The sequence below is a fragment of the Sorex araneus genome, chromosome 11 (assembly GCF_027595985.1).
Source record: "Sorex araneus isolate mSorAra2 chromosome 11, mSorAra2.pri, whole genome shotgun sequence".
Classification (NCBI taxonomy): Eukaryota; Metazoa; Chordata; class Mammalia; order Eulipotyphla; family Soricidae; genus Sorex; species Sorex araneus.
This window is the reverse complement of record NC_073312.1, coordinates 14,727,516-14,799,604: the sequence shown is the minus strand read 5'-3', so window position 1 is coordinate 14,799,604 and position 72,089 is coordinate 14,727,516. Positions and strand designations below refer to the sequence as shown.

Below are 72,089 nucleotides of genomic sequence, written 5' to 3'. Positions count from 1 at the left end.
GGGTGTATGGGTCCAGCAGTGCTCAGGAGTCATCAGAGCCACAGTGGGAAGTGCTCTGGTATCAATGCAGTGCTAAAGATCAAACCCCGGGTCTCACACCTATTAGGCATGTGCTCTCCCTTTGAGCCACACCCCCATTTAGAGATGATTTTAAAGGGATCAAGCAGGGAAGTAGAGATGAGGTCATTTGTGGTTAAAATTCGTGTGTGTGTGTGTGTGTGTGTGTATGTGTGTGTGTGTTTCTGTTGCTAAGAACTATGAAACCAAAGACCTTACATCCCCAAGGTCTGTGCTCCATTGCTGAGCTACATCTCTTCTCCAGTTAAGTTCATTTATCTGTTTCTGGCTGGTGCGCAAATGTTTCCAGACAGAATCCACAGCGTGGGTTCCTCTGCCACCATCAGCAGACAACATTCCAGTTTAGTTCATAGTCACTGAAGGACTGCATCAGGCTGTTTAATCATCAGATAGACATGAGAAGCAAAAAAAAAAAGATGGAGTCCATTTGACTCAGGTCATATATAAGCCAGAGTATCACCACGTTTCAACCGAGTTTTGTTTAAATAAACTAGTGGCAAGCTTAGATGAGTCAAAGGCTCTAATTTGCTCACCCTTATCCTGGAGACACAGAATCCTATTGCTGGAAAAAGTAATAAGTGTAATGAGGTATCAAGATTGTCCCTCTTGCACCCTGGAAGACCTGACTAATGAATCAGGAAGCCCATTCCTGTACAGCTCAGATGATACCTCAGAGTCCTCAGCATGGAGCTGTGGATTTAGCAGAGTTGGTCAGAGTCATGATGCCTGTCAATTTCCCCTGATCTTGTTCAGTTCCCAAAAATCCCAAATGAGAAAACAGGAACCGCTGACTTCAATGGCACAATATGAAAGTGTTATTAAATGTACGAAGGGCATCCTTGATGCAAAATGCACAGACCCTAAGCCAAAAGGCAGCCGTTCCAGACAGTATCTAAATAGTATTAAATCATTGCAGACAAAATGAGTCTAACTCTTTTCTGAGGCAGGAAAAACCAAATTGGAATGTTCAATTGCCCTATTCCCACCTCTGAGACGGATTTATTTCTATACTAGATAAGAGATAAAATTCTGCTCCTTTTCTGCACTCCCAGAAGTGATGCCCCGGCACTGTGGGAACCCAGAAGACACAGTCTTCACTTCACCCTTCCCCTGGGTTGGTGATTTCTGGGAGGTGCCAGGACCAGGGTGCACATTGTCTTGGATTTCCTCCAACCAAGGGTTTATCCAAAGGGGTCTTCAACCTCACTTCTGGAAGCTTTGGTCACTGAGTCTGGGAAGGCAGCCTTGCGATTTCCTCTGCCCTTTCCACTTACTCATCAAAGACATCAGTCTCCCACAAAACATGCACATCCTGGGACTTGGAAAATTGTGAATGATAATAAGATCATTTTGGTTTCTGGCACAAGGTTCTAAAACCCTTGGAATGATCCAAGTGGAAAGAGTAATAAAGATATCTTTATACTCAGAATAAATCTCTTTCATCCACACCTGAGTTGGTGTAAGTGATATGAGTTTGGGAGGGCCCCTAAGATTGGGGTCTGGTTGCCTACGGAACTAACTAGGTGACTGAGACTTGGAACTCTCAGTCCCACCCCATCACCCTATCTTCTCAAAACTCCTTCCTTTCCTGATCTCTCGGGAGAACAAAGTGGCTGGAGACTTGAGTTCAATCACCAATCACTAGTTTTGCATATGGAATACAGCTTCCATTAGAAAACAAACAACAACAACAACAACAACAACAACAAACAGATTTAAAGGAGGTTGGGGTGTATGTCTTGCATGCAGGAGGTACCAAGTTTAACCCTGGACCCCCTGTTGGGCCCAAGCACTGAAATGTCAGTGGTGCACCACTGGACCAAGTATCATTGGGAATGACCCCAGGCCCCAAAGAACAAGGATAAGAGAGCTTCGGGGTTGGTGACTGTGAGGAGGAACACTAAGAGGGTGTGGAATCACCTTGGCCTTGCCCCTAGCTTGCGCCATGGGGTTCTTTCAATGGACTATTCCCAAGTTACCTTCTCTATGCCTTCCTCCATACTATAACAAGAAAACTGCTTTCCTGAGTTCTTTGAGTCATTCAAGCAAATTGATGAAACCCAAGGAGAAGGGCGTATCCCCTTCCAACTGAGAGAGTTGGTCGGGAGCACAGGTGACAAACTGGCATTGCAGCTGGAATCGCTTCCCCGGGGGAGCTGACTCCCCAGGTAGAGTGTTTGAATCACATTAAACTGCAGGTCTCCCAGCCACATGCACTGAATTGCCCCCTGGGTATGGCACCCCCTATCATAAGCAGGGTGGTAAGGGGCAAAGAAGTGAGCATAGAGACATTTCTTACTAAACTGCAGGACTGAAAGCTTTTGTCCTTAGAGCCACATTTCTCTTATAACTATGAAAGAGGGGGATTGACATCCTAAAAAACAAAAGTAACCAGTGTTGGCGTGGATGTGGGGAGAAAGGGACTCTCCTTCACTGCTGGTGGGAATGCCAACTGGTTCAGCCCTTTTGGAAAACAATATGGATGATTCTCAAAAAAATTAGAAATTGAGCTTCCATTTGACCCAGCAATACCACTCCTGGGAATATATCCCGGAGAGGCAAAAAGACATAGTAGAAATGACATTTGCATTTCTATGTTCATTGCAGCACTGTTTACAATAGCCACAATCTGGAAAAAAACCGGAGTGCCCAAAAACAGATGACTGGTTAAAGAAACTTTGGTACATCTACACAATGGAATACTATGCAGCTGTTAGAAAACATGAAGTCATGAAATTTGCATATAAGTGGATCAACATGGAAAGTATTATGTTGAGTGAAATGAGTCAGAAAGAAAGAGACAGATATAGAAAGATTGCACTCATATGTGGAATATAAAGTAGCAGAGAGGTACGAGCTTGCAATGATGCAATTTCTGTCAGAAATTTCTCTGGACTTAGTTATTAAAATAATAAAATATAGAAATACAAAACGGTGCAGCTGCTATTGTGGCCGCTTGACCTCATATCTCTTCATTTTCAGCAATGGAAAACAAATTATCAAATGCTCCGTTTTCAGCAGGTCCGACTTTGGGGGGAGAAACTTCAAACAATAATAGTGAGTTTTTAAAAAAAAATATTGAATGTAATCAAAGTAAAGTAAAAGTAAAGTGAAATTTATCAGTTACACAGGTAGAGTGGGAGGCTGGGGAGGTTGGGGGATGGGGGAGGTATACTGTAATTCTTGGTGGTGGAATAAGTGCACTGGTGAAGGGATGGGTGTTTGAGCATTGTATAACTGAGACTTAAACCTGAAAGCTTTGTAACTTTCCACATGGTGATTCAATATAAATAAATAAATAAATAAATAAACGTAATAAAATATTGTGAACTAACTTATAAAACAAAAAAAGTTTTTAAAAAAGAGGGGGATTGTTGCCATTTGAGATTGACTCCCATGTCTGGAACCAAGTGCAGTCGTGAGCCTTCTTCACAGGAAGGGCACATCTTGTGGTCGTCCCCAAGGTTTCAAACCTCCAGGATCACTTCTTGATGTGTAACAGAACCACAGTAATCCCAGATGAGTTGAGTGTAATCCCTCTGCAGCGTGCACATGGGCACTGAGCCCGAGTCATCAAATTGAACACACTCTTGGCTGGAAGATGCGCCTTAGGATAACTTTGCCTTTTGGGATCCTCTTGGATGATTCTGCATTGATGTTGATTTTACAGCAAGGGATTTCCCAGGGATCTCGCTCCAAACAGGCAGACGAACAGCCCTCAGCTTCCTGTCCTGTGTGAAGGCGTGTGTTGCCCCTTCTCAATAAGTGAGGTCCCCGTGCCATACACAAGGGTACAAACTCACCCAGAAGGATCCTTACAGCCATGGATCAATAGTACAGCCTTGGACAAGACCCCAGAGGTTTCTGGAAAGAAGATTCACTTGGGTGGGGACCGCATTATCAAATCCAAAGGCATGATGCTCACAGGTTCAGAACAACACGCCACCTGGCATAGGACACTGCCACACCTCTTCACCTTCCTGACTGTGCTAGACAAATAGCCTGATTGCAAGACCAAGATGCCTATGTGGGAAAAGAAGGAAAAGGAATGTTCTAGAAAGCAACGGGGTGAGGGATTCTGAGTGAAATCCCTGGAACTATGTCCTGATGTAGAACAAGATGTGATAGAGAAGAAAACAACAATTCCCTCCTTCTCCCTCCCACCATCCAGCCTCTCTTGGGTCCTTACCTAGCTCCTGTTCTCCCTTGCATGAGCCTCTGAAATCCTACGGGTTATAGTGGTTTTGACTTGGATGTCAGCTTCTTCACGATAAGGAGTTGGATTTGATTTGGTTTTCCTCACTGCAGTGCCTTTGCACCTAGAAACCTGTCTTTCCCAGTAAGTTTTGTTGAACAAGACAATGAATGAATAAAGAGGTGGCACATATCTGCATTTGCGAACTCCACCTCTATCTCTACCTTCTCTGGGCACCTTTCCAGATTGCTCTGAGGACCACACCACTTCCCTTGTAACATTCATTTATTCGTTACCAAGTTAGGCCCTGGGTATTTAAGAGAAACTAAGGAAAGCCCTTGTCTTCGAAAAGCTCACAGTGTGATTTAGTCCACAAAAGCATCAAATATGAGCTCCCAATTGCCTCCTGATGAGAGATTTTCATCTGTTTGTTGTGTGGAGGTCATGCATGGTTATGCTCAGGGATTACTCCTGGCTCTGCACTAAGGGATCACTTTTGACAGGTTCAAGGGACTATATGGATTGAACCCAGGTTGGTCTCATGCAAAGCAAGCATCCTACTCACTGTACTATCCCTCTGGCTTGAGATTTTTTTTTTTGCTTTTTGGGTCACACCCAGCGATGCTCAGGGGTTACTCCTGGCTCTGCACTCAGGAATTACTCTGGGTGGTGCTTGGGGGACTATATGGGATGCTGGGAATTGAACCCGGGTTGGTCACATGCAAGGCAAACGCTTTACCTGCTGTGCTATCGCTCCAGCCCCTTGAGATACTTTTTAACACACAGGCATATGTCATATTTTTGCCATGTTTTTCTCTTTATAAACCAATATTTTATTTATGTATTTTGAGGCCACACCTGGTGGTGCCGAGGGTTTACTCCTGCTCTATGCTCAGGAATCACTCCTGGAAGTGCTTTGGGACCATACACGGTGCTGGAGATCAAACTGGAGTCGGCTGTGTGCAAGGCAAGTACCTTAACTCCTGTATTATCTCCCTCACCCCTGATGAGAGTTTATTTTTTTCTTTCCCCCAAAACAAGTGGATGCTGAAGAAAAACAAAAGCTGGCATTGTGTGAACACCTAGAACACTCCATGTAGCATGAACTGTGCCCTTCTAATGACAAGTTTGGTCTCTCTACCGAAGTGTAGCTGATGGCTAGGGGAGGATAAGGCACAAGAAAACACAGGAAACCAGAATAAGGGGATGAAGGATCCTGGAGGCCATTTCTCACTGGAAATGTTAAAGGGAGAAATAGGAGAAATAGGAAGACTCCCAAGGCCAAGCTGTGTCAGAAGCTGGTGTGCCTGTGTCACATCACTCTCCCTATCTGGAATGTTTCTACATCGGCAAAGGCAATTCTCAGTCCAGATCTCTTTAAGCATAAACATATTAGATCAATTCTATTCAGCACAGTATCTCCTCCCTTTCTTCCCTGGGGACCCCTTTCTCACTGGTTCTACACAAAATATGACTTCCAGTTGTTTCTATGAATGCCGCCCTCCATAAGGAAGGCTCTATTATCCTGCATTTTTATTTCTTGGTCAAAGTAGTTTGGAAGAATAGAGGGATGAAAGAAAGCAGTGGGTTCTCTACTTTAGTCTTCCAAGTAACCTTAGAGTCCTCTTTCCTGCTGCCCCCACCCTTCAGGACCTCCCCATCCTGGGACCCAGCCATTAGCTGTCCTTTCTTCTCTCACTGAGTGGCTCACCTGATTGGTTGTGAAACCAAAGCCCTTTAGCCACCAAGAGATCTTGGCTTCTGGCCCTATGACCTCCCACCTAGCCAGCAAGTCTAAGTTCTTGATTGACCTCTTTGTCAATGCAGTAGTCACAGTAATAGAAGAAGGCAGACTAAGCCAGGCAAATGAAGCTTGAGCTGAAGACACATGTTTAACAATAAACTTTGAATCCCCCTGCTTCAAATGGGCAGGCAGAGGTCAAAGTTTCGAGCTCCCACCCCAATCGTTGTCTAATTGCACGCCAAGGAGAACCACGTGTCACATAATACAGCACAGTATTGGGAAGCATAAACAGACCGGATCAATTTGTTCCCTAGGCTCATTGAGAAACACTCCCTCTTCCCTCCTTGTTGACTGTCAGGCTCTCTCCTGACCCAACATCTGCTCAGACAGGAAGAATACTAATCCTTCAGTTACAAGGATCTGGAAAGCACCAAAGATATTCGGTGTGTCAACCACATTTCATTTACAATCATGCAGAGGCAACCTCCTTACTAATTATTTCCAAGTCCTTTCAAATATAACCTTTCTTTTAAAAGTCTAATCTTAGCCCTGAACTGAGACATGTTGCTAATAACAAGAGTGAAGTAATAAATGACCATAAGCTGAAAACTTCCTTGAACCAAATATTGTAACAGTTCCATAAAACATACTTATTTTAAGTGATCATCTTAGGGCCAGGGAAATAGCTCAGAGGGTTGAACTACATGTCTTGCATGAGAGAGTTTCCGAGTTTGATCCTTGGCACTGCAAGATCTCCCAAACACTGCTGGGTGTCGCCCTGGGTGATCTCCAGTGATCTCCGTGGCATCTCTGAGTCTAACGGTACCTTTCTTATAGATCTAAGTTTGGAACCGCCAAGCCCGGTTAGCAGAATATGGTTTGGAATGGCTCCAGAAAACCCTGAGCATTGGTTAGGAGACCCAAAGAATCAAAAAGTCAAAATAGGGGCTGGAGTGATAGCACAGCAGGTATGGCATTTGCCTTGCATGCGGCCGACCCGGGTTCAAATCCCAGCATCCCATATGGTCCCCTGAGCACCGCCAGGGGTGATTCCTGAGTGCATGAGCCAGGAGTGACCCCTGTGCATTGCTGGGTGTGACCCAAAAAGAAAAAAAAAATTAAAATCAAAAAGTCAAAATAAATAAATGACCATCTTATAAGGATTTCACTCACTAATTGTACAATATAACCCTATACATTTAATAATCTTTTTTAAAACTAGATTTTTAAATACATTATATTTATAAGAGGTATTTTAAAAAGATTTATATATATACTTTATATATCTAGCCTCCTTGAATACCATCTATTATATGGTACAGCTGAACACCCAAATTGCAGATACTTCTATGCAATTCTTTCCTGCACTCTTGTTTGGCTTGTTTCATTTTGACTTTAAGTATAACAAACATTATTTTGTAGTAATAAAGCATGAGTCCTTCTTAAATAAGAATGTCCGTGACTATGTATGAAATACTATCCAGTGAAAAAGCAATGGTTCCAAACTTTTATGAATATATGAAAAGGAGAAGCAAAGAGAGAGTGGGCACTGGGTTTTGGGTGTATAGATTGTTGCCATTTCTTCCTCTGCTCAGTATTTTCCATGTTGAACACATTAAAAAAGTGTTCAAAGCAAATAGGGATGACGGGGTAAGAGGTTCTCGGCCTGGACCTGGAGGAGAGGCAGCCTTTGAGCATAAACTGAAAAACAGGCTTTGGAATGAAAACTGCAGTGAAACAAAGCCCTTGACTGTGGAACAGACCTTGTTTGTTATAAGACCTAAAAGGAAACAGGGAAATGCTTCCCTCCTCCCTGTTTCTTTTCTCCAAAAGCACTTTCTGCTGAGAAACATTAAACCCCCTTAACATTCTTCAGGGGATTCTCAGGTCCGAGCTCAGAGCCCATAGAGCGATACTTGTTCTTTCTGGTGAGTCAGCTGTGAAACACGGAGCATTGTTTCCAGGCAAATATGGCCCCAGAAGGGGCCCTATCAGGCCTGCTTTCCTCCCTCAAGGCTGGAGAAGCTGGGTGTGGAGAGAAGGCAGATGGCTTCTCTGCCTTTTGGATGGTGTAGGCCATGTGAAAATTCAGCAGTCACTTCCTTTCTCTTGTCTTATGTCTCTTTCCCAGAAACGTTCAGCTTTCTCCCAAAAGCAGGAGGCCAGCTGTATTCCCTCTGTATTTACAAGCCGAAGATCACAATCCAAACAATCTGGAAAATGAACCCTCTGCTAGCCTTTCCTGTAAACATTAATTCATTCACTCATTCATTGACTCACCCACTCCATCATCCACCCATCCAGTCAGCAATAGCACCTGGACTAGGGACACAGTGAGGCGAAGAGACCAAGCATAGTTTCAGAGAGTTCATATTTGAGGGACTGAGAGTAGGAAAGACAGAAAGAAATATAATAACAATAATACTTTCAGGGCCTGGAAGTCAGCTCCAAGAGCAAGCACATGCTTTGCAAGCAACAGACTCTGTGTTTGAGCCCAGGCACTGTATGGCCCCAAGTGCCACCAGGTCAGGCCCTGCTGGACTGAGCACACCTCCCTGCTAGGCCCAAGCACTGAACTTTCCCATTCTGGGCTGATAATTCCAAGTGGCTCCAGAGCCCCCTAAGCATTGTTTGGGAGACCCAAAATAAATATTATAGAATAATGAGTACATGTCATGAATAACATAAAGTTGGAAAGGTTTTTTTTTAATTTTTATTTAATCACCATGTGGAAAGTTACAAAGTTTTCAGGTTTATGTCTCAGTTATACAAAATTCAAACACCATCCCTTCACCAGTGCCCATATTCCACCACCAAAATCCCCAGTATACCCACCGCCCCCGCCCCCCCACCCCAAACTGTATAATGAAGAATTTCACTTCATTTTCTCTTTACCTTGATTACGTTCCATATTGCAACACAAAACTCACTATTGTTGTTGGAGTTTCCCCCAAAGAAAGACAGCCCTACTAAGGAAGCATTTGATAACTGGTTTTCCATTAAAAGATTGCATGTTTTTAGTTTTTAGAAAAGGTTTCACGGCCACGTTAGCGGCCGCGCGGCTCGGATGTGTCCCAGTCCCGCAAGCCGGAGCCGTGTTAGTTGCTGCTCAGTGTCGCCAGAGCTCCATCTGGAGAAGGTGTTGTGGCTGCACCTCCTCCGTCCGGATCCCCGGTGTTGTTGGCCCGGTTTTGGGTCCGGAGCATTTCTCCAGCCACGTTGCTCACCAGAATGCCTGGCCTCTAAGTTGGAAAGGTTTCTTACTATATGTCACAAAGGAGTGGGTGGATAGCCAGGGTCTTTAAGGACGTGTCACTGGAATGGAGACTTAAATGATGGAAAGGAGGGGACCTCGAGAAGCCCAGGAACGGTGTAGGCAAGTAATAGCAGGAGAGGAATGAGAGTCTGGATTCAAGAGACTGGCAGAGGAGGACAAATGGTCATCAGTAGGGTCCTCAAAGTCAGAGCCAAGGGGGCAAGCAACCACCAGCCATTGGCCAGTATTTGCCAGGGCTCTGGGGTGGGACTGTGGAGGATTAGGTTAAATCTTCTTAAATACTTGGAGCATCTAATCTAGACCAGGAGATAAAACAATGCTCAATACAATTACAGGAGAAGTCAGAGAAAAATGGAGGCTGCTTCAGGAACCACAGGAGTGGCACTAGTTGTGGGTAGGATGTGGCTGTGTCTGGAAAAAATGAAGACAAGTAGGAATCTTGTAGGTAATTTAGGGCTCAAGATTGGGAATTAGATGTGGTACATGTGGATTAGGGAAGGGAGTGAGGGAATAAATCCAACTTCCTCCTTCAAGCCCCATATTGACAAAGGAGAAATAAAAAAAATGATAAGGGCTGCATGCTTTGGTTAAGATCTGAGACACACATAGAAAACACACATGCCTGGATCCATGAAGCAGACTCAAAGTTGTTTCTCACTTCTGCTTTCGACCACAGGAAAATTATATGCACAGGCCTTAGGGGCCACGTTTTTAATGGCACTGAATAGGACTTTGGAAACTCTTGGATAGTTAAATTGACCAGCATCTCATCAATAACCCGAAGGATCAGGGTTAGTACTCCCTGACACACAACAAGCTGGAGGTGGGAAGAGATTTAAATTAGACTTGTGCTTATGCCCGGAACAAATCCAGTATCTTTAGTCATACCCTGTCTTACCTTGCATGTTGGCACAGTCATGGTTATTGCTGTGGAACTCTCAACCTGGGGGAGTGGCAAGCCCCTCCAGGCAATGCCCTTCCATGTTCTAAATATGGCCCCAGGGTGGCCTGGAGCAAAAGATGCCTATGCAGTTTCCACATTTGCTTCAGGACTCTCTCCTTTCCTTGGTTAGCATGTAATAACTCCAAGCAGGTGGTGGAAGGGGCATTTAGCATCTGAGATGGGACTTTGGAAGAGCATCTCATTCCTGTGATCTGAGTCTTGAATTGCATAGTGGCTCCCCGAAGCAGCACCTGAACCCCTACTGTGTGCACAAGGCCCTACTCTTCAGCAACCACATGTGCTATATTTACAGGAGTTCTATCCAGGCCTTAGTAAGCACTTTATTAATGAAAAGAAATCAAAAATCAATTTGTTCAAGGGTTGCTTTCTCCTGAATTCTAGACCCTTTTGAACTACCCTCCTCTGATAGGGCATAGTTCAAGCAGTTGCACTGCTGAACAAAAGTAAGTGGTGAGATATCCAAGGATGGGGTGAGATGTGGGGGTGGGTAGAGAGAAATAGGAAAGGGGGAAGCAACAGGAATCTTAGGTGCTAGGAGAGGAATCCCCATTGGGATTGGCCTGGAGACAGATTAGAGTGTGATCAGGATAAACTGGTCAACATAGGCCTGCCCATTTCATTCATTCATTCATTCATTCATTCATTTTTCAACCAATACTTATTTAAAATGCTTTCTAAAGAACTTGAGGTGCTGAAGCTATAACAACATACACACTAGACAAAAATAAACCTGGCCTGAGAAGAGACATCAATAAGGTAGTGAAACTTAGTGAAACCTAAGTGAAACTTAGGTTAGGGAAGGATACGTGGAGTGGGTATTAAGAGAGTACAAGGGGGGCTGGAGAGATAGTACAGGAAGTAAGGCACTTGCCTTGCTTGCAGCAGACCCCAGTTTGATTCCCAGCACTACTTAGTCCCTCAAGCACCTTCACCAAGCACATAGCTGGGAGTAGCTCCTGAATGAAGCTGAGTGTGACCCAGTTATCCCGACACCAAGGAATGGCTCACCTTCCAGCTGCATCACAGGAGGAAAGTGACATTTATATGTCTTGCTTCAGAATGCGGACAAGCCCTTCTCGATCCTTTTTGTTGTTAAAAACTGGTTCAGAAATGGAGGAAGAACAGAGTCAGGAGGAGTCGGGGTACACAAAGATGTCTCCACACACCTCTCTAGGGCAAACCCCGGAGTGGGGAACAGCTGACCCTCACATAGCTGTGGGGTCTGTGAGTAGACAAGATGGTACTCTAAGGTGGCAGTGCCCAATATCCCTTCCATGGGACACTCTCAATCTGTTCCTCTTGTCATTCAGATCTGCTAAAAGTCTGGGGCTTCCCGCAGCCTGGTCTGGCAGCATGCCTTGTGTACTGCAGGGAAGTTTACAGAAATTCTATGGCAATGACTGGGAAGGAAGTGACCCCACTCCATCCTGCCCGATTCTGCACCCACAGCTGTGGGTGGTGGGGCTGGAGCGATAGCACAGGGGGTAGGGCATTTGCCTTGCATGTGGCTGACCCAGGTTCAATTCCCAGCATCCTCCAGGTATAATTCCTGAGAGCAAAGCCAGGAGTAATCCCTGTGCATCACTGGGTGTGACCCAAAAGGCAAAAAAAAAAAAAACAACCACCCACAGCTTTGGGTGGAATGCTGTCTCCTGGGACATCAGTGTGGGCACAAGATGACCATGAAAACATTAACTTCCCAGGAGAGTGGGAGACTGGGGAACTTACAGTCGGAAATTCTAAACAGAAATCTAATTGATTCCAGAATAATCATCAGTTTACCCCCCCTTTTTTTTTTTCAGTTTAGGTAGTGGACAAAAAAAATTCCCTGTTCACTTCTGAGTACATGTATCCAAATCAGATTTATTAATTGATAGTGAACAAAAGAGCAAACCATCAAAAGCAAACTTGGTATTGCCAAAGGAAAAGCATTTGACAATAAAACCAAAATAGACAACTCTTGAAGATATAGCAAAGAGTGAAAGAAAAAAATGACACATTTCTTTCATGTTGGTGTCTGATTTCATTTCTATGGGATTTTCTTATTTTCTTATGAGAATAAGCAAATCCAGGAAAACAAAAATAGATGAGAAGTTTCCCAAGCATGGAGAGTTGCTGGGATATGAGGAGTGACTACTCATGACAACATGATTTGTTTTTGTGCTGATTAAAATCTAAAATTGATTATGGTCCTAGTTACACAACTGTGCAAACTTACTAAACACCACGAGACTGCACACAGCTCTAAAGGGGTCAACTATCAGTGGGTGGACCATGTCTTAATAATAGTGTTACAAACAAAATGAAAATTCTAAACTCTTAGTTCAACAAACATTTACAGCAATTAATGGAAGTAGAAATAAGAATTTTAAAATGAATAGTTGAATGCAGATCACTGACAACTAGTCATTATCTCATATATTTGTAAAGATGCCATGAATACCTCTCTCCATGAATAATCCAGAATACAAAGAAGGAAAAACAGATCATGACTTTCTGAGGCTTTTGTAGTCCTGCCCCACACATATCCATACATAATTTTTCACTTTCCCTTAGTCCAGAGAAGTGAGTCAGCAGGTTGCAGGACATTTTCTTCATCTAAAACTGTTGAAAACTGTCCTTTTGCATCCTTTCGGGGTCTGCCCTGGCTTCATTTGATTGCCTAGAAACAGATGTTGAAATATATAGGTGGAAGCAGGTCATTCGTAGTAGGAGGAAATGACCCTGGAAGTAGCATGGAAAACCAAGAAAAGGAGAATGAGGCTAGCTATAGGGGAAATCAGCTGAGGAAAAGTTTACCCCAGAGTGAGGTGGACCCCAGTGTCCCCAGAACCATGGAGCCTTCTATTCTCCTAAGAATGAGTAACCTTCTGAAGACAGGAAAAAGGGATGTTAGTCCGTCTGCTCTGGACTGAGTGGTTTTCCCAAGGTCACTAGCTGCCCCAGGTCCAGATTAGCCAAGTCTTTCATTCACTGGGGTCTGGAGGGAGAACAATCCCTCTGATGTTCTCCTCTCTTGGGGGGTTTAGTAGACCTAGCCGTGTACTGTACTCATTGCACTGTCTTCACAGAACTGTGCCACATTTACTACACAGGTAGAAAGCACACACCATGCTTTTCTTCAGTGAAATTATAATGAGTCATGGGTCTCTTGCTTTGCTATAACTGTCAAAGAGCTCCAAGATTTTGGACCATGTCTGGCACCATTATTGGTGCTGCTGCTCTGACCCAGTGCAAAGCCATGAGAGTAAATCCCTGTGTACTGTTGGGTGTGGCCCCAAATAAACAAACAAATTTCCCATCACTCTGGCCTGTACTTCTTGTTTGTTTGACTAGTAGGTTGGGGTGAGGTGGGGAGAGTCCTTACTCCTTGCACTGCTTTGGCTCTTGATCCCACTCTGACTCCTTCACTTTCTCCCCAGCCTCCTTCTACTCTTCAACCTCCCCAGGCAAGTTCCTGCTTCTAGAACTTTGACCCTCCTGTTTCTTTTGCTGAAGCCAGTTTTCCCCTCCTACACTTCAGCATTGGTGGGGAGTCGCTCTCCACCCTCCTACAAAACCTTTGATCAAATGTCCCCTTCACTGGAACCATAGCACAGCAGGTAGGGCATTTGCCTTGCACACGGCCAACCCAGGTTCAATTCCCAGCATCGCATATGGTCCCCTGAGCACCGCCAGGAGTAATTCCTGAGTGCAGAGCCAGGAGTAACCCCTGTACATCGCCAGGTGTGATCCAAACAAAGCAAAAAAAAAATGTCCCCTTCACTGTGAGGTCCTGTGATATATCCCACTCCCCACCCCACTCTTGGCTCCATAAAGTCCCATTTCCTTCTGCTCTGTTTTGCTCATGATCCTTATCCCCACTATGTATTTTCCTGATTTGTTTATGCTCCTCTCACACTATAAGGCACTTGCTAAATGTGGAGATTGGGTAATCGGTCTCTCTCATCCCACAGCAGACTCTGTCCACACTGCACTTTACTCTGGTGACCTATTGAGACATCATTTCACTTCCCGCTTTAACCTGGACTCTGACATCAGGCCACATCTTTCAAAACGACTAATGTTTAAGCATTAAACATAAAGTTTCACTGCAGCAAACCATCCAAAACTTCCCTAAGTCTATCCAACCCTGCTTGTCCAAGATCCATACCGAACCCAAGTTCAGTTCTGGGCAGAAAGACAACCGATTAGCAATAACCATTTCCCCAGTGATGCTATAAAGTCTAATATGTTTTTGATGATCCCAGAATTTCTCACTAGGGCAACGAATTCAAAAGTAGTTTTTCTCTTTAAATGTCCTTTTCCCTAGGGAACCCAAAGGCATACAGAAATGTGGGGGAATGAGGTAGTGAAAATGGGCTGGTGTCACCAATACTAATCTTATTCTTTCCATTCCTTGGTCATGAGTTTTGGTTAGTCCTTTATAGTCTCTGAACCTCCATTTCCCAGAGAGCATTTTATCTAAACCAGTATTCCTCAACCTTTCTACATCTGGACCACTCCTGTTCTACATTCCAAATCACTGTTCATAGTTAGAACCAAAGCAGTAGACCAGTAGTTTTTTACCTTTCTAATCCCAGTCTGGTCTGTGGATAAGGATTGAAGACCTCTATACTAGATCATTCCTACAAGCTCCTTTCCAGCTCTGAAGTGCTAGTGACCTGCTAAATACTAAGTCTGTGGAGAGGATGTTGGTATGACCCCAGAGTATGTTTTCCCATCCCCTCTGACACACATATGTTCTGTCTTTTCTTTCCAACCATACCTCCAAAAGCATGTCTATCACACCTAGGACCAGACAGATGGTGATACTCCTGCACTTGAATCTTCTCAGCTCAAGATGGAATAAGGGTTGAAACTTCTTGGCACTTGTGAGTATGAAATGAGCTACAAACTTCCTGGCACAGAGTACACTCTTTTGTGGGGAAGGGGTTGGCCATACCTGGCAGTTACTCCTGGCGAACTTGGGGAATCATATGAGGTGCTGGGAGTCAAACCTGGGTCGGCCATATACAAGGCAAGCTCCCTGCGCACTATACCGTTTCTCCACCTCTACTGAGCATGTTCTTTACAAATAGACACCCCATTATTTCCTGTCCCATTCAGGGCTCTGTTTTGATGAGTCCAAGAGCATAAATGAAAGCCTTCATGCCAGCCACCTCCTGATCTCTCAATCAGCTCCTTCATCTGAAATGATAGCCTTGGTTGACATTTGCCCTGGGCTTGGTGGAATTTGCATGCTTCTTGAGAGTCATCCTCCAGGACTTTTTTCCTTAATACAAGTGTTCTTCACTTAGTCCTCACAGAAGCCCTGTGAGAGAGAGATCCTGTCCACAGGAGACAGGGTGAGAGCCAGCATTCATGGAGGAGAGAAGGGGCTAGATGTGGACTTGATTTTTCTGCCATTTTCCCCTTCTCACTGCTGTCCACTGAAATGGGTTTGAAGGAAGGAATTAGAGCACAAAGTACCAGGTGTACATGAGCCAAGTTCTTTGCTGTGTTCTCTTATTTCTAACTTTCCGACCACACACTGAGGAAAACTGAGTCTCAGGGAAATGAATGACCTGGTTTGAAGACACCTGAAAAGCAACTATGGATCTGGGGTTTCTACCCAGACTTCTCACTCCATGATCCCCCAAAACAAAGTGGTGTATGACAGTTGATTCTACCACAATCAAATAACAGATGACTTTCCCGTAGCGTGTAGTCAACTGTGCCTGCTCCTTTTTCATTCCCACCCAAGGAAGCATAAGAACAGGTGAGCAGTATGAAAGTCGGCTAACCTTAATGATTGGTCTGTTTATTTATTATTTTCATTGTGATTGTAGTTCAGGTAACAAGTTTGCAATGGTGTTAACATTTATTTCTTTGATGTACCAATAACACACCTCACTATAAACAAAGGGCTCAATACCTCCACCATCATTGCTTCTAGTCCACCTCTTCATCCCTATCCACCATCCCCTGGGTTAGTAATCTCAGTTTTATAATCTAAGACCAAGGGATTGTCGTTGTTCAGGACTGCCTGTTAATTTGTTTTGCATCTCTATAAACCACAGATGAGTTAGGTCATCCGGTATCTGTCCTTCTCTTTCTGACTTACTTCACTTAAAATGATACCCTCTGGTTCCATCCAAGAGGCAGTGAGCTGTAAGGTATCATAATTTAAAACTGTTTCTGAAATACACAAGCACTTTGATGAATCAGTGTTACAGACTCCTGTGACATAACTTCGGAACATCTTGAACTCAAGAACTATAAGGTAGGTGGGAAACTTCCTAGCTATACAGTCAGGTCATTTGGAGAGTGGTCCTGAGCTCTGCTTATGAACTCTATGGCTTTGAGAAGTTAAATTACTTCTCATAGAAGCTCATAGCTTCTATCTCTTCATCCAAACAACACTGACAATAGCCCTTGTTCACAATGCTGTGATGAACAAGGTAGAAAGGGCATATTATCAACCCACGGGACCGAGTTTGAAGGCCCATGTCCTCCTAATTCCATTCTTGCTCCCTTAGCTTTATCATACCTTGGATTTATCATAGTCAGCGTGAGTAGATCATATTGAATCTAAGATGACAGATCTTCTATTATCCCCTTGCCTGCTGCCTTCTGCAGACTCCCAGCTACCTTGGGTGGGAGCCTTTACTGAGATGGAAAGAGGAGCTAGAAGCCTTGTTAGCGCAGCAATGCTTTCATATCTTCTGTCTAAGAGTTGACCAAGATATTCATGTCAACTTCTTTGCAGAAGTTTTTCTTTGGGATCAAGAGAGATCTGCCCCACCCCTGAGCAATCACAAAGGGAAAACAGGAAGCGATGGCCCGCATGTGCCTTCCATACCCTAGAGATGGCAGGAAGGGTCACCTACCTGACTTCAAATGAGGGCTTAGCATCCTTGCACAAATGCAGCAGGATCTGGAAACACCCAAGAACACAGCACGCACCCTCATCTCTTCTTGAGCTGCCAGTTTTATTCTGGCATAATTTGCTTTCTAATCAATATTTGAATTTTTTCATACTAAATTTTTCAGATGGGAATTAAAGACTTTATTTTGTTTTTACTCAAACACACAGAAGGCTGGGACTATAGTACAGCGAGTAGGGCGTTTGCCTTGCATGCAGCCGACCCAGCTTTGATCCCCAGCATCCCATATGGTCCTCTGAGCACCACCAGGCATAATTCCCGAGTGCAGAGCCAGAAGTAATCCCTGAACATTGCCGGGTGTGGCCTCCCCACAAAAGACAAAAAAAATAACCCACTAATATCAAACACAGAAGCCTGACCTGTTCCCAAGGAGAAACACAGAATTCCATGAGCTCCCTAAAGTCTCTAGTTGGGAATTGGTGTCACTGCCAGACCTACCTCAGACAGGCAGCATTGACCAAAAGCAAATCAATAATTTAAACTATGAAGCAGGGAGAGAGAAATCAAGTTCACCTTGAAAAGGATGAAATCTAAAAAGCAAGTGAGACCGAGATGGTCCAGTCTAAGAGCTCCTGGCTCTGGGCTGCAAGCCCACCTTGGGGGTCATTTCTATTTGGTACCCACAGGAAAAGCTCTCATGACACCTGAGGTGCCCTTAGGATGTTTATGGCAAAGAGGGCAGGTTCTTAGGGTGCACAAAAGGCAAGTCACTCCCATAGGGAATAAAAGCTCACAAATCAACAAAGCAGCAAGGATGATGTAATGCTTATAATGTCTGGGCACTACTTTCACTATAAAAAGGATTTTTATAGTAAAAATCATCCATTTTCCCCATGTCAGCTCCTGTGCTTGGGCACCATGCAGTGCTAAAGAATCAAACTTGGGGCCTCTGCCTGCCAGATAAGCACTCCAGCACTTTGAACCATCTCCCCGGCCCACCTAGATTCTTACACCTTAGTTTCCTCATCTGAAAAATGGATTGCTTTGAGATGTGAATATATATTTTTGGTTTTGACTCACACCTAGTGTTACTCAGGGATTCTTCTTGATTCTGTGCTCAAGGATCATTTCTGATGGGGCTCAGGGGATCATATGTGGTACTAGGGATCAAGCCAAAATTAGCAGTATGCAAAGCAATTGCCTTAACCTCTTAATATCTCTCCAGTCCAGTTCTAACATATTAGATGGAAAATGTTAAGTGACTTAAAGTCCCAATGATGGAAACACTGAAATGTGACTTTTCAGCAAAATATTTTTGCCAATTTAGCCCTTAACACCCCCCCCACACACACACACCTAATAATAGATGGTCACCATGGAGGGTTGGACAAAAGATTCAAAGCTGAATTATTCTCATGGGTGGAAATTAATCCAAGCAACCCCCCAAGGATGGACTTTCAGTCAGGTCCCACCAAGAATCTCATTGAAATTTTATCGCTTACTTGTTGGACCTGGGCTGGAGTGATAGCACAGTGGGTAGGGCGTTTGCCTTGCACGTGGCTGACCTGGGTTTGATTCTTCTGCCTCTCTTGGAGAGCCCTTAAGCTACCAAGAGTATCTCACCTGCACAGCAGAGCCTAGCAAGCTACTCATGGCGTATTAGATATGCCAAAAACAGTAACAACAAGTCTCACAATGGAGACGTTACTGATGCCCGCCCGAGCAAATCGATGAGCAACAGGATGACAGTGATACAGTGATACTTGTTGGACCTGATAAATAATTCCCCCGGAAGCTGGGAGCCAGATTTGACAATGGGTATTCTGTCAATGAGGCAATAACAGAAATGAGTTCTCTTCTGCCTTGAGCTTCTGGGCAAGACATGGACCACCATACCCCACCCTTAGACCCCGCCAACACACACAGATAAAAAGATCTCTCCAACCACACTTCCACGAAGAACCTTCTAGAGCAATCCAGGGTGCTGAACAGCCCTGAACCAGAACTGCAGAAATGTGAGACCAGGGGCAAACAGGTGCCAGTCATGATTGCTAGAATTTCCACCTCATGCCAAGTTCTCCCCACAGCTCTTTGCAGGCATCTAGGACCTGCTGAGATAGAGCCTGAGGTGTTTGTGTACGGAAGGAATGTGGCATCAGGCCCGCTGCCCAATGGGCGTTCTGTGGAACCACCTCAGTTTCTTCCCATCACCTCCACTGACAAGGGACAGGCAGCCAGGCCTGGGCTTCTCAAGCCTTTGTTCCCTCATTGCAGCTACTCCATCACCTCTGCCCCTTGACTGCTCTCACAGAGTCAGTAACGATCAACAGCTCTCTCCTTCCCTCTAGTCTCCCATGTTTTCTTCCAACACTGGAGGCTGTTTCAGAGGTTGAGAACTGGACCTTGGCCCGGCCTCCCACTATCCTTAAAAGAAGTTTCTCAGTGTGGCTTCAATGCAGACCTTTCTCCAGTGTGGCCTTGAGAAAGAGGGTTGGGGTGGCCCAAGGGAGGGAAGGAGTAGGAATCAAGCCAACCTTCCCACCCTCCCTCTGGACCCCCATCTCTACAGAGCTCTGGGAAAGTCAAAGGGGCTTTTGAAAGGCAGAAGAAAGCCACAAAAAGTCCCAGGAACAAAGCTCAAACTGTTTGCAGATCCCTCTACTGTACATGCGCAAGAACCACAGATACCAGAGTAGAATGTTCCAGATGTTCTACACATTTCCCCCAAAGTGTATCCAGGAAAAAGCAAAACACAGCCACAATTAACAGCACTCACCATACTAAGGGTTCTCAGCCTCCCTGACAGGAAGAGATAGAAGAGGCTCAGGGAATGGCATTTTGCATTTCCATGCAAAATCCTGAAGCTGTGAGGGAGGGAGAAGGTGTGTGTGTGTGTGTGTGTGTGTGTGTGTGTGTGTGTGTGTGTGTGTGTGTGTTTTCAGTTTGCATTTGTAGTTAACTTTCAAAAAGAGCACAGACTTCTGGTTAGAGAGACTTTTTAAAATAATTGGAAGCACCAACCCCCTTTTAAAGGAACTCTAGAGCCCCTGCAATCATGGAAAACTCTGTAACTGTTAATATCGTGGTGATTTAATTTTTTAAAATTATTTTAAATACCTATACCAGTCTTTTTTAAAAAATAAATAAAATAAAAGAACTCTAGAGTAATCAAAGAGTGGGTCTCTGAATATCTCAGAAAACCTTTATTACAATTAAGAAATAATACACAGGACCCCCAGAGATTTGACTTGCCCCAGCTGAGACCAGGTCAGGTAGCTGCTCACTAATTTGTGGGGAAGCTGATAGCATGATCCCAGCAAAGCCTGAGTCACCCCCACTTCATGCACCCCACCCCCAGAGAGAGAATTTGGGAAATGCATCTATTTTTACGAGTATTTCAACTTGGAAACCCCCTTGAAGTACAAGCATTTCAACTTGGAAACCCCCTTCGCGTCTTGCCACCTCTTCTGCTATGTTTGTATTTTGATTTACAAATAGAGAGGGGATCACAGGAGTTTTTAGGATTTGCAGCTCTCTACCCCTCAACAGACTCCTAATTCCTGTCTCCAAACCTCTGCCTATGGCTGCCCCAAACACACACACACTCCCCATTGATAAGGGAGAGGGGTCACCTTCTGCAGAAATTTCCCCTGCTAAGAGGCTGCCCACAATTCTCCCACTAACCTTCCTCCGTGGAAAATTCTGGAAGCAGAGGGGAATAAGACTGTAGCAGTGAGTAAAGAGGGAGGTACCTAGGGATTTCCCTGTCACACTGAGTGGGAGAGGCTAAGAATTAATTAGAAAGAAAGGAACACGGCGTAGGGATCCCAGAATGCAGTCTGTCTCGCTGTGCAGATGAGGCGCCCCTACAACCGAGGGGGCTCAGATTACTTTGAGAAAAAGCCAGGACTCAATGTAGGAGCCCCAGGCTGGATCAGGGCATACCCACATCAAACTCTGGCATTTGACTAGAGTAACTGTTGCCTGGCCCCTAAGGTCTTTGAAAGAGAAAGGACTAGAGTTTCTGCTGTAGAATGGCTCTGGAGTAGAAATTTTTAAGTTTTAATTTTAAAGGGCTTAGGGAATCACACTTAGTGGTATTGGAAGAGGTGGGAGGGCTTCTCTACCCTGTTGCTTGGAATCTACTTTGGCAGTGCTTCAGGGAGGTGGGCTTGTGGTGCTACGGATCAAGCTGGGGATCCCACATGCAAAGCATTTGACTCTACAACAGAGAGATAGAGAGACAGAGAGATGGAGAGGCAGAGAGAGATGGACTCGAAGGTAAATTATTTGGTACAGCTGCCTTAATCATATGGTAGATCTAAGCCAGAGGCCAAAGGGTGTCATCCCTAATACCTAGGGGGTCTCCCAAGTTGAGCATGCCTTTCCATATCCACACCTTTACCTTTGGGTGGGGAAAGAAACCTTCCCCACCTTCTGCCTGGTCTGAACATAAACCCCGGGGTCCCCCCACCCAGTGCTGGGGAGAATCAGAAAGTCCTACCCTTTACTTCCCCAGGTCCCTCCTCACATTCTTTGAAGGTGGCTCATGAGAAACACCTAAAAAGACCTCCAGGAAAATGCTGGGGAAAATGTGCCTGAGGCCCCTTACCGGTGATCAGGCTTCTTCGTGGAGGTCAGGACATTCAGGAAGACGGTATGGGGAAGAAGCAGAGGGAAGCGAAGGCATGGGATTCCCCCATTGGGACAAGCTTTAGCCCAACACTCAACACTCATAGAGTAAGAGGTGCAAGCAGGAATCACTCTCCTTCAGTAAACACCTGACACCTTGGGCTTGAGTAGAAAGGCGAAGGGGGAGGATCTACCCACAAGCAGAGGTGATCATCACCCCAGGTTCTGGGGTGATTGATTCGCATGCCAGGGAAGCTCAGCTCCAGCCCTTTGAACACCAGGCTTTGAACACAAGGCTCCGCATGTTCAAACAAGGGTTCCATTCAGCATGATTAAAACAAGTGGCCTTTCAAAAGAAAGAAAAACCTAGGGAATACTAGAGGAAAACAAAAAAGAATCACAGTAAATGCAGAGTAACTGGCAGGGTATTGACATAGTAGAAGCTTCAATCACTGCAGAGGTTGGGGGATGTTCTGCTTAGAAGCAGCACATGCACCTAAGGATCCAAATGTTTGTCCCGTATTTCATCACTCCGTGTGAACCACACTTGATCTCTCTCTGTACCCCCTTACAACCCTCACTCCTTCTCATTCCTTACTCTCCACCCGGAGACGTGATGATGTGACCCCAGTTGGGTAGAATAATTTCGCTTTTTACCAGCAGATGATAGCCCAAATGGCCTCTTCCATTCAGCAATGTCAGATTCTAGGCAGAGCTTCAATTTGTTTTATTGTGCTTTGAAACATGATTAAATCAATTTGTTGTTTCAAATTATTATTATTGCTTTTCTTTTAAGCAGGAATTGCAAATACAAATGCCTATATAATACACACACACACACACACACACACAAAGGGGGCTGGAGTGATAGCACAGCAGGGAGGGCGTTTGCCTTGCACTCGACCGACCCGGGTTCGATCCCCAGCATCCCATATGGTCCCCCGAGCACCGCCAGAAGTAATTCCTGAGTGCAGAGCCAGGAGTAACCCCTGAGCATCGCCGGGTGCGACCCAAAAAGCAAAAAATAAAAAATGCCTATATAATACAGACAAGGGACTATGGATGCCAAAGATAAAATCATCGAGAAACACCTGGAAGTATCCTTACAAACTTTCATGACAGGTGGGACCATGACAATTGGAGAGACAGTGTCTTGTGTCCAAGGCAGAAGCTACCTCTTCACCACAGCTGAAATGTGGATGTAACTATTGCTGGATCTGGTCTTTCTTTAAGTTAAGTTCAAAGTTAAGTTGCTTTGTGTCATCTCCCAAAATTTAAATCCTGAAATCATAAAACATTATGATTTCATAATTTCATAAATTTCATATTTCATAACATAACCAAGTAAGCCAAATCATCCTTTAGTTCATAACTTCAAATTTAAGGCAATGCTCTTGGTAAAGAGTAACACATTAGGTGGGTATGGTGCTGCCAGCAGATCAACCTGTACCTGTACTACGGGGCGAGTGCATCAGCAGCCTGATGGTGCCTTCAGGCTTCCTGATACCCCAAAATTGCCACTATGCCTTTGGCCAGAACCAAACAACTTGGGACCAAGTTTACCAAGAAATTAAATGGCCAAAAGTTAGGTGTGTGGGAGCCATGCCCACAAACCACTTCTGACTCAGCTGTACAGGCTCATTTATTGGCCTTATTTCAGAGACCCATAAATAAATTTCGAAAGAAATCAAAAGTCACAGTTAATCTTGGACCTGTGCATGACTGAACAAACCAGGGTGAACTGGAGGCGGGGCAGGCTGTCCTGGTGCCCGCCCAAGCAGAGCCCCCAGCAGCTGCTTGCTCCCACAACCCAAAATTGCCGCCATGCCCCTAGCCTGACTCCACCATCTCAGGACGGATCTCACTGAGCCATAATCTGCTGAAAATTCTGGTATGCAGGTTTTGAATACAAAAGAGTTTTATAAGTGATGGTTGTCCATAGAAATTCTTTTGTGAAACTAGTAGACTTCCGTCTCCTTGATTAAACTATTGGACTGAGTGGAAGGAAGAACATGAAAGGTTGCAGCTTCTTTCCTGGTACTGAGACCTGAGCTCGCAGCAGTCTCACCCAGCTACTGGCTAGACTCTTCTTTCCTCCAAAAGCCACTTAATTGCTGTACTCTCATTTGCAATCTTCAAGCTGCCTCTGATGTCTGCCTTTAAGTTACTTAATATGGTTCCCACACGCATGGCTCAAGGAGGCCAGCACAATGGGGGATGCCTTCAGCTCTCTGGAAATCACAAATGTAGAACAGGGATTTCTCCCAAGGATAAGAATTTTTTTAAAATAATTTATTTATTTTTAATTAGAGAATCACCGTGAGGGTACAGTTACAGATTTATACACTTTTGTGCTAATACTTCCCTCATACAAAGTTCGGGAACCCATCCAAGGATAAGAATTTTTGTCTGCTCCAAAAAGGAGGCCTAATATGACTACAGGGGCCTTTGGGGTCCTGGCTGTCATGCCCACCAACTGCCTTCAGGTGCCACGTAAATGCATTAACAGCCTTGTTCCAGAGACTCACAAATGAATCTTGGAACCGATGAGCTCACTGCAGGGATATCTCCTCTGAACCCCAATTATTTAAAATTTTAGAATTCCAGGAGAGACATCTTGTGATATTCAGAACAACCAATAGAAAATAAATTATCTAGCATCTGCCTGTGGCAGGCAGGCATGAGTGATGGTGGGAAAATCCGCAATAATGGTGGTGGGAAGGTGTAATGGTGGTGGGATTGGTGTTGAGATATTGAATGTGATCAATTAATGTGAACAACCTTATGAAAATAAAATAAAATAATTTTTTTAAAAAAGGAGGTCTAGCTTGAAGCCATGGGTTGAAGTGTTGAGAGGGGAATTCCCATTCCACATAGGACAAATGCAAATGGTTGAATGGTTGACATTTGCAATTTTCCAAGGGCCATTTAGTAGGGCACCTATACCGATATGATGGTCTATTGGGCCCCTGGCAATCATGTTACTGGTAGCCCCACCTTAATTCCTTTGTCCCAAGGAATGGTGAGGGAGAGGGAACCCTCCCCCAGTGACATGAAGGATGAGTGAGGTGATATATTAAGGTTTGAATTTTCTCCACTCCATCCGGGAGGAGAACAAGAAGCACAGAGGAGAAACAGGATCTTGAACTGTCCTCTCAAGAGTATGACCAACAGGACACCCTTGGCGGCACCATTCAATATGGAAAGCTTAAAGAAGCCACAAATGTTCCTGAATGTACAAGACATAGAGTCATTTGTTCTCTCTGGCCTCAGGTGCGTGTCAAAAAAGCAGGAGAGTGAGTTAGGGGATCCACTTCCAAAGTTAGTGTTGCAGCTCAATCAACAAGCATTGTGGTTTCTACCAGACAGGACTGATCGAAGGAAAACACCCAGCGATAACGCTGAACAGAGAAACCTTTTGGTGACAAAACTGGAGAAAAGTTTTCCTAGGGAACTGATAACTCTACACAAGCTTCAGTTAGCAGGTTTGGGGATTACAGAAGTTCCTGAGCCCCAATTATAAAGAACACAAAGATTATACTGCAATACAATCAGAAGTGAGGTGGGCAGGATATCTCCTTTAAGTAGGTTCTTGATGCTGTCTTTTAAAATGACACTGGTCAAGGGGCTGGAGCGATAGCACAGCGGGGAGGGCATTTGCCTTGCATGTGGCCGACCCGGGTTCGATTCTCAGCATCCCATATGGTCCTCTGAGCACCGCCAGGAGTAATTCCTGAGTGCATGAGCCAGGAGTAACCCCTGTGATCCCGGGTGTGACCCAAAAAAGCAAAAAATAATAATAATAATAAATAAATAAAATGCAGTGTCAGGCCAGATAATCTCGTCATAGGCCATGATCCAGAGTCACATGTTCTTCTCTCACAGAAGGGAGCATAACATGGCACAGGCCATAACCATGCCGCTGGACTCTGTGCCAGGCTGTTTTACTGGGGGCGCCCCAGGGCGGGGGGGCAGGTGAGACACCTCCCCGCCCCAAGGGACCCAACTCTGGCAGCCAAAAACATCTAGAACTCAACTCAACTGCTGCCATGCTCATGGCCGCTCCTCACATGCTCGGGCCAAGCCTCACCCACGAATAAACCTGTTCCTGGATAACTAATACCTCACACCACCCACACTCCAAGAATACCGTATCACATTTGATGGGATTTAAAATAGAAGGCAACCAATCTTAGAGGGAAATATTTTTTACAGATATATATATATATATACATACACACATATATAAATACACACACACACACATATATCCACACATAGTTCAACCTTTAACTACATGTTAGTGATCTTCTGTAGAAGGGCTTAATGGCCCCTGGGTGAAATACAGCAATCTTCATATTCTTTCCTCTAAGGAAACTATTTTGTAGCATTTTCAGAGGTTTTTTATAGCAAACAATATGAAATAAATTATTTCGGTTCTGCTGTGGGGCGGGGGTTCGGGTTCAGGATGAAAACATTCGAAATATGATGATGGGAAGGTGTAATGGTGGTGGGATTGGTGTTCAAATATTAAATATAATTGAACATTGTGAACTACTTTATAAAATTTTTAAAAAGAAATTAAATAAAATTTTTAAAGTGCACTATCAGAGATGCTTCTGGACCTCATGCCAGGCTGTCATTGTCTGGGGCACACTAAAATGGGTGGTGAGTGACCCCAGCAGCAGAAAACCTCCACACTCCACCATCACCACCAGGCTTGCAGCCAGACTCCACTGCTCGGGACAAGCCTCAGCCAGAAATTAATCTGTTGAGAAACTCAGGTATGCAGGTTTTATGACTGAAATCTCCAGCCTTTCAAGGAGTGGGGTGGGGGGTGGGCTACCTCCCCCTATATTCATTCTGAAAGCCTTGGCAGTCACACCATGAACCACCTCTGGTGCCAAGTAAGCTCACTAACCAGCCATAATCAAGAGGCTCATAAATAAATATTGAAAAAGATCAAGAAGTCACAGAGATGGTTCTGGACCCTGCAATATTCTCACTCCTATATTCTTACTCATTGGAGGCCGCCCTAAATGATGAGTCAGCCTGGGCGCCCAAAGTCACCATCCAATTAAAAATTTTACTCCAGCTGAATCATCCCATTCAATGTTTTGGAATTCCTAGAGTGTGCAGCTGCAATATCTCAAACTCTACATCACTGATAAACCAGGAGTAGCAAGTAGCACACCACATTGGATGGGATGTAAAGTAGAAATCAACAAGCCTTGACTAACAAAATATAAATACACAAGGCTTAACCTGTAACAACACATTCACTGTCTGTATCACTGTCATCCCGTTGATCGTTGATCTGCTCGAGCAGGCCCAGTAACATCTCCATTCGTCCCAGCCCTGAGATTTTAGCAGCCTGTCTTTACTCATCCTTCCCAATGGTGCTGCATTAGAGGCTCTTCAGGGTCAGGGGAATGAGATTCATCATTGTTACTGTTTTTGGCATTTGAATATGCCACGGGGAGCTTGCCAGGCTCTCTCATGCAGGCAGCAAACTCTTGGTAGCTTGCCAGGTTCTTCAAGGGAGAACTAGGCTATAAGATACACACACATAAGTATAATAGGCATATTAGAAAATGTTCATCTTAACTGAAAATCAAAACAATACAAATTAAGGCCATGAAACACCAATTCTTACCATTCTGACTCCCATGAGAATGGTAAGAAATGCCAGAACAAGTGCAGGAGAGGGTGCAAAAAAAAAAAAAAAGAAAAAGAAACTCACGTGAACTGGTGGTGGGGAATGTCCACTGTATATCTTTTCTGGAAAATACTATGGAGCTTCCTTAAGAAGCTCAAGAGAGAGCTGAAAAGATGGTACAGCGGCTAAGGCACTTGTCTTGCATGTAGACAACAAATTCAATCCCCAGCACCCCAGATGGTCCCCCCAAGCACCACCAGGAATTACCTCTGAGCACAGAGCCACAGATATGTCCTGAGCACAGTCAAATGTAACCCCACCTCTCCATCCCTACCCCCATAAAAGCTAAAGACTGAGTTACCACTTGATATAGCAACCAAAACAGGGTACTTATCCAATGGAATAGTATTGTATAAATTATCATAAAGGACTCAGGAAGATGGCACTGTGCTGTGCTGGGTAGTACCACGTATGCTTCCCTAAGCTCTTTCAGGAGCGTTTCCTGAGTACCAAGACTGAAGCAGCCTTTAAGCACAGCCAGCTGTGGCCCAAGGACAAAGCAAAAGCAAAAAAAAAATTGTCATTATCAACAAAAATGAACTAAATGAATCAAAATCAAGTCAGAAGGAAAAAAGTTAAGTATTAGCTCATTTTATCCAGGTGTATAAGGATATCGAATAGATGAACAGACAAAACAGATAAATGACTGAATAGAACCGAGTTTATCTAAGAAGAAAGAAAGTGAGGAGGTAAATAAGATTATAAGCAAAGTTTAAAGCTAACAAAGAAAATCAAACCAACATACCAAATCACTCTGCCTAATCAGAGCTGTCCACAAGAGAAAAGCCACATCCTTTCAGCCTAAGACATCTAGGTGAAGAGGAAAGTGACAAGAAAATCATTCCTCCTGAGACATTCCCCAAATTCACTTTACTGCCTTGTTCTTCCAGTTTGGATGCAATATTTTTCACCAGGAACACAAAGTCGATCTCAATGTCTCTCTGAAAAAAAAAAAAATACACGAAGCCCCTCTCTGAAACAGCTCTGACTTGGCAAGTCAAAGTGATGGCTCTAAGAACTGAGCCCACTGTCAAAAGCCAGGTCAGAGCAGAGGCGGGAACTGAGCTGGGGCGCTGCATGGAGGCCGAGAAGCACACCCAGCACACGTGCGCCTCCCACTCAGGGAACAGGCACGGAGCATGAGAACAATACACACAGGTCAAGCCAGCCACTCGGAGTCACACACACTGCTGCGAGCTCAACCGTCCCTCACTGCATCTTCTGGCTCCCAAGGCTACATTCCTTCCCAGTCACAGGAAACACCTGGCTCCAGACCGCTAGGGCTCAAGGAACAGAAACTGGTTTTCTTGTTTATGTTTCATCAAGTCGAGGCAAGTGGTTTTAGACCCACCGAAGTGAATTAAAAACCAAGTCAGTGGAAATACTGAGAGTTCTAATATTCATTTTAAACACCAAATCGATACAGAGCTCAGACACAAGGCCCAATCAAGCCCTATATGCATAAGTCTGAAGAACAATGACATTTTTCTCCCATTTAATGGATCCAACACTCAGAGCAGAGTAAAGAGATGAGATGCTGCCAGGGACACTGGGTGAGTATGTGTTTCTGCTGGACAAGCATACCGAGGCCCAGAGCAAAGGTCCAGGGCCTCCTGAGCCAGAGGCATGAAGTCTCAGTACGGCTTCCTCAGATGACCTCCCTCTAGCCCTGAAGACCATCCACTCAGGCCCTGCAGTTCCAAAGACTCTGATATATGGCTCCATGGTGAGATTCAACAATCTTCACTAACTTTCTTCTAAGAAAACATTTTTTGATAATTTTAGCAAGTTATTTATAACAAGCAACACAAAATAAATTTTTGAGGGCCTGTTATAGGAGAAGGCTCGTGGGGTGGTTGGGAAATTGAAAATAATGGTAGCGGGCAGGTGCAATGCTAGTGGGACTGGTGTTAAAATATTGAATGCAACAAATCACTATGAACAACTTTATTAACACATAAATAAAACATGCAAATGATTAAAAAAATAAAAACGCACTGTTACAAAACAGGGACACTACCAAAGAAAGGAAATAGGTCACAATCCTAACAGAGGGTGGCCTCAAGAGGGGTGGGGATGAGGCATTTTTCAATGCTTCTGTAATATTTCATAAACTTCTATCACTTCTATAGTCAGAAAGATGTTTTTGAAGGGAGTGGAAAGTAGAATGGTGACAAGAAAGATGAAAGGAAAAATTTGGTAGACGGGGGTAATAGCTTAAGACAGAGTCTCACCTAACACAAGTCATATGCCTGGGACCATTTCCACCTGCACAGCCGGTAAATTAGAATTAAGTCTAACCAGCAGTTCTTCCTGCGAATAAAGCACCACCAATTCCTGCAGATAAAACAAAGAGCCAATTTTACCTTAAGCAGCAGTGACCTCAAGCACATGCATGATCTCATGGTTCCGAAAATGCCCTCACAATCTCCCTTATGTCAATTTACTCAGCAAGATATATGTGTGTGAGTGAGAAAATGACATTATTTCTTGCCATTTTGTATATACATTATGTACTTATATTATTAGAAATTATGTTTGTATTATACACAGATGGACTGGAGCGATAGCAAAGGGGGTAAGGCATTTGCCTTGCATGTGGCCCACCCGGGTTTGATTTTTCCGTCCCTCTCTGAGATCCCAGCAAGCAACCAAGAGTAAATCGCCCACATGGCAGAGCCTGGCAAGCTACCCGTGGTGTATTCAATATGCCAAAAACAGTATCAACAAGTCTCACAATGGAGACGTTACTGGTGCCCGCTCGAGCAAGTCGATGAAAAATGGGATGACAGTGCTATAATACTATTATACACAGATATGAATGTATAGTATATATATAATCACTAGGATATATGTTTATGTATACATATGTAAACATGTATATATACACATATATATACATGCATGTGTGTGTATATATATATGTGCTGTAGAATATCTTGGAGTAAGAATAGAGATACAAATGGACTTGCTATGAATTCTAAACATCTTGCTTTCCATTGCAAAGTGCTGGTTGCATTTTTAACCTAACTATTAGAAAACAGAGTTGATGTCAAAGCAAGGGCCAATGCTCCCAGATAACTAGCAAAGGTCACAGAACACAAAGGTCAGGATCCAGAACTATCTGACACTTGCAATACTTGGAAAAAATTATATGAGCATTGCTTCATTTCAATGCTAGGCCACACTGTTTTTGATTTTTCTTTCAAAAGACAAAAAAAAAGATTATTTTACTATATTCTCCCATAAAAGATCTTACAGCTTTGTGTACATACCCTCAATTCTAGATTGGTTGGGAAAGAAATAATGAACACCATTATTTGGACCAATCTATTTACTCATTGGGTCACCACCAGCTAAGGCGCTTCGATTGTGAATTGTTAATGAGCTAGGAAAATAGTTGCCACAAAAATAACTAAATCAAAACAAAAATTGACTCTGTAAAGATAGTAGTGTTGATAATAACCGGATGGGAATGAGATGGGAGAAAAAGATTACTGAACCCCCACTAGTTCGTCCCTGAGATTTTATCAGCCTCTCCTTGCTCATGCTTCTTAACACTGCCGTATTGGGGGCTCTTTCGGTGTCAGGCGAATGAGGCACATTGTTGTTACTGGTTTTGGCATATCGAATACGCCACGGGTAGCTTGCCAGGCTCTGCTGTACTCTCGATAGCTTGGTGGGCTCTCTGAGAGGGATGGAGGCTTTTAGGGCGGCCTCCAATCCCCCTTACAGGTGTTCCCAAGGTTCACACCATATACAAACCCCATCAAATATGGTGCAGAAATTATGGAAAATGGGTGTTAAGTGTCTTATGATATGGTCCAGAAAATAGCCTGGAGCTTGGCGGCAGCTGGGTAGTGGAGGTAGTGGTGGGCCGGTGAGGTATTTATCTGGCGTGGGTAGGGTGGGGTGTCTGGGTTTGTCTGGGGTACCGGAGATTGGAAGAGGCAGACAGAGGATCTTGTTTCTGGGTCTCGTCTTGTTGAGCCTGGAGTCCAAGGTCACAAAGTTCTGCTTTACCTGGTTCTGTGGGGCTTCAGTCATGCAGGAGGTTTGGCCCGAGTGTCCAGAAAGCAGCCTGGAGTGTGGTGGTGGCTGGGTGGTGGAGGACTGAATCCAGTTACCGACTGGATTCCACAGGACATCAAAAGACCGCGTGGCCGCCCACCTACGAGATGGTCAGACTTCGTCGTCAAAACCCTGAACGAACGGTTTGAGGCTCTTGGTGTTCCTGGAGCGAGCAGATACCACTGGGCTACACTAGCATGCGACAGGGATGAACGGAGATGTTACTGGCGCCACTCAAGCAAATTGAAGATCAACAGGATGACAAGTGATAAGTGAAAAGTGAACCCCCACACCCCCAAACTACAGTGAAATGTGGTAAGAGGTTGACCTAAATCTCTGCTGTAGGCACTGTCCCTGCCTGTTCTTCTCCTCTGACTTGATTTCCCAACACATGAGCATACATGGGCTGACAATACAGAGGTGTAGAATAAATAGTGTCTCAAGATGTATTTTAAAAGCAAAACCAGTAGCGGGAAGACTAAGCCAGTACCAGAAGCACCTTGAGATTCTTGAAGAAAGCTCTAGTTCCAATGTGACAAGGTGGGTCCCCAGCCCCAAGATAGGTGAACCCCTGACCCATGTAGCTATGTAGTAGAAGGCCTAATAAAGGCTCAAATAAAAGATGCCCTTCAAGTAGTCTGCTGAATCCTATGGAAGAAAGTGCCAACTAAAACTGCTCTTCTACTGGACTTTGAGAAATTGCAGCAAGGTGATAATAATAACTGTTGCTGAGAAGTACTGATTGCATTCTTTGAATCCAACTGTAAGACTCAATGCCAAGTCCTCTGACTGCCTTATCTCATTGAGTCCTCACAGCAGTCTTTGGAAGCAGGTGTTGGCATTTACCCCTTTTCTGATAAGCAGGTGAGGGAGAGGAGTTAATAACTTTATCCACAGACACACTGCTATTCTGTCTCACAAGCTTGCTCTGGTGTCTAACCACCATGCATGCCTTCCCACAACCATGCCATCCCCATCATTATTGAAACAATAATGCCATGCTCTGTACCAGAGCACTGATGCTTTCTCCCAGTTGGAATAAGACTTGAGCATCAATCACCACATTCTATGTCATCAGCTAGTGAATATTTAGGGCATCAAATGCTGGGCACCTGGATGATTCAGCTAAATTCAACTTTAGAGAATTCAGGAACTATTCAATGCTCTCCCAGCATTTTCTGTGTAATGGGAGAGACAAGTAGCCAATGAGAAATAATAATGATGTCATCATTAAAGCAAATAACTGATAAACTCGAAACACTTAGAAAATGATGATGATGCATGGATCTTTTGTTTTTGTAGGATCCTCCCCCAATACTCTTTTGGGGGAGTCAGTGAGTTGAAAATTATCTTTATAATAATTATAAGGAAAGGCATCATTGACCTTTTTTACTGGATTGATATTTACACTGATAGCATAAAACAGCGGGGGGGGGGGAGGTTGTTAAAATTGCTTAGTAGAATGTCTTGACCCTGTGCCAGGCTGCCTTCACTGAGGAAACTTGGAGGGGGTGGATTAAGTTTCCTTCCCTGGCCCAACAGAACCCCAGCAGCTGAAAACTTCCAGAATTCAACCACAGCCATGCTCAAGGCCACCCTCAAGGCCACTAGCTTTGACTAGCCTCACCCACAAGAGGACCTGCAGAAGAAGCCAGGTATGTGGGATCTGTGACTGAAATCTCCAAGTTTCCTCAGAGCTGGACTAGGTCTCCTTCCCCCAGCTCCCCAGTTTTCCAGTAGCTTGACAGTCACACTCACAAACTGCCCCCAGCGCCATGTAATCTCATTGATTACATGATCAAGATCAGAGACTCTGAAATAAAGCTCCTGGAAAAGAACGACATTGGCCTTACCCTTACTCATGAATCTGCTGTATAATTAAATTCTAACTTTCAGAATTCCTGTAGCATGTGACCAGATTTGCAGCCATGTGACCTCTCATACTCCATCTCACTGAGGTACCAAAAATAGCACACACTTGTTTGGGTTTGACATATATGTTTGTAATATCTTATACAAGGACATAAATAGCCCTGGGATGAAATACAACAATCTTCACACACTTTACTCTTATAGTGGTGGGATTGGTATTTGAATATTAAATGCAATGAATTATTGTGAACAACTTTATAAAAATAAAATAAGTGATTAGAAAATAAGAAATAAATAAAATTGCTTAGCAATCACCAAACCATAGTGATAGGTTTTCTAATTGTCAATGAAGTACAATCCCAGTTTTTAAAAGAAGCCCATTTCCCTTGAAAATATCCTTGGTGACATTGTAAAAAAATTATGTGACTAGCTAAGCCCTGAATGCATATCTTTGTCATATTTATATTTACTTTTCATGACAATACAGGAAACATCCATGCTGCATACCAGGGGACAATGATGATGATTTTTTAAGGAAAAAGTTTTTTAATTAAGGGATGACCTAGTTACCTTTTTCAGGGACCAAGATTTTCATTTGAATAAACAAGTAATAGACATGCTCTGGTCATTCGGTGATCTTTGGCATACATTTGTACTAAAATGAATTAACTCAACTTGGTCACTACAAGAAAATACTTCATGTTTATTGTCAATGAGAAACATGAATTTCCAAAATCTACTCACTGCCACCATAATCTAACTTCTCAATACTCATTAAAATTTTCTGGGGGAGGGCCGGAGCCCGGGCTCCGGCCGAGTTTCGATCCGGGTGCCCATGCCTCTGCACAGCCGGTGGATGTGGAACGAGCAGAAACCAGAGACAGCTTTAGGATTTGGGGTTCCAGCAAGTGTTTGCAACCATGTGTGGAGACTGTGAACTAAGCTTTTGCCCCACGCCGGCTAACGGAGGAAATATCCTTCCTTCTTGGTCTCTCTCCCCTCCGGGAGAAGGCGTGGTGTCCGACATTTTGTGGGTCCTTTGAGCAGGTATGAACTTTTGGCGTGGAAAAAAAAAAAGTGCTTTGAACATGAAACAGACGCGGTATACCGGGGCAGTCTCAGCCCGGGCCGGAGCCCAGGCTCCGGCTGAGTTTCGACCCAGGTGCCCATGCCTCTGCACAGCCAGTGGATGTGGAACGAGCAGGAACCAGAGACAGCTTTAGGTTTTGGGGTTCCAGCAAGTGCTTGCAACCATGTATGGAGACTGTGAACTAAGCTTTTGCTACATGCTGTTCCAGGAAGGGAAATGATTCATCTTCCAACTTATAAATCTCCGCGGATTTAATTACTAGAATACAGAAATTGTAAACCGCGCGGCTGCAGTAGCGGCCGCGCGACATTTTATCTCTTCATTCTCATCAGTGGAAAACTTATTATCAAATATTTCCTTGTTAATAGAGCTGTATTCTTGGGGGATAAATTCCAACAAAAATAGTGAGTCTGTTTTGAAACTCCAACAACAATAGTGAGTTGTGTGTTGAAATCTGGAATGTAATCAAGGTAAAGAGAAAAGGAACTGAAATTATCAGTCACGCACGGGGGGTGGTTTGGGGGGTGAGGGGTGGGATGTATACTGGTTTTCTTTGTTTTTGTTTTTGTTTTGTTTTTGTTTTTATTGGTGGTGGAATATGGGCACTGGTGAAGGGATGGGTGTTTGAGCATTGTATAACTGAGATATAAGCCTGAGAACTTTGTAACTTTCCACTTGGTGATTCAATAAAATAAATTTTAAAATAATAATAATAATAATAAATTAAATACTAAGGGAAAAAAATCTAGTTAATATGCTTTAACAGGAAAAACAAATAAAAATAAATAAAATTCATGTAATTCACTTTTACTTTAGGATATTGTTCTGTTTGTAAATTAGTTAAACTTAAAGATGAAGAAATGGAAAAATGCATGTATAATTTATCTAGACAGTCTGAAAATTTGGTAAAATTTTATTATTAGAAAATATTAAAATCATACATTCTTCTAATTTAATTATTCTTCAAAGGGTTTTAATTCCAGTCAATATCATTAAATGAACTGGCCAGAAAACCTAGAGAGAGTTTGATGAAGATATTCAAAATTCTAAGATTCTAATTTATTGAATACTAAAGAATTTAAACTTGATTAAATTTGATGAGTTGACAAAGGGTCTATTCTTTATTTTGAACAAACAATGAAATTTTTAAGATTTAAATTAACAGAAGGAAGTATTAAATGAAATTAGTTTTAGGTTTTTATTAATTTACTCAATCATTGCTACATTTTAGTAGTCCCAAGTATTATGAAACGTACAGTTAGAATAACTAGATCACAGGAATATTAAAATAAATGTCAGATGAAATGGATACACCTATTGTATATTGACTACTTGTTTAAATAGTAATGTGTTGGGATATCTAAATAAATCTTATTTTAATATTCACTGTAAAAAAATTTTCTGGGGGAAAAATATTGGTAATCTTAAAAAATGTGATTTTTTTAGAACTTTTATAGTAAAATATGTGCATTTTGGGTAGATATGCATAAGTCAGTGAACTAACATTTCCCAAAGAACTATGGACAATGTATATGGCTCAGGCAAGCATAGTAAAAGATCCATGAAAATATTAAGATAGGCCAGTTTGTATGTGAAAGAAAGGGAAGACAAAGTTCTCTTAGGCGTGATACCAAACTTTATCTGACTTGAACTTGATTCTCAATCCCAGCAAATTAGGTGAAAGGGGAAGGGGGTGGTTCCGTCCCAAGACAGTCAACAGACACTGAGACAGCTAGCCAGGTTGGCATGAGCACTGGGCCATTAGGGTGCTGGCTGATCTAACAGACCAATCAGGTCTTCTTTGGTTGAGTCACCTGCGGAGGGAAGTGGCAGCAATAGAGTAGCCAAAGTGTCTGCCCTGGACATGAGGAAAAAAATGTCACAGCATTACACTGATTAACTGTTCCTGGCCAGATAATCACCAAGATAGATCCCTGCCAGTCTGTCGGCTAAAGGCACAGCCAGCCCGGGAGCCTGAGGTTACCTGTCTTGGCCAGAATGTGGCAACTCTGCAAAGTCTCCAGTCTCGAACAAATTCTGTTTCCATTTGCCCTGCAAGATCTGCTCTTTTGACTCGAGCAGTGAAGGACAGAAAAGGGAGAAAGAGTCCCCGGGCTGTTTGATGTTTTCTCCACACCGTTGGCTTCCATGAAAGAAATGACAAGAGTGTCATTACTTCTTCCACTGGGCCTGAGCCCAAGAGGTGACTTTCAATGGGCACTTCCAAAGCAGCCAGACTGACAGGCACCTCCTTCCCATATTGCCAAAGGAAGCAGAGGTGGGGGCACGCAGTGGTGAAAAGGGACAGAGAGAATCTCAGCATGCAAAAGCTTTTCCTGAAAGTACAGGAGTGTAAGAAAGTTCTCCCCAGCCCTCATCATATTTATAACCCACATAAGCCACTTCAATCTTCAAGATGAACAATTGAAATCTTCCCCCCCAACCCCCCCCCAAAAAACCACCACCTTTTTTTATCCTATTTGGGAGGAGGAATAGTAATGCTCAGGGGGTTACTCCGGGTGGTACTCAGCCAATGAGCTAGAGAGTTCAGTGCTCAGGCTTAGCATCGCTGGGTATCCCCATGGTGGGGTGTGACCGGGAAAGGGGACATACAGTGCCAGGATTAGGACTCAGGGCTTAGACTCATGACCTCACACACGCATGGCACACAATCTGACCCTTCGGGCCATTTCCCCAGTCCCCCAAAATTTCATCCTTAATGAACAGTTTTTATGTTAGGCCCTTTAAGCACTCAGACACCCTATTTTTTTAATGAGAGTGTGCCACTGAAAATAATCTGTCACCTTTGTTACAAATTCTTTTAGATAAATCTGAGTCAACCAAGCAGAGACCTTACGTGGGTCCTCTGACCCTTTCGCTGCACACAGCGAAGAGGTTTCCACTGAGCCTCAGCAAAGGAGAAGAGCCGAGAGCACTGTAGTATGCTGCAAGTCTGTTTCTTTGCTTTCTTCCCTACAGATCATGGCATGTACGGCAAATCCCAGAGATTCCCAGGGAGGAACACATGGAACTCTTACTTAGACGATCAGGAGTCCTTTTCTTTACTACTCAGAACCAAAAGCTTCTGAGCTCAGCTTTCACTAGGAATAACGTATAGCATCTTTGGGTGTTCTGAAACCAGACCCAGTGTAGATTATCAGATTGTTTCCAGAACATTCTCCAATGTGGAACTTTGAACCTTTGCTTTACATTTATTATGAAGCTGATTTATAAAAAAAATTTGTTTAAGCTTTTGTTTTTCATTCATTAGGAAGTTAGTTAACAAATGTTAGTGGGCATTTATTAATTTTTTATGCTTTGAATTACTAAGATTACAGCTCCCCTTTGGCTAGGGGCTTGGGGATGTGGTGTTGGGCCATACCAGTTTATGTTCAGGGCTTACTTTTGGCTTTGTGCTCCGGAGGGGAGTCTAGGCCAGATATGTACAAGATATGTACAGATATGTACAAGCATGCACCTTACCTGCTATACTACCTCGCACCCACCCACCCCCAACCGTACTTATAAGAAAATTGATCTGTCAATTAAATGCTTGTTAGGCTGACATCAAAGAACAAAATTTAGTTATTAGAGCAGTTATGTCAGGATTTGGGGAGGCAGGAAGAAGAATAGTGACAGGGATAATTTTTAAAAATCAGTGGCACTGTGTAAGAAACCAGGTTAATGAGCAAACACAGTACTGCCTTCAGAGACAAAAGATAAGGATCCGATTCAAATGTAAGCACCCACCCCAGCAAGAGGCTGGATATTTCCAATTTCAGTTTTATTTTCTATAAAGTGGAAATCACAAAAAGCTCAACTCTTATAGAGAGACAGCAAATAGCAATCACCCCAAAGGCAGATACATATATTTAACTCTATCACCAAAATACATTTCCCCTTCTCCCTGAATGGATAGCTGAAGCTGTACATTGCACATAATTGAGCTCTAACCAATGGGCTTTAAGTAGAAATGATGTGTCACCTCCAGTCCTGGCTTTCTTAGATGTTCCACTGGAAAGCCTTTAGACTTTCTCCATGCTGGCTCAATGCAGAGACCTCTGAGGTTCCAGAAGAGATTAAAGACAAGATCTATGAGATACTCAAGACATTAGATAAGGCTACCTGTAGCACTATAGCACTGTCGTCCCGTTGTTCATCCATTTTGCTCGAGTGGGCACCAGGACCGCCTCCATTGTGAGACTTGTTACTGTTTTTGACATATTGAATACCCCACGGGTAGCTTGCCAGGCTCTCTGTGCGGGCGGGATACTCTTGGTAGCTTGCTGGGCTCTCTGAGAGGGACAGAGGAATCAAACCTGGGTCGGCTGCATGCAAGGCAAAACACACTACCCCCTGTGCTATCGTTCCAGTCCAAGGCTGTCTACCAACTAAAAATATCTACTTGCATCCATATACAGATAATAAATGAATTTCTATCATGTTGTTGCTAAAATTTCAGACTTCACATCTACATATGCTCGTCCCCTGACAGGATAATCCCTCGATAAATGCTTGTTATTTCATTTATTGCTATTATGAGGAATACAAAATTATACAAGTTCTTAGTTTAACTAAGAAGGCAAAATAGGACACATAGCAGCACATAATAGATACCATATATATGATGTACACAGTAGAAGATCAAAAGACCTCAGAGGCAGGGGAATATTTGAGGCAACTTTGCGGATAGTTTTGTTTTGATGTTTATCTTCAAAGAATGGGCATATACTGTGTGATATATGAACCCCCCCAACACACACACACACAGAGTAAACAGTCCTATAGTCCATAGAGCAATTGGTTTTCATCCAGTGTTTTTTCACTGCTTGTGTCTTCTGCCAATGAATCCAAAGTGGCTAAAGCCCATTTTTAATGCAATGGCTTTCTACCATCTGCATACTTCTAAAACCAATTACAATTATATTTCCAATCCAGCTACCCATGTCCAGTCCCTGGAATTCCAACATCATAAGTTTTAATATCCTCTCATGGGGTCCTTCACAGCCCTGGATTTGTGGCTCTAAGAAAAGAGGGCACTAGAGGTGCATGATTTTGCCCTTCTACAAAGTCATGGGATTATCACACTGGTCTTAATGATAAATCTCTAACCAGAGGGACACTCACTTGTCAAACAGAACATACACTTAGAGTTGCAGTATCCACCAAGGATACCAGTGGAAAATTCTCCTGGCAAGGAAGGGCAAAGAAAAAAACTGACTCTGGGTATCTGGGAAAAGAATTTTAAATGTCAATTATGTGGGTATGTATCATCACTATTCCATATTAGTACCATTTCCCCTTCCCGTCCACCTAGAATGTTGTACCTCTACAGACTAACATGCATATATCCCATTGGCACCTACCCCTAATAGGGGCTGGAACAATAGTACAGTGGGTAGGGTGTTTGTCTTGCATGCAGCTGACCTGGGTTCGATTCCTCTGTCCCTCTCGGAGAGCCCGGCAAGCTACCAAGAGTATCCGCCCACATGGCAGAGCCTTGCAAGCTACCCATGGCATATTGAATATGCCAAAAACAGTAACAAGTCTAACAATGGAAACATTACTGGTGCCCGCTCGAACAAATCAATGAACAATGGGATGACAGTACTACAGTTATAGTAGGACTGGAGAGATATAGTACAGCAGGTAAGGTGCTTGCGATACATACAGCTAACCTAGGTTCAGTCCATATGGATCCCTCAAACCCCTCCAGGAGTGACCAGAGAGCCAAGAGTAAGCTCTGACCATTGCTAAATGTGGCCCAAATTCAAAACAAACAAAAAGTAACGAGGTTATAGTAGTGTTCAAGTTTATGACATTAATACACAAAGTTATTTTATAGCCCCACCACCAACATGCCTATAACCCTCCTGCAGCACCATGTTACCTTCCATCCTTCTCCCCCAACCCCCTTTCCATTATTTGTCAACTGACAGTTGCAGTTTTTGTGCATGTGTTTACCTTCCTTGTGCTTCAGACCCTCCACCTATGTTCTGAGTTACTCTGGGGAAGCCTGTTCATTCTTCTCATCCCTTCCCGGATACCTGGCACTGTCAGGTCTGTATTCTAGCATCTGAGGTTCATTATCTGTTTATATTTCCATACCCTTAACTTGTTTCTCTATATACCTCAGATGAGTGGTATCTCTTATATTTGTACATCCTATATTTTTTCCTTTTTCTTTGAGTTATTCCACACAGCATACCACCCATTTTTAAAAATCCTTCTGACCTTATATCAAAACACCTTAAAGTGGGGCTGGAGTGATAGCACGGCGGGTAGGGCGTTTGCCTTGCACACAGCCGAGCTAGGAGTAACCCCTGTGCATTGCCAGGTGTGACCCAAAAAGCAAAAAACACTTTAAAGTGATTTTCTTAATAGACTAAATTTGTGTCCCCACCCACCATATTCTGTATCTCTAAAGCCTCTGTCCCTTCTCGATATCCCTATAATTAACCCCAAGGAAGTAATGGGTGGATGGATTGATTAATATGTGTATATGTGATTACTACCTGGCTCATAATGGATATTACCTATTTGGTGAGTGAATGAATGAATGAATGAATGAATGAATGAATGAAATGAGTGAGATGACATGAGTGAAAAAAATAAAGGGAAGATACTTTTGGAAGATTCAAAAACAGAATAAATTATTATCCTTGAACATTCAGATTATCAGTGAGGTCCCTGATCTTGCCATGAGACTGTTTCTTATTCTGCTGGCCCAATTGGAAGCAAGAAGAGGGTGACTGTTAGCTCCCACTTTCCCAAGAAAAAGGTAAAGTTCATGCTCTACATAAAGCTCATCAGATAAGACGCTAGGGTTCTCTGGAGAGGTGAGTTCACCCACAAGGCCACCAAATTCTTGAACATTGGTGGAAGCAGAGTCTCAAGAGGGAGTGGGCACCAGGGCTGATGGCCCTAAATTTCTGATGCACCACCAGTAGAAGTAGAAGAACTTTTCTCACTTCTCAGTTCTCCTTTATAGAGTGTATTTTCTGTGGGGGAAACAGTCCTTTCTTCAAAGGACTCTTGATTCCCTGGGATTAAAGCTCAGTGGCCTACTCCCAGGGCATTAACACCCACTCATTTGCAAATTGGCAAACTGATTCTCCCACAAAGTAGAAAAAGGCTCAATTCAGGGTTTAAAGGAAACAATAGAGTCCATTTAACTAAGCCAACTTTTAATAAACTCAAAATAGTGCACATCAAAAATAAATTAATAGGGCAGCCTTTCAGTTTTAATGCATGCTTTGTTTTTCAGGTACCATCTGCTAACTCTGCTGGATGATGCCTGAGATCATTACTGAACCATGACAAAAATATTCACTGGAATTTTACAAATGGCAACACTTTTGTATATGGGTCAACTTTCTGTATTTGGAGGAGTTGCAGGTGGAACCTTCTATTGCCTGGTAAATTAAAAGAAAGATACAGGAGAGACAAACTTCGGCTGAGCTTGCCTAAAACTCTCTGTACTGGGGCTCTTCCAGGATTTAGGGATGATTCAAATTGTATCAAAAGTTTTATCCGTACCTTAAATGGGACACAGAGCAATGGGTCATGGATCTCAGTGGGAGACTTTGCTTTTGGATTCTGACTCCCAGTGGCACCCCTCCCACTCACCTTCATCCTGTGAAGAGAGAGGAGTGTTGGAAAGTAGAGGGAGAAAAAAAGGAGATGGGGCAGCAGAATTACCAGGGAAAAAGAAGGAGCCTCCTACCTTTTTTATTTTTTTTTATCAGAGCAAGTATCAAATACTATTTGGCCCAAGGACATTTTGTCCAGTTCTGTTTCTTATGCAAATTCAACACCCAGAGACTAGTCTTCCACAAAAAGTTGACTCTGCTTCCCCACTTCATTCATCTCGCTCCTGAAAGGAGTATCATGTACCTGATTGTAAGCAGGGTCCCCTCTCTAAGAAACTGTAGGCGAGATCTTATCATGATCAGGCTTCTCTAGAAATCAAAAGCAGCTGCTCTTTGTTAAGGTAGACTTGTAAAGGGAGCCACATTCCCATTAGAAAAGGTCCTGAGTTCATCCGGGAACATGATGGATGGCTCCTTCCAGCCTGAGAATCCCAGCCTCAGGGGAACCCGTGCATGGTTGTGAACCTTTATGGATCACCTACTGTGTGCCAGGTACCAAGTGAAGCTACTGGCATGAATAATTTCACTAGGTCCTGCTCTAGATGACATGAATCCTGATTTTTACAAATTTGAAAATTCAAACTTGAAATGGTCAAGTGACTTGCTCCAAATCACGAACTGGAAATATGTCAGAACCATCTCCTGCCTCTGCTTCCCAGACTCTTAATGACAATAGACAAAATTCAGCATCAGTGTCAAAAATGGATACTTCCAGACTGACCCATTCCCAAGTGATTCAAAAGCCTACAACAAAATTATTCTCTGATTTCCTGCCTCTACTGAAGCAGATGAGCCACATCTGTGCCAATAGAATCCCATTTAATGCTCTGAGTAATCATTTCACAGACATTATCTGATTCCTTCAGGAGAGGATAAAGTTAAGGAGCTCTGAAGCCAAGCAGTCAGTTAGCCAAGAACACAAAGAACACCAGAACTCATGGTGGAGATGGGAATTTGCTTTCAGGTCAGCAACAGAGTCAGCCTAGAGGTTCTTCAGACATCACCATGCAGAGACAAGAGGGCTGTTACTTCTGCACCAATACTTCCTAGGAGGCCAGTCTGTACTCAAAGTCTGAGAGAAAAGCATGGTGTTGACCTGCCTGGGCCTGGGTCAAGGTTGACTGAAAGAAGAGCATGTCTGAAGATATATGAAAAGCATCCTGAAATAGAAATGAACTACCAACACGCATGGAAGAGCACTATAAATATTTATTTTTGGGGGGTTGGTTTTTTATTTGCTTTTTGGGTCACACCCAGCAATGCACAGGGGTTACCCTGGGTCTGCACTCAGGAATTACTCCTGGTGGTGCTCAGGGGACCATATGGGATGCTGGGAATCAAACCCAGGTCGGCTGTGTGCAAGGCAAATGCCCTATCCGCTGTGCTATTGCTCCAGCTCCACTATCAATATTTATCAACAGTGGCATCCACTAGTGATGAATGGTTGTTCGTGAATGGTCAAAAAGGACATTCCATATAGAATGGTAGTGTTTCAGGCCTTTAAGGTTTGACTCACTTGTTCCTTCTTCAAGCATTTTGGATCTCATTCCCCCCACTCAACCCCTGCCCCCATTTCCAACACAGACTTCCCATCATGTTGTACATTGCCACCCACCCGCCCACATCCCAGCTCTGCTGATTTGCACACATCTTCCTAGGGGCTGGCACAGTGCTTGGCATACTTACAGGAGATCAATAGGTAAAGTTTTACAAGAAATAGAGGAAGAAGCATAGAGTTAATGCAGAATCCTAGCAAAAAAGAAACAGAATTTACACTTATCTGTGAGATTCAAGACACTTTCTTTCTGGTCAGGAAAGAACAGACTTAAGTGTCTATTCACTATTCTAGATAGAAAAAATGGTCTGTATTGAGCTATGGAAACCAATACCAATATCCTGATGTATGCTGGACACACTAATCTCCATCCCTGTGTGGTAGTATTAATAGTTGTCAATAATAATAGCACTGTAGCACTGTCATCCCGTTGTTCATCGATTTGCTCAAGCAGGCACCAGTAACGTCTTCATTGTGAGACTTGTTGTTACTGTTTTGGGCATATCAAATACACCACAGGTAGCTTGTCACGCTCTGTCATGTGGGCAGGATACTCTCAGTAACTAGCCGGGCTCTCCGTGAGAGACAGGAATCGAACCTGGGTAGGCTGCATACAAGGCAAATGCCCTACCTGCTGTGCTATAGCTCCAGTCCAATAATAATAATAATGATGATGATAATAATAACAATAACAATAATAATAATGTCTTCTTACCTCTTTAGTCTATTTGGCTTTTATTAATAAAATATATCATTTTAAGGGCAGGAGCGATAGCACAGTGGGTAGGGCGTTTGCCTTGCACACTGCCGACCAGGGTTCGATTTCCAGCATCCCATATGGTCCCCACCACCACCAGGAGTAATTCCTGATGCAGAGCCAGGAGTACCCCTGTGCAATGCTGGGTGTGACCCAAAAAGCAAATATATATATACATATATAATTTTATATGGACACTTGGTCATATTTTTTAAGAAAAGACAAGAAATTCAGAGACATTTTCATATTGCCAGAAATTGTATGCTGTCTTCTCATGTAATCTATGTGTTTCTCTAGTATTGTTCAGTTTATCAGTCTTAATATCATTACTCTCCCCCATTCTGTGGTATGCCAAAAACAGTAACATGTCTCACAATGGAGACGTTACTGGTGGCCGCTAGAGCAAATCAATGAACAACAAGACGACAGTGCTACAGTGCATCCTGTGAAGTAATCCCAGGACTATAGACTCCATTTACAAAAGAGGAAACTGAGTCATGGGAATTTTTTAAAGTTTGTCATATGGTGGTTTCTTCTATTCTAAGATACCCCCATTTGTAAGACTTGCCATCAATTTAACAAAACAGTGAAACATTGTTTTTCTTTATCAAGTTTATGAGTGCTAAAAATGACCAACCAATACATTTAGGAACTTCCCAGGAACAGTTCTATCTATTGTTTTAGGCAGGCTTCTGTTTGCTGCTAAGGACTGACTCCTAAGTGAGCCTTTCAAAGTTTCTTCTTCCTAGAGCCTTCATCTGGAAGATGAGAAAAACTTTGGAAAGCCTAAAGGTCTATAACCTAGAGTAAGAAATTTTTATTTAGCTTCTGGATGAAACTCTAGAAGTTCTAAGATTATCTTAAAATATTAGAAGAAAAATCTGAACATGTTGACATGCAGAAAAATAGTGGATTCTTTTTTTTTGCATCTCAGATATAACACTGGTAATGTGTCCCAATTTAAATTCAAAGTTAAGAGCTAGGGCTGTTAATGATAGAGTGCTGCCTTGTGTGTGTGGGAGGTTTGTTCAGCCCCCAACACCACACATACACACACAAGAAAGAAAAATGTGAGAGGTGACATAGGGACAGTGATGGGGAGGCTATGGGCACTTTGGTGGTGGGTTGATTACAGTAACTTTGTAGATCAATACTACAGAATTTTACACTACTGTAATCATATTGCCTAAATTATAATATTAAATATAAAAATATAGCAAAGGTAACATAGGCTACACATAAAAATAAGAAAAGCAAATAGAATAAGACATAAAGAAAAAAATATCCTCGAATCGTACAGAAATTAATTTGCCTTCTAACAAAGTCTTGTGTGAATAAGAAAAAAAATGAATTTTTGTTCCAATCTTGGTTGAAACTATTTGAAAAAAAAAAAAAAGGCGGGGGCAGGGGAAGGGGTTCTAACTCTGTGAAGTAAAGAAATTAGAAGCTCAGCCCGTAACTGAGCTTCCCATTGGATTATTGTGCACGATCCCCCTTTCATCCCCCCACGGTGGATAAGGTGTGCTCATTGTCACTTATCTGGAGCAGGTTTCTTTTACAGTCTCCGTCTATATAAAGTCAAGCGAGGGCTGGACTGGAGGTGCAGGGAGCCCCGGAGAGGCAGTGGACACAGCCAGAGAGAATGCAGCAGTCGGGAACATGAGCAAACCGCTGTGTCCTTGATGTTGCAGGGGTAGGAGCCCAGCGCTGCCTCTCAGCAGATAGGAAACCAGGTAGGATGAGTCAACGGGGGAAGCAGCAATCGGGATCAGCCTTGGGAGGTCCCCTAAGACCTCATGCGCTTCTTTGTTCTCAGTCTCAATTTTAACTTCATCCTCATGTTTCTAACCTAGGGTGACCAGAGCTCAGACCCTGGCAGACCGTGAAAATTTGGCCAGCTTGGTTTGGCCACCTGGCAAGGACCAGATTCTGGGAAGCAATGGTGATGAGGGCCTTCGTGCTCTTGGCCGTCTTTGCGGAAGCGTCTGCGAGATCCTGTACCCCAAATAAAGCAGGTATGCACTAGAAAGGGAAGTTTCTTGAGGCTTGCCCCCAGCAAAGCTGAGAGCTCTGTGTGTGTGTGTGTGTGTGTGTGTCTGTGTGTGTGTGTTTCTAGCAATTGAAACACGGTCTTATGCATACAAGGGACACACCATGTTGTAAAGCCAAATGCAGCATGCCACCAAGTAGAAGCACCAAGTAGAAAGCATCAGAATTTCTCATAGGATGTAAACCTGTCTGGCATACTCTGAGACTTTAAAAATCAAAGAATATTAGATGAGAGATAGAGAAGTAGACGTAGATCAAATCTCCACATTTTTTTCTATTTTCTATTGTGCTACTAAATTTTCTGTGCCATGCTATAAAAAGACTGCTTTAGTGTTACATACGATATGGACATATTAACTTCAGTTACAGGCTCATTTTCGTGGGATTATTTTTAAAATTAGATCCAATGCTGTTTCAAAACGATACTCCTTTAGAAAAAAAAAGAGTTCAATCTGAGGGCTGGGAAGGTGACTTCATAGAATGCGTGCCTTGTATCGTGTGAAGCCCTGTGTTCTATTCACACAAAGTAGATTCCATTTTAAAGTGGACCGTATATATACCAAGCACAGTACAGATATAGCATGGATAAGGCAGAAACTATAAAAGCAGTGCCTGAGGTTTAAGGGAAGATCCCCTTATAGCTCCTGAAGAATAGCAGGGGGAGGTTTTAAAGTAACTGCTGTTATTCTATTGTAGTGGGAACAAACCCTCTCTTCTCAGTTCTTTCGTGGACTAATACGGCCACCATATCTGAGATCTAACCCTGTCTGCTTCTCAGATGTCATTCTTGTGTTCTGCTATCCCAAAACCATCATCACCAAGATTCCCGAGTGTCCCTATGGATGGGAAGTCCACCAGCTCGCACTCGGGGGGCTGTGCTACAATGGGGTCCATGAAGGAGGCTACTACCAGTTTGTCATCCCCGATTTGTCGCCTAAGAACAAGTCCTATTGTGGAACCCAATCTGAGGTAGGTCTGGATGGTAAGCTGGTGTGGGAGTCACTAAGTCAAGAGAACCCCAAAAAGGAGATGCTTGCTCCCAATTTTAACAAAGACTCAGACTTCACCAATTTTCTTTGAAGAAGCAACCCTGACTCATTTCCTGGGGATGTGTCTTTGAAATTCTCCCCTTCTGTCTCTTTCAGAAGAGACACAGCTGCAGCTAGCTAGGCCACCTTCTGTCAGCAGCAAAAGGCATTTCCCACCTCCCTTTCTTGGAATTCAGAGCATAAACTCATGGGCTGCCATCCTTCCTGGAGACAATGGACACTTGGAAGGGCGTTTGGAAGGAGTGACCAATGTGCAATACAATTCTTAACGGGGTCTTTGCAAGAATCCAAGATAAGTCATCAGAATAAAAGGGGAACGTCAGGCTGGAGAGATAGTACCGTGGGTAAGGCACTAGCCTGGCACATGCCCAACCCAGGTTTGATCCAGGAGTGAGTGCTGAGGACCCCTTTCAAAACCCCACCCTAAAGAGCTATTGGAGCTGGAGAGATAGCACAGTGGGGAGGCACATGCCTTGCATGCTTCAGACCTGAGTTTGATTCCCAGGCACCCACATGGTCCCCCAAGCTCTACCAGGAGTGAGCACAGAAGAGAGAGTTAGCCTTGAGTACCACAGAACTCAAGAAAATAGCACTGTAGCACAGTCATCCCATTGTTCATCGATTCGCTCGAGCGGGCACCAGTAACATCTCCATTGTGAGACTTGTTGTTACTGTTTTGGCATATCGAATAGGCCACGGGTAGCTTGCCAGGCTCTGCCGTATTGGGTGGGATACTCTCAGTAGCTTGCCGGGCTCTCCGAGAGGGACAAAGGAATAGAACCCAGGTCAGCCATGTGCAAGACATAAGCCCTAGGAAATATGACCTTTCCTCCAGGTATCCTTAAAAGATAGTGGAGAAATCTAAGAGCACCCAATCCAGTTACTTCTTGGGGTCACAGAACCTTCATTATCATTAAGGGAAATGGGTTTAAGGCCCCTGCTGGCTGAAGTCACTGTCCCCACTGCTTTGACTATACAGAAGCTCAGACCAGTTTTAGGGCCCATAAAATGAGCCTAAAGTCTTCCAGGGCCACTTCCTTTTCCTAACATCCCCACCATGGTTTGCTGATGTCATGGGAAGAATCACTGTATGACTCACAAAAGCCCTGTCTCTCTGAGTATTCTGGTAAAGTGAGCAGAAATCACAGGCGTGACTTTATAAAGCTCCCTTTTAAAAATTCCTCTCCCCTTCCTTTCCCTTTTCATTGTGTAGCAAAAAAACAGGGTCAAAACTTGGCCATACGCTAAGTGTGGTCACTCGACCTCATACCTCTTCATCCTCAGCAATGGAAAACAAATTATCTAATGCTTCCTTTTCAGCAGGTCTGACTTTAGGGGAGAGACTCTCCAAACAATAATAGTGAGTTTTGTTGAAATATTGTATGCAATCAAAGTGAAAGTAAAATGAAATTTATTAGTTACACAGGCGGGGGGGGGCGTAGGGTGGGGGGGCTAGGGGCGTGGGGGGGTTTGGGGTGTGAGGGGGCGGGGTGGAGCTATACTGGGATTCTCGGTGGTGGAATATGAGCACTGGTGAAGGGATGGGTATTCGAGCATTGTATAACTGAGATTTAAACCTGAAAACTTTGTAACTTTCCACATGGTGACTCAATAAAAAATTAAAAAAAAAAAACTTGGCCATAGAGTTCACACACTGGGTCATAGAGCACGCTGGGGATCACATGTTTTAATTGCAGTGCTCACACATACTCTGTAGTGACGCTAGGGATGCCAACTGGGAGAGAAGCTGGGTTGGGTACAGGGGTGGAGGCCGAGGATTTTATTAGTAGCCTCAGACATGCAAGGCAGATGTTTGGCCACTGAGCTCTCCAGGGTCCCCAGAAAGGTTCTTCGAGTGGAGGTTAACGATGCCTTCAACTCCAATCGTCTCTGATTTCAAAGTCCAACAAGTTAGAGAAAAAGAGGTTCAGGGAAAGTGCTCATGATTAGAAAAAGGAGATGAACATTCTAGAAAGGTGAGATGGATGGCGGCATTCACTACAAATTACTTAGATGGGGAAATGGATGAAAAAATTTATGTGTTGACCAAAGTGTTAGTACAGAGGGTAGGGTGCTGGGTTCTATCCTTAGCACCAGATATGCTCCCTGAGCACTTCCAGGAATTATTTCTGAATACAGAGCCAGGAGTAGGCCCTGAAAAACACCAGTATGAAAACACTTCAAAAATTTGTTTATATTGGGGAATAGAGATTCCTTTAAAAAGTTTTATTTAGGTACCATGATTTTCAAAGCTTTTCATGATCAAGTTTCAGGGATTCAATGGCCCAACTTCAGACTTACCACTAGCTTTAACATCCCTCCACCAGTGACCCAGTTCCTTTCTCAACACCACCACCTTAGCAAGTTCATATTTTAAATTTCAGTATTATAGTTTGGGTCCCCTGTTTATAATAATGTACTCATGGTTTCTATGTACATAGCTACCTCCTTACAACACTGAAATACCCAAAACCCTTGACCAGTGCCCTTGCATTGTTATTAGTCACTTCCTCATTCCCTCCCTGTCCCTTTCTTAGCATTCTCGTTTCTATAATCCCGGGTCACCGGTTTGTCATTATCTGATATCCATTCCCTTGACTTGTCACTTGAGAATAGAGATTATTTGAAACTATTATTTTTGTCTAGAAGCTCAGTGGATATATGGATTTTCTTTAAGCAGACAACATACAATATAGATTGTTTTAATCAATTTTAGTAGAATTGATTAAAACTAACCAATGCTAAAAATATTCTTGATAAAATCGTATCACAGACAGGAAGAGTTGGCATGACTGTCCACCTTCTCCCAGAATGAGCCCACATCTCCCAGAACCCTCATTCCTACTGCAGGAAACCGGACCACCCTAACTTACCTTCTTCCTTTCTCCAGTACAAGCCTCCCATCTACCACTTCTACAGCCACATTGTTTCCAATGACAGCACAGTGGTCGTGAAGAACCAGCCAGTGAACTACTCCTTCTCCTGCACCTACCACTCCACCTACCTGGTGAACCAAGCTGCCTTTGACCAGAGGTAAGCTCAGCTGTGAGGTGGGCAGACGGCCACAATGCTCTGCAGTCCCTGGCAATCAGGCATGTTTCAGTCCTTATGCAAATTTCTCTCCCCTTTTCAGAGTGGCCACTGTTCACGTGAAGAACGGGAGCATGGGCACATTTGAAAGCCAATTGTCTCTCAACTTCTACACTGTAAGTGGTCTCCATACTGCCCCGTGAGCCTTTCAGGAGATAATGGGCTACTGTTTTACTCTTCCCTGAGCTCTCTGAAAATTCCTCTTCTTGAATTCAAGTTGAGATATTAGCTTTGGTCTAGCTTTAACCACCCCTTAAAGACTAGATGAAGAATTAAGTTTGATTAATAGACTGGATCAAATAGCTGAAAAGTGCGACAGAGATCCAAGGTCAACCTTCCCATTTAATAGATGAGAAAATTGAGGCAAGTAAAATCCTGTGAGTTGTTGGAGACTGATAGGCAGAAGAGAACCAATGTCTAAATCTTTATCAAGATTAATTCCCACTATATACATACCAAAGATTTCTGTTTGAGATCTAACTTGTTAAAGCACTTGGCACTGGGTAGTAAGTCTGGGACATAGCTCAGGAGAAAGGTTTGGATTGATCTCTACAGCCCATCTCTTTGGTCTCTGAATCCTCAGTTAGTGGACTGTGTCTTCAAAGGTGGGCGTGCTGCCTCTGTTGAAACAAAAATTAAAAGCATGCTTTGGTCTCGCAAAATCAAGGGCTTGGAAGAAACTAAATATGCCACGGTCATTAGCCCAGCTGCCCTTTTGCTTAGAAAAGAAGTGCTTTGATTTTTCAACCTATAATTTCCATTGAGGAGGCACATACAAAGGGGCACTGACTTAGCTGGCTGGGGAAGACACAGGCTGAAATAGAGCCGAGCTGTAGAACTTGAGAGCTGGATGGTGGCCCTGGAAGTCATCACGTCCAACCTAATCATTTCACAAAGGAAGCAACTATATCGCCTTGAACACCACTGACCTTGAACTCTTTAAGCCTGCTTTACTGACCCTGGCAACTATTTTGACCTTATTGGACTCAGAAGGAGAGAGCTAGAGGAGACCTTAGAGTAGCCTCACTCGTTTACAGCTCAGTAGCAAAGGCTCGACAGAACCAATAAAAGGAGTGAAGCTCAAGTTTCATGATTCTTCACTTGCACGAGTTCCTTTTAAGTCCCTGGGTCTAATGGTGCATATAAAAATCTTTATTTCTTCTTCTCTTTCTCCTTCTTCTTTCGCCTTCTGCTCCTTCTCAACTTGTCCTTCCCATTCCCTTTCTTCTTTCCCTTTCTTTTTCTTCTCCTGCTCCTGCTTCTCCTTCTCCTTCTGCTTCTCCTCTTTCTCCTTCCCTTCCTTCTCTTTCTCCTCCTTCTCCTTTTCCTCCTTCTCCTTCTTCTCCTTCCCTTCGTTCTCTTTCTCCTTTCTCCTTTTCCTCCTTCTTCTTCTCTTTCTCCTCCTTCTCAGTCTCCTTTCTAAATTATATAAACATTAAAGTCCCATAAAACCCACATGTGCCCCTGGCCATGTGCCACTGGTGGTTAAGTCCTGAGAGAAAAATCCATGCATCCCTTTGACCTGTAATCAGGAAGGGTAATACGGGGGGACTGCCAGGTGATGAAAGGTTGGCTAAAAGCACTCTAGTGACTGATGAGGTTTGTCTAGCAAGGAAAATAGGCTTTGCACAACGACCATCTCAGGGGACGTCCTGATGACAGGCTATCTTAACCATTGAGTCCCTGATTAGAAGAGCTCGATTGCTGCTTAACCCAATGGAAATTATAGATAAGATCCTAGGAAGATGTTTATTTCTATGACAATTGACAATGGAAAGGCACCAGGGCTGTCAAAAATTGCCATCCTGCCATGATGGGTTAAGTTTCAGATCTAATTAATATATTTTTTTCATTTTGAGGCCACAATGGGAGTTGTTTAGAGGTTACTTCAAGCTCTGTGCTTAGGGGTTACTGCTAGACATGCCTGAAGGAGTCTGTACAGTGCTGGAGGTTGAACCAGAGTGGGCTGCATACAAGGCAGGTGCTTTAACTCCTGTACTAACTTCCCAGTGTCAACCTTAAACTTTTGTAAAGAAAAACAAAATGCAAGTTAAGAGACATGTCCACAGCATTACTCAGACTAGTGATAGCCTGAGCTAGATGCTTCTTCACACGGTTCTGGAAACTAGGCCTCCCTTGGGGCCCACTGTGACCCTTATAGGACTAACAACCTCAGCAAAAGGGGGCTCCAAAGGAACCATAGAGACGTATGCACTCATTATTTCTCGCCACAGGCCTGGTTTCTCATACTTGACTCCTGCACTTGATATTTTCCTTCTCCCTTCTTTCCCTTAGAAAGCATTCTCATGTGTTTCTGAAGCAACAGCTGCTCCCTGCATATATTTCCATCAAATTACCAGGGACGGAGCTGTGCCCTAGATTGCACAATGGAATCAATGCACTGCGGATTGCTTAGGATTCCAAGGGCTCCACATGCTGAGCCCCAGAAGTCCCGATTACTCAGCTGCTTGTCTCTTGTCTCCCTGCCCCTCCCACGCACTTCTGCCAAAGAACCAGGGTTGGTATTCTTGGCAAAACGTTAATTCAACTCCCAACCAAAACAAAAAAAATTCTGTGTGTGTGTGTGTGTGTGTGTGTGTGTGTGTGTGTGTGTTGGGGTGGGCTCGGGGGAAGCTAGTCAGCTTAAAGAAGTAGTTTGTATTGAGGTTAATAAAATATTAACCATCAGTCCACTGGCTTGAAACCTGATTCTGCCACTAACTAGGTGTGTGACTTTGGGCAAGTTAGAGAACCTCATTGGGCTTCCCTCTAAGTACCCTTGACCCCATAAGTTTTCTATAAAGACAAAAGGAAATTGTCTTTACAAAAACACTTAGCACAGAGTCAGGCACTAGGTGAGTTCACGAGAAAGTAGGTATTCTAGTGATTCTAAACTCTGGTCATAATTAAAGCAGAAATTTGGAGATTCTGAGGCTAAACATTGATGTTAGCGTAGGATTTGGCTCAAGTTAGAGGGAAGTGAATGAAACACCCTAAGACAGAACAAATTCAGGAAGGTGAGGACTAAGCCTTAGACTTCCTGACTCAGAACAAACCTTGGAGGTGATTAACTTGCCTCTTTCACTTCAAACCCAACATTTTGCAAAAATGGCAGAAGGACAGATTATGCCAAGTGTGGGTGGTCTCTTCAGAACTCTAATTGCGTCTTCTCTGAGTAAGATTAACTGGATCAATGTCCCATTACAAAGTGGAACCGAGAATTAAGTTTTATATTTTAAATCTGTCAGAACAGTGAGATGAGAGGTGACCTAGGTTCCTGGAAAACTCTGGAACTATATTCTAGGGTAATTATTAGCTTTGGGGAAGTTTTTTCTCACCATTTTCTTATACTGAGTCTGTAAAAGCAATCCACAAAGCCTTTCACAAGAGCAATGGGAAAATGAGATGTGCTTATCCTAACTTGTGTTTCCAGCTAGCTGAGACTCAACCTTTGAAAATAACAGCTAGAGGAAATAATGGAATGACAGTTTTTCAAGGTGTTCTTCCACCTTGTTGCATAAAGGAGTAGTTTTAATGTTTTTCTGTTTGCAGGGATACCAAGACAAATAATCTGAGTAATGCAAGGTGAAGCTATCTGGAAATAAGCCTCTTATTCCCCTTATAAAGAAGAGGGAAAAATTGGTTAAACTTCCCAATAAGTAAAGAGAACTGACCATTATATGTATTCTGTTTCAAGGGCCAGGGGTATGTCTAAGTGTAGTACACATACACGTGTGAGTTTCACAGCATTATCTCCTGCACTACCAAGAAGAAAGTGTGTGTTTTAAAAAATAGAAATGGAATCAATGGCGCATATTCTGCTCACCACTTTGTAACAGAGTCAGGTCATTTCTCATATAATAAGGGCATTCTCCCTGCATTTCAGTCTGCTGCTGGCTGGTCTCTTGGAAACAGAACTTGGAAGCACCTCTGGTTAGGTTAAGGTTCACATTATGCTCACAGATTAGTTCCCACTTTCAAAAACAGTTTCTTAAAACTATGACAAATGTCAGAAAGTATAAGTGTCTATTCAAAGCCTTTATATATCTGGAACTTCCATCTGCATGGTAAGCTAGAAAGTCACATCATTCGAACATCTTTGTTTGATCATTGCAGGTGTTTTAATGATGTAAGAGAATGACAGAAAATGAATGATTTCCAGGTACAAAGTTGGGGCCCTGGCCAGACCTGCAGTCAGCTCACACGTGTAATAGGCACTAGAGAGCGATTCTAAGGCTTATCAGCAAATTCCTTGAATTTGACCCTTGGAGTGTTAAAGTTCAGCTTTACTACATATGATGTTTTTGCTGTTGCTGCCTCCCTATTTCTGTTCTGTAAATCTCCAAGTGCATAAACTCGATCTTTCTGGGGGTAACTTATCATAAACTCTTTTTGGGGGGGGAAGTAGTGTTCAGGGACCCAGGGATCCTCAATCAGTTGGGCCAGGCAGTTCAATACAAGGGCCCAAGAGACACTCAGGCCTTGAAGTTCCAAAGACCATTGGGGTCCCCCTGGGAGTTCTCAGGAGCCCCCAGCGGCATACCCAGCAGTGTTCAGGTGCTAGTATTCAAATGCAGGTTCCAATCCATACAAAACAGGAACACCAGACCACTGAGAAACTCGGCTCAATCTTTTAACACGTCTCTCGATCTAAGCTTTCTACTTCTGTTATATAAAAGCACCACACTAGTTTCATGAAGGTAGGCCAAGGCAAAGATGGTTTCCATTTTACAGAAATGGGGAAACTGAGATTCATGTGACTAATTTTTGTCTATGTGTATCCCAAGTTAGTAGTGGGAATTTGGATTAGCCCAGGATCTTTATCCTTCATTCGTAATTCTTTTGTGTCTGGAGAGTAAACGTGGTTACCCAGATTTAATGAACCCCCAGACACAAAGAATGGAGTCATTGCCTACTATGGGTAAGTCCCCTGAGCTCTTAGGAAAATAACTACCATTAATCCTACTAAATAATAGCTACTATTATTCCTAGGAGCTCACTCAGAACATAGAACTACTTGGGAGATGGTAGGGGCAATCAATGCCAGGCCAGAGACCCATGCTCTGGTCCCTACCACACACTTAGAGTTGGAGCCACGCTCTCCCAGGCTGACTTTTGTAGCCCTTAGAACTCCATCTCCTGCCCTCTATCCCTCCCTGCATCCCCTCCCTCCCTCTTGGCTCACTCTGCGTCAGCCACTTTGGTCCCTTGCTCTGTTGCTGACCATAGTTACCCCAGCCTTGACTGCTACTTTATTCCCTAAAGGCCAGCATATTCCCTTTTCTCACCTTCTTCCACACACATCACCAGTGAGACCTTCCCAACACTGGATTCACAATCACCAATTTCCCCTACGCACTCATGTGTCTCACCTTACACTGTTTTATTTTAAATAGTTTTTCTACATAACATATTAGATTCTACTCAAACATACCATATAATTAGAGTCCTCTTGCCTACAGTCTTTCTCCCTGCTAGAATGTTTGGGTTCTATGTTCATCATCAGGCCCATATGTAGAATATTCAGACACAGACACTATCCCAGTAGAGAACAATACACATAGCAGGTGATGAATAAGTGGTGAGTAGCTGCTGTTAGTGGTGGTGGTAACTGTATTGGTAACTTATCATAAACTCTCCAACCTATGCTGGAATCAGCAAATAGAGTTGAGCCAGGTCAAAGCAGGGTTGGATATGATTGGTCTCCATTTCCTCTGGTGAGTGGGCAACACCCAGATCTTTGGCATTCTTCAAGTCCACAATTTCCTCATCAACCAAGTCTTTTTTATTTTTTTTCTTTTTGGGTCACACCCAGCGATACTCCTGGCTCTGCACTCAGGAATTACTCCTGGCGGTGCTTGAGGGACTATATGGGATCGAACCCAGGGATCAAATCCGGATTGGTCGCATGCAAGGCAAACACCCTACCCACTGTACTATCACTCCAGCCCCCCAAGTCTGTTTTCTTTTGGCATAGACAAAGCACACTGCTCGTGACATTTCTGGTGATGTACCCCCCCCCCCGCCTTCTAAGAATGCAGAAGACCCTGGGATGGGGATGGAAATACCAGTTTCTCTGCCCCTGAACTACCTATGCCTCTGGGTTGACTCCCACCCAACTCCATCCCATTGCATATGCTCCTGTCAGAACTAACTGCTCAATCTGTGAGGTCATAATTCCCACTGTCAATTTCCTCCCAAAGAACGCCAAGTTCTCCACCAAGAAAGAAGCTCCTTTTGTCCTGGAGACTTCCGAAATTGGGTCAGATCTGTTTGCAGGAGTAGAAGCCAAAGGGTTAAGTGTTAGGTAAGTACATTTTTTTTCCTGTTTCTGTTTTCAAATACGAAAGGGAAAAAGTTGTGAACCATGAGAGTTTCTGATCACCAGAGGTTGGTAAGTACAGTGTGTTGAGTGATCCATGTTTTGCTTTGTTTCCAGGTTTAAAGTGGTTTTGAACAGCTGTTGGGCCACTCCCTCGGCAGATTTCATGTACCCCTTGCAGTGGCAACTGATCAACAAGGGGTAGGTATCACTCTCTGGAGCACAGTTATGAGAGCTGGGACAGACAGACCCAGAGGCACTCTGGCATGCGATAGTATGACAGTGGGATAACTCGGAAGGAAGAGGCGAGGTCCGTTGGAGTCCGATCTGTTACATTCTCTGCCTTTGAGGCTGAATATTAAAAACACAGAATACTCTCTAGTCCTAGGCATTTCTCAGAGCACTTTATCACAGATAATTATTACAGGTAAGGAAACTGAGGCACAGAAGGGATAAGCCATGTCAATTAGTGTGTGAATATGTGTGTGTTTATTCAGTGGAAAAGTGGGCAGCCTATTCAAATCTGGTCAGTTTGGCCTAAAAAAACTTTGGGAAGGAAGACATTAGATAATCCACATGAAAAGTTTAGCACATGGTATCTAAAGATAGAATTAATAATACTTTTTTCATTTATTAATTCAGTCAATAATAGGGTTCTCAAAGTAGAGAACTGCATGGAAAACTGAGGAGTTTGACTTGCACCAGAGAGAAACAGGTCTAGAAGTTAAACATAGCAACAGTGTGTGGTTGGTTGGAAAGACCACATCAGACCCCGGCAGTCATCCAGGCAAAGGCGATAAGACTTGGGAAGGTCATCCAAGAAAGGGAGAAGTGGTAAAAATTTAGCAACCATCCACATACAGGGAGGAGGAAAAGACAGCCCAGGCAACTGAGGAAGGGGTGGACAACCCTAGGTCTGCCCTGTGACATCCAAGGCTCATGAAGGTTATCTGCTGCCAGCCCTGGGGGAAGGGCTTCTGGATAAGGGAGTTTGGAATCTCCTTGAGTTGGGGACTGATGTGTTGAACTTGAGAAGCACCTAGACTTGCCCCTTTGGAATGCAGAGGAGAGAAGGAGCTAGTCTAGAGGTGTGGGTTTGCTTCTCCATACAAGAACCTGTAAGCACAGAGGAGGCCCAAACAGATTGGACCAAAGCAGGCCCGAGTGCCCTTGTCATCGCTAGAATCCAGCAAAGCTAAGTCAACATTGGGGTCAGGGCCATAGATGGTTAGATAACAAAGGTGGAGTCACTTTGGACTCCAAACAATTTTTAACTATTGATCGTTACTGAACAAACACTTAGGTAGCCCTTACAACGTTCCAGACATGTTCTAGGTGGGTGCTTTACAAATGTTTCTTTATTTCAGTTTCATTAACTCCCCCTAGAAAGGGCAAGAGAGAGAGAGAGAGAGAGAGAGAGAGAGAGAGAGAGAGAGAGAGGGAGTGAAGGAGTTAATAGACTCACCTTGCATGCAACTGACCCCAGCTTCATCTCTGGCACCATATATGACGCCTGTCCTGCCCCCAACTATCAGGTATTACTCCTGAGCATAGAGCCAGGAATAGTCCCTAAACACCATAGAAACAAGCATAAGTAAACAAACGCCCTATCTATTGGGAAGTATAATAATCACTGTGTTACAGATAAGAAAGCAGACTCAGACAGGTCGAGAACTATCGAGGATTTGGTGAGGAGACTAGCAGATACGCTAAGGTTCAAATCAGTTTGAGCCTGCAGAAGCCCCTTGGAGCTTCCTGCAGAAACGGGGGGCCTCGCTGCGGATGTGCCTGGGAGGCCACTAGGTCCAGGTTAGTGTTACTAACGCTCTCAAGGCGTCAGGGAGCTGCCGGACTGAATTGGTTCTAAACCTATCAGAACCTGAAATTACCACCAGGCCTGGGGACCCCCTTTCAGACAATGCCCACAAGCAGAGGTCAGAGTGTGATGCCCACCATGAAGTCACCACCCTGCGTAAAATGCTGCTTCCTAGGCTGCACCAACCTGTGTGAAATGAAGCAGAGAAAGGCGTGCTGGGTGGGGGTAGCCCTCAAACTCTACTACACGGGAGCAACCTAGCTGCCGAGAGCCCCCCCTCCCCGCCCAGACACCCGTATTGGGAGGTCTGAGGTGCACCACAGGACCCTGCATTCAAGCACAGTCACAGTGAAGAAGCCCTGTGCCTCTCCCTGTTGGCTGGAGAAAGTGGGGCCAAGCTGAAATCCGCTGCCTTGAGGTTGGAGATCTTTGCACAAAGACCCACCGTGAGGGCAGCTGCAGAAAGCCCACTCCGCCAATCGCCCTGAGACTTTAGGGTCAAGCTGGGCCTTTGGTGTAGAACAGTGCAGGTTTGGAAAGTGTCCGGAATTCCTGATGGAGGCAAAAGGAGACTCTTTACAGGGATGTAAAATCTTCCCTGCGGGTGTTCCAGCCAAGCAGAGATCTGGGCCCAGAGTGCCGCCGAGAGGCACCAGAACCAAGGCCTGTGTGCCTGCTGTGCCCTGCCTCATCAGCCCTGAACCAAGCTCTGTTTACCTTGTTCCCATTGGCTGGCACCCACTGTGGACACTCAAGTGGCAGCGAGCTATTTTGAGGGCTCAGTTCTCAAGTTCATGCAAGGATTTGGGACTTATTGCAAGAGTCCTGTTTCATATCTCGGAAAATGTCCTCAGCTCCGCAGCTACTCAGAGGTGCTACTTCTCACCCTGGCCGACAGAAGGCCCAGCAACCATGCCTTACTTGTCTCTTGTTTAGCATTATTGATTCTCCTTGCACCTGACCTCTCACCGGGCCCCTGAAGGCTGACTGGGCTGAGATGGAGTGGGGAAAGGGCCATGTCTCAGGTATGCAGGGGGAGCTGACCCGTCTCTGCGGGATGAGCTGCGCTGACAGCAGACCCAGGGGTACTTCAGGTTCACTTTCGAATTCCCAATGGTGCAGCCCAGAGATCTTTAGTTTTCCAACCCATCAGCTTTTTCCCACAGAGGAGACACTCTGGTGCTCCTTGTCACCTGCAGACCACAAGTGTCCATACACACCAAGAAAGCCATGTCTGCTCCCACACCTGGCTGCAGGTATGGCACTGAGAGAGCGGCCAGCGTGTGTCCATCTCCACTCTCTGACATATGGGGTTGTCCTGTGCATTGTAGAATTTCTGCAGCAGGAATGGTTTCTAACCACTAGGCACCAATAAATTGCACCATCCACCCTTCCCGGGTCACCATAATAACAACTCCCATAGATCTCTCTCTCTCTCTCTCTCTCTCTCTCTCTCTCTCTTTGTTTTGGGGTGCTCAGGTTTTACTCTTTGTTATGTGCTTAGGGATCGCTTCAGACAGTGCTTGGGACCCATATGCAATGCCAAGAATAAAACTTGGGTTAGCCACCTACAATGCAAGTGTCTTACTCCCATGCACTATTATTTCTCTAGCCCCCCCCCAAAAAAAAACTGTCTTGACAATGCACTTCTACAACTTTCTTCTTTGCTTTCACTGCTTTTTTTACCTTTGTGGTTTTGGAACCGCACCATTTCTGATTTCTCTTTAGCATTTGAAAGAAATACATAAAGTTATAAAGAAACAGAACCCGTCCACACGGCCACCGTGCCTTCACAGTCAGCGGTAACCTAGAGGTGGTCTTCTCCTTGTCATTTTTCTAGGCTTGGACATAGGTTTTTTTTTTTTAATTTCTCATCTTAATTTTTTTTTTATTGAATCGCCATGTGGAAAGTTACAAAGCTTTCAGGCTCAAGTCTCAGTTACACAATACTCAAACACCCATCCCTACACCAGTGCACATATTCCACCACCAAGAACCACAGTAAACCTCCCCCCCGCCCCCCACCCCCCCAGTCCCCCACCCCGCCCGTGTAGCTGATAAATTTCACTTTACTTTCTCTTTACTTTGATTACATTCAATATTTCAACCAAAAACTCACTATTATTAGTTTAAAGTATAACACAGACTCAAACGCCTAATGGCAAACCCTTGGGGGCACACACAGAGATGAGCTGGGTGGGGCATGGGCTGGCTGTTCCAGGGGAAGCTCCCTCATTTTTTTTTTTTTTTGCTTTTTTTTGGTTCACACCCAGCGATGCACAGGAATTACTCCTGGTGGTGCTCAGGAGACCATATGGAATGCTGGGAATCGAACACGGGTCGGCCACATGCAAGGCAAACGCCCTACCGGCTGTGCTATTCTCCAGCCCCACTCCCTCATCTATTTCCTACATATACACCAGGGCTCTTTCCAGATCTCAGCCTTCCACAGCATTCTCTCCTGTGGACTCCTCATCTTCAGGACAGAAGGTGGTGACATCCTCAGTGGCTTCTCCTAAGACCTTCCCCTCTGTTGTCCTGTCAGTATAATGGGAGACCTCACACTCTACCCTCTAGCTTTTCAGCATGGCCTCACGGTCCCAAGGAGGAGAAAGGTGCTGTCAGTCTAAGTTCCCAGGAGGGTAACACACTGTGCAGAGGCCCAGTAACACGCTGTTTGTGGAGGTAACATTTTCTCTTCCCCTTCCTTCTCTACGTGACTTAGCTGCCCCACGGATGAAACTGTGCTGGTGCATGAGAATGGGAAAGATCATAGGGCAACCTTCCAGTTCAACGCCTTCCGCTTCCAGAACATCCCCAAGCTCTCCAAGGTCTGGCTACACTGTGAGACGTTCATCTGTGACAGCGAGAAGCTCTCCTGCCCAGTGGTGAGCTGGAGCCTATTTCCCAAGGGGACATGAGGGAGTAGAGGGCTGGTACTGGAGTAGATACCTGTTTAGCTGGAAAACTGACGCCAGGCCCATGGAAGTGTGTTTTGAGCAGAGAAAATGAGCCCAAGTGTGGTGTGTGTGTTGGATGGAGGACATGGATGGAGGACACATAGCAGACACTATAGTCTTGCCACTGACAGCCTTCGTGACCTAATATGTACCACTTGAAGCTTCAGAGTCTAGCTGTCTCATCGTTAGGGAGGTGGTGGGGGTTATGGCCTTTCACAGAGCACACTGTTAGCGTAAGGGAACAGGTAGCAGAGTTAGAAACACAAGATGGGAGCCACAGTCACTGAACAGAAAATTGTCGGGGTCCAGCCCCCCAAGAATGCAGCCGAGACAGGAGTTCTGAGGGACCAACAGCAGACACACAGCTTGATGGCTGAGGGCTGAAGGCAAGTTTATTCTTTCAGCAGGGGGTTTATATACATAGCTAGTCACGTAGGCACTGTTATCTTAGCCCGAGAAGGTTAGTCACAAATTTACGTGGTATGCGGTTGTGCTTAGGAGGGGAAGGCACGAGAGATTACAGAGGAGGGTCTGTTTTGTCTCTTGTCTGTTCTCACAGCAGTCAGAAGAATTCCTCCTTCTAACACACTACAAGATGCCCCGTACGTCTGAAGAATTCCTCCTTCAGATATACGCTGGTGACATCTCCTCCAAGGACTCCTCCCGGATTCCATGGGTCAATGTACGCGGGAAGCTTTCCAGCTTCCCTGCCAGCTGGCACGTAGGCACAGGGGGTCACAGAAAGGACAGAAAGAAGCCCCACTTTCTGCAGTTCCCTCACATCTCCCCCTTTTTTATTTATTAGTGGCCAGATCTCTTAGTTCCAATTGTAAGCGTTTAGAGGACACAAAAAGGGTCCTTAACCTTCTCAGGATAAGAGTTAATGCCAGACAGAGTACAAAACAAAATATCAATAAAACAAGAATTCCAAGCCCAGATCCTAATAGAGAATAAATCCAATGATCAATGTTCAGAAATTGGCTTCTAAATGATTGAGCAATAGTTTTAGCATTTTTAAACAGGTCGGTATTGAGGTGAGGGGCATTATCAGTTTTTGAATGCGTTGGATAGCCCATAACAGAAAAACATTGAAATAAAAATTTTTGTACTTGTGTTACATTTTCCCCAGGCAGGGGTGCTGCCCAGACATAGCCTGAAAAGGTGTCAACTGAAACATGAACATATTTTAAACGGCCGAAGGAAGGCTCATGTGTGACATCCATTACATCCTGTAATTTTTCCATTTCAAAAACAATTACACTTTGCTTTTCTACTTTTCACTGATGATATCTCCATACATTATCTTTCTGACTTAAGACATACATCTATAGTCATCCCACAAGTTTAAATTCACTGAAATTGGTACAACATGATCTCACAAGTTTGGACAGAAGTTGACAATCATCTTATTTAACATGGCAAAACTACTCTGCAGTCACAAACATTATATCGGTTCTTATAGATTTTCAAAAAGTTTTAAAGATACTCACAACTAAAGTTTTTACAACATATATTAACCTGGAGACATCTTTAGAATTCTGATTTCTAAGAACAACTTTTAAGATTAAAACACTCATAGATTACCATGAAACAGTAAGGATTCTACACTGGTGTACAAAATTCTCTGAAGTTCAGGGTTAGGTTGGTACCGTAAATCCCAGACTAAGTCCTCAGGCCAATTCAGCCTGTGCTTCCCCATTTGGGTTCTGTTTTGCTGAGTCTTCTTTAGATTTTCTTGTGACTTCCAGCTGAGATCTGCTCTAGGCTGAAGTTTGGAGTGTTGGAGTCTCAGGTGGTCTGGAGACTGAGCCAGGAGGATGGATTTTACTCCAGATGAGGCCGTAGCAGGATCCAGAATGGATTAGTAGGTCTGTCATCTGTTAAAATATAAGCAGAGACCTTTCCTCCTACAAGGAGGTTTCCCACCCTTTCTTTTATTGTGTGTTCGTCAGATTTTAATGCAAATATAAGGATCAGTTGTTTCCCAAGCCCTTTCTCATTTACAGAGTTGCAAGAGCCAGATACCTAGAAGAGTTAACAAACTAATTTAGCAAGTCTTATCTGCTGAGCAAAAGTGTGATTAGAATTCACTGTTGAGGTTAGGGAGGGTCTGCATATCCAGTCTGACTGAGGCAGAGCTTGCTGAGCTGGGAATGCAGGGGGATGGGTGGATCCAGGGAAAATCTTTAAAAACTCCCAAAGTGACAACTGAGATTAACCCCTTATAATCCTGAGCTAAGTAGCTTTAAAAATTTTAGTTACCAGAAGTCTCAGAGATCAAATAAAACACAGGTACAATAAGTTTTTCAACCAATTTTGCAACTCTAGAAAATAATATTTTAAACTGAAGCATTATTCTTTGAACCTGTTTTCATAGATCACAACTATTTTCAACTCACAAGATTCTCTAGGTCAAATAATTCTAATCCAGTGCAGATATAAATATATACATTGGTATAATAGCAAAAGACTTTTGGATCATCAATTTTAGTGAAACACGGTAAAAACTTCTTTGACTTAATTTTGAGAGTTTTTGTACTTTAGTTCAAATCATGAGCTTTCTAACTTTAACAATTTTACAATACAAACATGCTTTCAAACACAGAAAGAGCCCTTTGGGTATATATATATATATTTTTAACCAAACTTTGATAATAGCATAAAAAAATTTTTGGACTGTCAATGTTTATGGAAACATAAGAAAACTTTATTTATTTTGAGGGTTTCTGTACCTCTGTTGCTTGAAAAACAGCTAAATTCCTCATTAAAATTGACTGAGGCTTGTAAGATAAAGCCTTGCACTCTCTGAATTCTTATTTCACCTTTTAGTTTTCTGGCTCTAGTTCTGTAGCTTTTTCTAGATAGTACAGATACTGGAATTCAAAAGAATTTCAACTGTTAATAACTATTAATGTTCTTCCAATAAGAAATTTAGACTAAAAATTTCAATTTTGTTGTAGGCGCCACATTCTAATTAGAAATCTTTGTTTAACCTGATCTAACAAGTTCCAAGGATACCAGGATCTTTTAAATTGCTGGGCTTCATATCACTCTGATCTCCCTTGATTTTTTCTGCCCAGGTCTAAGAATTACTGACTTCAAATTAGCTCTACCACTCGAGTGTTCCACAGACAGACAAACAGACAGACAAACGGATAGACAGTAAGTTCACTAAAAAACACCACACATACATGTGCACACGTCTGCAGTTGATCTATCAATCTGACCTTTTTGAAATGGCAGGGAGAAAACTGACAGACCGAGAAAGGAAGGAGCAGTCCCCAGGGCAAAGTTAAGCCCTGTCGGCCGATTGGGAACATTGCTCCCCGTTTCCCCGCCTGACCAGCCAGTTCTAGTATCTTATCAGATTTGGGGATAGGCTACCTTAGTGACATATTTTTATTTCCTGATATTATTAAACACTTAACCACATGATCTTGCATTTTCCTGCCTTCTCTGCTGATAATAAGCAGAACTAAGAGAAAGATAATGAGACAAATACACACTAAAGGCACACGTACAAAGCACACTCCTGCACTCGCTCGGACCGGTCCTTCTTTCACACGGGTGCGCACCCACTCACCACATTCACACTGAAATTCCTGAACCTGCCCTACAGATGTCCACATTATCTTTGGTCTTATCCCCCTGACAATGGGGTTGCTGGTAATCTAGAGAGCAAAAAAGCTCTCTCAAATTCAGGATTCCCTTGTAGGGGCTCCTGCATTTTTCTTACTGCATCAATCGGCGTTTTTTCTGCGCCATTCTCTCTATAGTATTCTTTTATCGTTTCCCCGACTTTTTTCCAAGTCTCTATATTCACGGTCCCATCCTTAGGGAACCAGGGGCAAATTTCTCTCACAAAGTCTATGAATCTCACAAGCTGTCCCAACCCGACAGTTATTCCTTTCATTTTTAGAGATGCTTGTAGCATCTGTGCAAATATCGTCTGACTAGACGTTTGCCCCATCTTACCTCAGAACTTTAACTTCCGCGCGCTCACCTCTGAGGGTCCCTGTTCCGGGCGCCACCTGTCGGGGTCCAGCCCCCCAAGAATGCAGCCGAGACAGGAGTTCTGAGGGACCAACAGCAGACACACAGCTTGATGGCTGAGGGCTGAAGGCAAGTTTATTCTTTCAGCAGGGGGTTTATATACATAGCTAGTCACGTAGGCACTGTTATCTTAGCCCGAGAAGGTTAGTCACAAATTTACGTGGTATGCGGTTGTGCTTAGGAGGGGAAGGCACGAGAGATTACAGAGGAGGGTCTGTTTTGTCTCTTGTCTGTTCTCACAGCAGTCAGAAGAATTCCTCCTTCTAACACACTACAAGATGCCCCGTACGTCTGAAGAATTCCTCCTTCAGATATACGCTGGTGACATCTCCTCCAAGGACTCCTCCCGGATTCCATGGGTCAATGTACTCGGGAAGCTTTCCAGCTTCCCTGCCAGCTGGCACGTAGGCACAGGGGGTCACAGAAAGGACAGAAAGAAGCCCCACTTTCTGCAGTTCCCTCACAGAAAATAAAACGTGGATGTTTTTAACTCTGGACAAGCAAGCATGAGGTCTGCCTCTGGGACTGGAGAAGGACCAAAGATGCTGTAGAGTCCCGACTCAACTCTGAGTCACAGTTGTCCTGACCAAGTGTTTGTCCATTTTATACCTTCCTTATTAGGTATAAAGTCAACATCTCAAGTTGCAAAGATTGAGGAAAACGATTTTCCATTGCCACCATCTGTGAACCTGGATGGCCTGGCAAAAGGGTGGTCCCTAGAAGCGTCAGCATCACCCGTGAACTTGTCGGGGATGTGACAGCTCTTCTTACCTCATTCAGGATCTCTGGGGTTGACCAGGCAACCAGCACTTTCCCAAACCCTTTAGGCAGTCCCAAGGCTTGCTCAGGTCTGAGAACCACCATGGTGAGGACTAGAAAGGGGTGAAACCCAAATGCACCCCCTCTTCTGTGTGGAGGAGAGACCCCATCGGGAAGGGCAGGACCTTCTGAGGAGAACACTTGCTCACATCATCTCTGATGCCCCACAAAAATCAGATTAAAACCTCTCTGCCTAGTATATCATTACAGAAAATGCCTTGTGTGAGCACAAATACAGCAAGGAAGGAAGGAAGCAGAGTGTGGACTCTTTGAGGAGAAGATCACTGTTGGTACTATGTTACAAAAAGAAAACAAACCAGAACACACTGGGCAAATGTCAACTGATCAGATCACTTAGGGGAGAGTAACGGTAGGCGAAAGCTTTACTTATTAAGAGACATTGCGTCAATCCTGCCCAGATATGGGAACCTCTCCCAGAAGGGCCTTTTTTGGTTTAGTTTCATGCTTATCTCCCTACCCCACCCTTACATCCACTGGTGCTCAGGGGGCTACTTTGGCTCTGTGCATAAGAACCCAACCCATGAGGTGTTGGGGTCTAACATGGTCCCCTGCCATATTCAACATGCAAGATGTTGAACTATCTCTCAAAGAAAGCTTTCGTTTTGCGAGTTGAAGAGATAAAAAAAATGTCTCCTAAGTAACTGATTATCTGTTGGTTGGGGGATTTCGACTCCATTGAGCTGGTGACTACATTTTTTTTTAACACACATTTCTTTTTTTCTCTCCTCCTTTTGTCTCTCACCCCCTGTGCCCCTGCTTTACCTCTCCTGTGTCTCCAGACTTGTGAAAAACGAAAGCGGCTCCTCCGAGACCACACCGGGGGCGTGCTGGTGGTGGAGCTCTCCCTCCGAAGTAAGCTTCCCTGAACCCCGAGAACTGCACCACTCCCAGCTGCATCCACAGGCACTGCTGTGATGAGCATTTTGACTGAAGTGCCAAACCAGTTGTGCCTGTAGATACCGTCTTTTCCTGTTCCTCCTGTAGCCCCCCTATGAGGGGTGGGGTGGGTAGTAGTCTAACCAAGGGTGAAGTTTGGGGAGAATTCTGAGAAGCTTCCTCTGGAGCCTTACTCCAGTGCCCCAGAGACTTAGGAAGGGTCTTGCAGGGAGCCTGCATTCTACCATAGCAACAGACAACCAAATGTGTGAGCATCTACACCAGTCAACAACATTTGCTGGACAGTCAAAGCTGGTCACGGCAATAACACAGACCCCCATGGACTGTATCCTCTCAGCTTACAATCTAACAAGGAGAGATGTCAAGTGCTAAGAACAAGGGGAGAAAATTGTGGGAAGGGCAGCAGAAAACTGGACCCTAAGGGCACGTAAGACAAGAAAGCTAAACATAGTCCTGGGGTTAAGAAAGGCTTGTTGGCAATTGCCAAGTATGATTTATCACACTCATATCATAAGTTATTTGAACCTGTGTTGTTAAATGAAGGGGAACCAAGGTCTTTGAAAGTGGGGAATACTTCATCACTGCATTTCTCAACCAGGTTCCATATGAACCTTCAGGATATCCAAGGGAGTCAGAGGTGAAAATTGCATAAATGGGAGAGAACAGCATAAAACTAGGAGGCCAACAAGTAGAACAGGAAGAAAACAAGTTTGAGACAGGGCCATGGTTGGAGAAAGGTCGAAAAAACACTGGTGTCAAGGACCAACTCCTACCTAGAGGGCCAGATGGCAGCTGTCACCTGATTGTGGTTTCCATTTGGGCGCTGCTGCAATCAAACCCAAGGCCTTGCACATGCCAGGCACGTATTACTGAGCCACTTCTCTGTCCACCCTTGGCCTGATTTTGCATGTCCAAATTAAGAACAGATTTCATACCTTTTTATAAGGTTGAAGAAATGTGGTGGTGGGGGGGGAAATGCCATTTCCTAACACATAAGAATGACATGAACTGTACATTTCAGTGTTTACCCAGAAAGTACTCTTGTCATTTCGGGGGTATACTCACCACTTTTGTGTCACTTCAGCAGTGTCAGGTGTCGCAGTGGAGCCCAGGTGGCACATTGACTCTCAGGCCCTTTTCAGAAAGCTTACCAGCCGTGGTGAAAATGGTATGAGATGAAACTCTGTAAACTCCAGGATAATGTATTTATCACCATATAATCAGCACGTGTTTTATGAAAAATTATTTTTTTGCAAAAAAGATGGGAGCAACCATTATGTAAAGCTTTTATTTTTAAAAAAAAAAAGCATTGTGCTGGTATTATTAAAACAAAAAACCAAAACCAAAACCAAACAGGACATGGCAATGACGCAGGGAAATAGAGTACCCTTTGTCCTCAAAGCAGTGGCCAGCCCAGTTTAATCAGAGGCCACGGTGCACAGAGTGGGCTGGGACCTTTCCTTCTGCCTCCCTCTCTTACACCTCTATTCTCTCTCTCTCTCTCTCTGCAGGCAGGGGACTCTCCAGTTTCTATCACTTCTCAGGTAAGGAGAAGACACTTCCAGGAAATATCAAAGGGCCAATACTTTTTAAAAAATAATAATGAAATTTAAAGGGAAGGGGTGGAAAGATAGCACAGGGCATAAATCATTTGCCTTCTAAGCAGATGACTCGGGTTCAATCCCCGGCATCACATATGTTCTCCCGATCCCTGTCCGGAGTACACCCTTAGCACTGCCAGCAGTGGACCAAGGCCCCCTGCCCCAAATAGTGGTATTATATTTTATGGCCAATGTCATAGCTGGCCACACAGGCTGGATATTCAATTTACATTGGTGCAGAAATCTAGCGCGATGATGCTTGGGCTCAGCTGTGCTAGGGGCCACCTGTCAGTGATGGGAGACCCTCAGGGCAACCGCCAAGATGCTGAGGACGGATCTCTGGGCCTTGTGTGTTCCAACCATGCACTCCAGCCCACTGAGTACTCCCTCTCCCCAACCAGAACCCAGGCTTTTAGCAGGCCAATGTGTGTTTCCGAAGCAACTTGGCCCCTGCCAAGTCTTTCAGAGTTGAGCATGACACTTTCAAGCCAAGTGGGAAAGGCAGGCTGGAGGTAGAGGGGATTCTCCAGTGAGCCATTGAGATCTGAAAGGGTGACAAGCTTTAGGGTTCCCCTGAAAGAATCAGACCTGGGTCCTACCTCCCCACCAGTGGCTGCACTTGGGGGCCTTTCCTTTAGCGGAAGTGAGGTTCCTGACCTTCTTATGGCACAAATATTTCTGAGTCCCTACTATAACAATGCCCCTCATTAACTGGGAGAGTTGACAGTGACCTCACCCTTCTGGCTCCCTGTTTCCTCTAGTGAAATTAGGCTAATAATTGCCCTTCTCATGCACAGCTGTTGTGGGAACTAAATATTACAGCTAAGGGCACCAAACAGTGCCCGACATCCAGCTGAAGCATCCTGCCAAGATCAGCCATCACTACCCAGACCAGGCCTATGTTCCGGCCCCGCATCTACCTGCAGCAAGCAAAATAGAGAATTCCCCACCCTTCTCAGTGTGTGTGTGAGATATGAGAGCTGGAACTGGGGAATGATCTGGGTAACAGCTGGGGAAGAAATGATTCCACAAAGACCCCACAATTTACCAGGTCAAGGAGAAAACTGTGCATAGAGATAAACTAAGACAGCTCAATTTATAAGCAACCACCTATAGGGACTTTACTCTCAGAATTACAAAAATTATTTAAACCAACATTTTTTGGGGATACACCTGTGGTACTTGGGGTTAATCCTCTCTCTGTGCTTCAGGGGATGTTGTGTCAGACATTGAACCAGGGTAAGCCGCATGCAACCACGGACCTTAACCCCTGCACTATTTGCGCTGCCCCCCCCCCACCAGCCTACTTGTTAAGACTCCAACCCAAGAATCACATTTTTTTAAAGGTTTTGTTTTATTTGAGAGCACACCTCGGAGTTGTGGGGAACCAAACCATGTGATGTCAGGGATAAATCTTGGGACTTCCACAAGAATCACATTTCTAAAAAAAAAGTTCTATGGTCTACATCATACACAACAGTAAGATGTGTTGTGATTGCAGGTCGAAATTCAACTTCCATTGGTCAGAGGTTCAGAATCTGGGTTTTTGTCATCTTTGTACTGATGAAAGTGAGTTAACGAAATCCCAAGAGGGGAACAAAACTGGCTTTGTGTACCATATGGGGGGTTTGGGAAAGCCACCTTAGCACCCCTGAGTTAATGCTCTAGGGGAATTAAGTCTGGAAGGGAGTGGTCCATGGAATTAGTTCCTCCCTTTCTCTTTTGCCTCACAGGTGTTATCTACCACCTAGTCCTGATGCTGGGAATCTGTGGAGTCTTGTAGGGAAGAGACAGGAGGGCATCAGCCACTCCCCTCCCAGGATCGCCTCCTCTTTCCACAACAAACCCACCTTTTCTGTGCTTCCAGAAAGAACAACCAGCAGACCTTCTTGTTGGAGACAGAGAGCAGTGCTTTGCCAAAGACAATTCCCAATGTTTCTTGTGTCAGTGATGGTTTCACTGTGGGGCCCCATTTCCTCTTATTCCTTCAGTGGCCCTTAGGTTTGGCAACCACTGGAGAAGTTCTCCCTTGACACTAAAGGCAGACAGGCCCCTTTGACCCAAGCCCAACTAAGAATGTGTAGAAGACACAAAGTCAGTGCTGAGCCCAGCATGGCCATGCTTTTCATAGCTGTACAATTTTTCCTAAAGACTACGGACATGCCATCCCACACGTGTTTTCAGTCTTTCAATGCCTCAAACACTTTCAAGCCTGAGAAATCTGGATGAAAATGATCCTTTGAAACAATCCTTCAGGGGGCAGAGAGAGAGAGAGAGTATAGTAGGTAAGGTGCTTGCTTTGCAGGCTGCCAACCAGGATTCAATCCCAGGCATCCCATATGCTACTCTGAGCACTGCCAGGAGTAATACCTGAGTGTGGAAGCAGGAATAACCCCTGAGCATCACCAGTGCACCCCACCATTACAATAAAAGAAAACAACCCCTCATGTTAACCTCATTTTTATTATAGGATTTCAAATAAATTATGTATAAAATGTTTAGGTAATAAGTAGGGATCAGCTACTTATTTTTATAGCTGTTGTATATTCTAAAATCAAAAGAACTTTACAAATTAAATACAAAAAAATACAAGTCGCATTAACACAACTTTAACCCCATAACACAGTGTTGCCTACATGAAATGGCAGCTTGAACAGGATCGTGGAGCAGTTTCCTTGTAGGACCCTGAAAATGTGTCAGTCAAGCCAGCCTATACCTGAGTGCTTTGTATGCTGTCACTTTTTTCCTTTATATTCTCTATGAAGCCTCCACTTATACAGAATGAGCTCATCTCCCTTAACTTTTTTTTAAAACATTTAAGCCCATATCTGTGTTTGTGTCATTAAGTCTGGATTTTTTTTCTTTTTGGGTCACACCCGGTGATGCACAGGGGTTACTCCTGGATCGTGCACTCAGGAATTACTCCTGGCAGTGCTT

The 72,089-nt window shown here is 43.9% G+C and overlaps 1 protein-coding gene across 2 annotated transcripts; it reads left to right on the top strand.

Moving 5' to 3' along the window:
* The first annotated feature begins 41,890 nt into the window (after positions 1-41,890).
* TECTB (tectorin beta) lies at positions 41,891-70,984 on the top strand. Of its 2 annotated transcripts, XM_055119376.1 has the most exons (12): positions 41,891-41,929; positions 46,037-46,208; positions 46,329-46,490; positions 47,303-47,493; positions 50,464-50,606; positions 50,707-50,779; positions 56,867-56,970; positions 57,103-57,186; positions 61,527-61,689; positions 67,434-67,506; positions 69,063-69,095; positions 70,886-70,984. In XM_055119376.1, the coding sequence occupies exons 3-12, from the start codon at positions 46,415-46,417 to the stop codon at positions 70,933-70,935; spliced, it is 990 nt and encodes a 329-aa protein (XP_054975351.1). In that variant the 5' UTR covers positions 41,891-41,929; positions 46,037-46,208; positions 46,329-46,414; the 3' UTR covers positions 70,936-70,984. The 2 variants fall into 2 exon arrangements, with proteins under 2 accessions (XP_054975351.1, XP_004611974.1); XM_004611917.3 differs by lacking the exon at positions 41,891-41,929 and having other exon boundaries at positions 45,988-46,208.
* The last annotated feature ends 1,105 nt before the right edge of the window (positions 70,985-72,089 follow it).

Bases quoted from the DNA above. Each gene is read 5' to 3' on its own strand.
- TECTB (XM_055119376.1), top strand. From the start codon at position 46,415: ATGGTGATGAGGGCCTTCGTGCTCTTGGCCGTCTTTGCGGAAGCGTCT. The intron at 67,507-69,062 runs GTAAGCTTCCCT...CTCTCTCTGCAG, and splicing joins GGTGGAGCTCTCCCTCCGAA to GCAGGGGACTCTCCAGTTTC. The intron at 69,096-70,885 runs GTAAGGAGAAGA...TTTGCCTCACAG, and splicing joins CAGTTTCTATCACTTCTCAG to GTGTTATCTACCACCTAGTC.